Source organism: Malus domestica, chromosome 17, assembly GCF_042453785.1.
Source record: "Malus domestica chromosome 17, GDT2T_hap1".
NCBI lineage: Eukaryota > Viridiplantae > Streptophyta > Magnoliopsida > Rosales > Rosaceae > Malus > Malus domestica.
Genome location: NC_091677.1, coordinates 32,586,337 through 32,647,284, shown reverse-complemented (window position 1 = coordinate 32,647,284; position 60,948 = coordinate 32,586,337). Strand labels below are relative to the sequence as shown.

Here is a 60,948-nt window from a genome sequence, read left to right as displayed (position 1 = left end):
ACGTTCATTTGCATTTGTTATGTCAATTTTGGAACCTTTATTCATATGAACTTTATGAGAGAGAAACACAAAGAAGTTCACCAAAATCAAAGTTTCAGTGCTAAAACTTTCATAAATAGTTAAATCCTGGTGGAGCAGACGCTTGCAAAACTACAAGCATTGAATAGAAGTGAAATTATATTCAAAGACATGGAAAATCCGCAGGCCTCTATCTGCAAAATCCGTAAGCTCATTGCTTTTTTACAATTTTGCTTTTTTTGTAATATATACATATCATATTTGGTTGTTAATATTATTGCGTTAGAATATATAAATTTCAATAAATTAGTCTTACTAATTGTTGTTCTGCCAACATTCTCTTAACATTTCACATGTAGTGTGAGACTAATGACTCTTTTGAGCAATTCATAATACCCTTAGGCTCAAGGCAAAGATCTTGACGAACCTTCATCCTTAGGCTTGTCTCATATCTCTATGTGTAACTCGCGATGGGCCCACGTGTAAAAATCATATTTTATTTCCACACCCAAATTTCATAGTTTTGGGTCTGCTATCTCTATCATGATTTTTCTACCCCAAAAGAAAAGGTCCTTCATTTTTAGGGTGGTTGTCAGTGATGAGGTATTCGAACCCCAACAGCGTGGCTCATACCCATGTACTCTAATCTTCTGAGCTACATGTTCCACCTTGTCTCAATTGGATATATTTCTGGGAGTACCCTAATAGGACCCTTATTCTTATCTGCCAATTTATTTTATTCTAGAAACAGACCGGCCATTAATATGGGTTTTCAGTTTCCAGGGCAGGATCTTGAGTTTTATAATGGAATCTCAACTTTCTTTATGGTATTAGAGCAAGTTGTTCCACGCGTTAAGCCCTATGACCACACGTGCTCCACATCACCCAAGTTGTATTGTTCACGTGATAAGCTTGAAAATTTGCTACACGTGTAGATGCGTGTTGATAATGAATCACATATTGATATGCTTATAAGTAGTTAGACTACTCCTCATATGATTTTATGGTGGAACATTTGAAGGAATTATTTTGAAAAACATGTTCATTTGAGCAACATCATATAGCATGCAATTAACAATTAAAGGCGGAATCATGCTTGCATGCACTCAAAAACAAAACATTACCATGAAATTCAAAGCCTAGTAGATTGGTGAACCAATAATCAACTCAAAACAAAGTGAGTTGAAATTATTACCTTTGTAGATTCCTCTTTGCATAAGCAAAGGCTAATCACCCAAAGAGATAGGGCCTTCATTCCTTACTTCTTAGATCCATGGATTTGGATGGAAAAATAGGTTTCTCCAAGTTCCCAAAATAGGGAACCTCTAAGTCTCTTCACCAAGGTTTGATTGTAGAAGAAATGAGTGACCTTGGAGTAGTAGGATTGCTAGATGTACCCTCCAAGGTGTTGGCCTCTTTAGAGAGAAAATGGAGAGACAATTCTCACCCATTTTCACCCAAAATAATCCATTAATCACTTAATGAATATTTGGCTATAAAATCATTTATATAGTCACTTCTTTAAGTGACCTAAACAACCAAAACCCTAATTCATTTCATCATGGCCGGCCATTTAGGGGATTTTGGGCTTTTGGGCTTTAATGAATCTTCATTCATTAAATTGTCATACAACTTAAGTTAATGGGCTTGACGTTCGAAGCCCATTGGGCCTTAAGGTCCAAAACTATCCCGAAGTCTTTAACGAACTTATTCGTTTGATTAATTAACATATTAATTAATCCTTGCCATAAATAAATGATTAAACCTATTTAATCATTCTTACTCATTTCCGTTTAATCTTCAATCTCCACCTTTTATGGTGTGCGATCCATTAGGTTCCTTTTAGCGAGGTAGTGGGCGATTAAAACCATTTTACATCGATTGTGAATTGAAACTATTTTCAATTCTCCCTTTAGTGATTACACACGTTTAGGGCTTCCACAAACCATGAGTGACACCTAGCAGCATATCATGGTTACCCAAGCTAATCAGAAGAGGATAGAGAACCTATTCAATTTGGGATTACAAATGCAATACGGTCCTTCTCTAATCTAATACTCTTGACCACATTGTTTGGTATGATAGTTTATTTATTCATGTCTACTATCCAATGTGATTCGTGTGCTTATATGATTTCCTTGAATGTGATTTGGAACGCATTCCCTAATCTCATTCATACTCTGGCCAGAGATTCCAAATCATATCATAGAGTATTCTCCCTCAACTGTTTGAAGGTTAGAGATCCCTTGTTGCGCATTCACTTGTCTCCATAGCTAAGTGGCTTAACCCCAACGATGTCGTGGACACCCCGAGGGGGTGACTTTGACATAATCAAAGATCAAGGACTTAACCACAAGACAACTGTGATGCCTCAGGTCAAAGGACTACTTTGCATTATCCCAACCATGAGTTCTCATGTGACATGGAATATAAGAACTCTTCGTTGATCACGTTCAGTGTACTCATTCTCTATTGAGCACCTACGTACTTGTCTTGATGTCACACACACCAATGACTCGAGACTAATCACTCTCCCTGAGAGAAGACATAGTACGTACCGATCTTTACGGACTGTCAATGCCCAATTGACAATCCTATGATCAGGAACATTTAGGATGTGTCTACGAAAGAATGGTCTCATGAATCTAACTTCATTAGATTACATTCTCCCAATCACATATTCCTTGGACTTTATCGTTTAAGCATATAACATTTATATGAGACGGCTCAAACAATAATCTTTGCCTTTTATATGTAAAACTAGATTAGTTTAACATGTGAAATGTCCGTAAAGTATCATCATATGATTGGCTTTAGGGCACATTTCCAACAACATTAACTTCTTTATAGTATAGTTCAAATAGAAAGCCATAAAACAAGTAGCTGGCAAATCAAAATTGATATTGGCACAATTTGCAGAATTAGAAGCTTTTGCAAAATTCGCTTTTGATCTTCAAAGTGAAACATATTGTGGTTGTTTTGGTTACATCACAATGAAATAAAGTTTGAGTCGTTGCATCAAGTACTAACCCAAATTGAGCAATGACTGTCACTTCACGATATTGTACCACACGTAATGGAGCCGAGTGAAACAAAGTAGAAATTGGATCCTCTCCGAGGCAAACCCTCAGAATCCTTCTGATCGGGGTTAGTGGGCTGTTGGATTTTTATCCAACAGTTACAATTATTATAATTTTTAGAGGGTCCTCCTGTTTGTAACCGTTGGATAAAAATCCAACGACCCACTAACATCGGTAAGATGATCCTGAGGGGTTGCCTCAGAGAGGATCCAATTCCAACAAAGTAACCAGTTCGATTAAAGCAGCTTCAGCGTGTGCTGGAGCCCGAGGGACATGCGAGTGAACAGTGCCAGAGAGCCCGAGCAATCAAGTCCAACGTGTGCTGGCAAGGGAACCCGAGCAGGCCCGAGCGAGAGGCCGGTGGAGAGTTGCCAGCCCGAGAGCTCGGAGTGGGTTTGACGCAAGGCTGACGTCGCCCTGACGTCAACCACGTTTTTTCTTCTATTTTGCCTTGGCGTCCGTTGGATCTCAACCCACAAACTTGCCAGAGTTTGCTCCGAGGATGGACCAAAAACTGGGCAAGGTTTCAAAGAAATTACAGAGGGTTAAACCTCTAGTTTCAAACCGGAAAACACCACAAATCTTGTCCTAAGCAACATTAAGACATAATGAAACAAGATTTGCATAGAGAACCTCACTTGGGTTCGAGATTCAGATCTTGAAGCTCTCGACTTCAATGGTGGTTTACATCATGATGGTCTGATGATGCATGCAACGGTATAGCAAGGATCCTTTAGTCCTAGAGATTAAGATTTCATGGTTTTGGAGTTTGATTTGTTTTATTTTCGAAGAGGAAAGTGGGTGAGAGCTCTCGGAGCTCTAGAGAGAGTGAGAGTGTAAAGAGAGAGAGAGAGGAACTTCATAGAAAAATGGGAGAGAGAGAGTGAGGTGCACGGGAAAGAGAGGAGTGACGTGAGGGAGTGCAAAAAATATTATTATTTTATTTACCTGTTGCCAGGGCTATTTAAGTGTAGGGGTGGAGATACCAAATGCAATTACTGTTCATTAAAGGTAATTATTGTTTATTAGGTGGATTAAATAATGGATTGCCTGAGGAGAGGGCTCGACCGGCTCCAACGGAACGGTAGAGTTGCTCTTAAGAGTTGCAGCAGCAATTATTCATGAGGTGACACGTTTTCCCTGTATGCTTGCCGTACTTCGCCACTTCCCACGATGGAACCACCTCGGGTCTGTCCACATTCTCAGGAAAACGTTTGGCTCTGAAAGTGCCATCTCAGCATCCCTCCCTTCCACGCCAAAATTTCTTCCACCTCAGAATTTTCAAATATTCCAAATTTATCTCCCAAAAATTAAAATATCCAACTTTTTTACTTCCTCTGTTTCAATATTATTCAATTTGGCCCAAAGCAATAAGCTGGAGTTGCAATTTGCATGCTCGTCAATGGCTCAATTACTGACCCCATCCCCTGTGTTCACTGAAGCTCTCAAGTTCCAAAACCCATTACGGAATGGGTGCTCTAGAAGCCCATGGCGCATGTTAGCCAAGCCCGGCAGTAGCCTGACTTTGATGGGTGGTCATGGAGGCGGCCGGAGGAGGCGTAGAGGCTATAGCAGGCTCAGAGTGGCAACCGACGACTCACCTTCAACGAACGCCGTCGCTGATGACTACTATTCCGTCTTGGGATTGGTATGCTTAATAATATTGTACCCCTTTTATTAAATTCCATCTGGGTTTTGTTTAAATTTGCAAAAAATTTATGCTTCTGCGCAAATTAATTAGTTTAATTTTTGGGGGAATATCCAAAAGTTCATATTTTTATGAATTTTGAGGAGTTGGGTTTTGCGTGAAATGCTTTAGATTTTGTATGTTATGTTAATAACAGCTTCCAGATGCAACGCCGGCACAAATAAAAAAGGCGTATTATAATTGTATGAAAGCTTGCCATCCGGACTTGAGTGGTGATAATCCAGACACCAACAATTTCTGCATGTTCATCAATGAGGTCTATGAGGTGCTCAGTGACCCCGTGCAACGCATGGTTTACGACGAAATTCACGGCTATGCTTTGACAGCAATCAATCCTTTCCTGAACGAGTCTGCACCAAAGGATCATGCATTTGTTGATGAGTTTAGCTGCATAGGCTGCAAAAACTGTGCCAGCGTTGCCCCAGACGTCTTTGGAATCGAGGAAGACTTTGGAAGAGCCCGAGTATACAGTCAGTGCGGGAGCGTAGATTTAGTTCAACAGGCAATTGATAGTTGGTAGGTACTTTGACATCGGTTTTTCGAATATGATGAACATTTTGTGACAAACTGATTAGTCCTACTTCCATTTTTGTCAATTGTATTGTGTGTTCAACTAAGACATATATTAGGAATCAGGCATCTTTGTATTTTCATGGTTTGCGTGTAAATAGGTAGAAACGGGACACACTTCACTGAAGAGCGTTACTTTACATCAAATAAGAATTTGACTTCAGACTTGTTAGAAGAGTCTTCCTTAAAGCTCGTGAAAGTATTTCTGGTTTTTGACAAATAATCAAATCATTTTTCTACAAATTTCAAATTTTTCTGCAGCATCAAATAGTTTTGTTTTCGTGCATGCTTGTACTGCTTTCACAAATTCGACGTTTGAAATTTTCATGTCACTGGATAGTTGTCAATTGTACTATCAGATGCCTGGAAATTACTAGTTGTCCTTGATTATTAGTTGACAAATTCTTCTTTGTTTCAGCCCTGTTGATTGCATCCATTGGACTTCTGCTGCTCAACTATCATTGCTCGAAGATGAAATGCGCAGAGTAGAAAGAGTAAACGTACGGAAAGCAATCATTATAATGTTTGAATTGTCCAAGCTTTATATTTATACTAATAATTATATTCACCTTCTTTATCACCATTTTGAAATCCTTCGATGCGAATAGTTTTCTTAGCTGCTTGGTCGTACTAATCAATTCTGAGTCTTTCTAGTTATCTAAACTTTGACCAAAAGAGCTGCGTTTTATACTTTTTTCTTATTCGTTTATAACTTCAGTAGCTAAAAGTGTACTGTGGATGGTCAGGTTGCACTGATGCTCGCAGGTATGGGCTCATCAGTGGATGTTTTCAGAATGGTATGTTACTCGTTCTTTGTATTATACATTGTCTATGATTTTTCACAACTTTCAGTTAATGACCTGAAGACATTTTCTGAATTACAATGTGTTGGCATATTATCTTTGCTTTTGTGCCTTGAACTACAATGTGTTGGCATATTATCTGAATTCTGCTAAAACGAAGTAGAACCAGGAAGTTTATTCCTCGTAGCTCTTGAAACACTTCTGATGTAATCAAGAAGCAAATCAAAAGAAGAATGTATAAATATTTGTTATATGTTCTTAAACTCATCTGCTTAGATTAATCTTTGGGATAAAATTATTTCTAGCTTATCTTCATTGTCGCCATAACTAGCTTAGCAATTTTCGTTAATGTGGCAGGCAAGTTCTCGGTGGCAAAAGAGGCAATCACAAGTCTTGGTAGGAGCTCCCTTTTCTTTTTTGTACCTTCAACTAATCTAATGTTTTGTGATTTCTTTTGCTATAAAGTAAAATCAGTAATACTCAGTGTCTCGGTTGTATGAACTACCAAGGATGAAACCTTCAATATTCTGATCCAAAGAGCAGTCTTATGAAATTTCAGTTTCTTCTGATAAAGAAGAAAACAAAAACCTTGAGTTGCCAATTTCTGTGCTGCCGTTCCCTCTTGGCAGAAAAAATCTCGATCGCTGCTAACAAGTTTTTAAAGTACCAAGTGCATTTATGCTTTGAGTTATGACATTTCACAAACCTGGGTTTATTGCAGGAACAAGCTCAAATTAGGATGAAGAAGAAGAAGAAGGATTCAGATAAAACAGAATCATACTGGGACAACATTTGGGGTAACACCAAAGAGTACCAAAATTCAGGTAAGTGCAAACCTGTAGAAAGAATGATATTAATAACTAATGTTTGAAATATCAATGTACAGAAGAAACATAATACAACTTACTCGACGTGAGTACCATCCACCCTTTCTTCGTTTCTCACCGTTTTAACCTCAAGTACGTCCAATGTATTAATCGCAATATGTTTTAAAATTTAGTCTCTAAGAGGTTTTTACATTTTGATTTATATTCCTTCTCAAGGTGTAGCGCCATCTCTTCCTTTTTGAGGTCCAATTGAGTTAGAATCAACTTATTTGGATCACCAACTGTTAACAGAAGTAATTTTTTTCGTTTGCTGCTGTGCTCATATACCTGCATAGCTGCCTTGTCCAGATAGATGTTATTTCAAATGGGTAATGTGTAAGACTCAGAAAGGCTTTCCATGTTTGTCGTTCTTTTTCTTATCATTCCGACATGCTTTCTTCCTCGAGCAAAAGTTCTAATCTCCCTTGGGTGCCGGTTTGATTTGCATCTTCGTAATCTTACGCACCAGTGGTTCTTGCCGAATCCCGCCTCAGCTGATATTGGCTTTTCAGCATAAAGTTATTATCCTCCAAACTTCAACTATCCCATCAAAATATTGATATTACATGGTTGTAATGATTTGAGTCACTTTATCGTTAGGGCACTCTTCCTAATCCGAGTTTGGGATGGAATAAGACCCAGCCGTAGAGTCCCGGTCCGCCAGGAAGAGGGATTTTCTACTTGAACATGTTTAATGCTTCATATGTTATGGACGTATCAAAGTCTGAAGTTAAATTTGAAATGTGTTATCTTTTTTCAGAGGAGGAAGTGAAAGAAAGATCAAGGAGAGCGGCAGCAGCAGCTCGAAGATGGAGGGAGTACTCAAGGAGGGGTGCTGATAAGCCTCCCAGCTATAAACTTCCGGAGGCCGTCTCCAACGACGAAAAGTGACCAGATTAATCTGTAGAGGACCGACACCATTGAAGTTATATCATCAAATGTAAGTATTAGCCAATTTATAGCTTAAACTGGTGTAAATTTGTAACCATGTAAACTTTGAAGAGATCTGAAAATCTGCGTAATCAGTATAGTAGCTATCAGATTACCAGAAGATTGATCTGTAAGTTAAAAAAATGAAAAACAAAAAGATAAGATATACATATAGAAGCATTCTGCGTATACGCGAGGTTTTCAAGCATCATGGTTGACGTTATTTCTTGTTTCTCCAAGACTCCATCCAGAATCCCAGCACGACATAGCATCATGTGTAGAGCCACATGGTCCGGGCACACTAAAAAATCTCTTCAGGAAATAGTAATCGCATGAATTATGGAGTGGTACATGTTTTCTGAACTCGGCCAGCTACAGGAGGGTTCAGTGACAAAACCGGAGATGTAGTTTAAAAGTTGGGACAAAGATTGTCTGCCCTCCCATGCCTTCCTGTTTTGTGTGGTCACGGTTAAGCCACGTCAACATTTTATATTGTTTTTTTTATAGAGATAATAAGACAAAAATGAAATGTAATATAAATTGTTGACGTGGCTTAACCATAACCACACAAACAAAAGGGCACGGGCACTGGGAGGGCAGACAATCCTTGTCCTAAAAGTTGTAGTAGTACAGGATACGACCGAAAACATTCATCAGTCTTTTTGTATACAAGCGGCATTGGGTAAGGACGAAATTACATACAACAACTAAGGTGTAGTAGAGTCGATGTTCATGATTTTTGCAAGTACACAAATGAAGCTAAAATACTATAACAAGCTACGAATTATGATCCGGCGGCCACAAGTTCGGGTATACAAGGAAACGAACCCACCCAACGTTCAATATACAGACCCTGGCCTGGCCTATTAGACAGTTTAGCCAGCAATGTATCTGAAAAACTAGTTTTTTTATTCTAAAGACAGATTCCGGTGATCATATACAGAAAGCGGGATAAAAGAAAAGCCCGAAAAAGAAAAGCACGAAAATTACCAGTTCTAGTTTGAGCAGCATCCAATTCTCTTGAAAACAGAACCATCATCTTTGACATTTATGGTCTGTCCTTTAGACGGAACAGCAGAAGCGCTTCCATTGTTGCCTGCCTCGACTGCCCTCTTGCTTACCACCCGGTATATTTGAGTCAAGACTTGGGTAAATGCACTTTCTACGTTGGTTGCTTCCAACGCAGAAGTTTCCATGAAGTAGAGGGACTCTCTTTCGGCAAAAGATTTACCATCCTCTTTTGAGACAGCCACCAGATGGCGAAGATCTGATTTGTTGCCGATGAGCATCACTACAATGTTGGGGTCTGTATGGTTCCTCAGTTCCTTCAACCACCTTGCTACATTCTCAAATGTGGCATGCCGAGTGACATCATACACTAGCAAAGCACCAACAGCCCCTCGGTAGTATGCACTTGTAATGGCACGGTACCTATAACAATAAGGAATTTAGTGGAAACTACGTAATTTAGAACTTAACAGCAATTTTACAACTTCAAACAACAACTTGCAATTGTAGCTAGAGGGCCATTTGACCCTGCAATGGATGTAATTTCCGCTTGAACATGACGCCCAATGTGAGGGAGATTCAGACCACGGCAACATATCTGCAATCAACACTTTTACCCAAATATAACTCCAACTATTTACAGTTCCTGTTTTTTTAGATCGTATTAGAAAGCTCTATGGTCTAGCAACCGCTACAGTACCTCATGGTAATCAGTGTAGCATACACTGAACAACGGAATAATACACAAGACTCCAATCCCGGGCAGTATCAACAACAGATTAGCCAGCTGATTTATCTTTCCCCCACTGGACCTTGTGAGCCAAATAGTGTTTTTCGCCAATTCATATCATGCTTTTCCTTGAGAAATAATATTCTCCAACTAGACTCAATAGAATTCAATCACTTGCACACAGCTAACACGTCATAATGTTTATACACATGACATGAACATAATCAGTAACTTTCGCGTTTTCAACAAAACTATATGAAAGTCAAAAGCGGTTGCGAACAATACTTAGGTACAAAACTTCTTGTAACACGACAATTAACTCATAGGTCAGAAGTCTGGTCATAAACAAAAGCTAGAAACACAGTGAGTTCAAAACCAAATAGTTTTCGCAAAGCAAACTTCAAAGTTACATTTCATAAGCCAAAGATCATTTCCATGAAATTAGGCAAAAATAATTGGCCATCAACAGCACTGCAGAGTTGCATTACAATTCAACAAAACACAAAACTGAAAATTTTCAAATTCCTTTTCTTTTCCTCTGAGGATTGGTTTGTAGGCAATATTCTATTCAAATATAGTTCAGGCATGCCTCTTTTGTGGTGAGGCGATGGAAGATATCGACCATTTTTCAAATAGTATCTTTTCGTTAGAGGTGTCAGGATGTGTTGACATGGCCTGCCCAAACACCCTAAACACAAACCTTTTTCTTGATTGGGCTCTACATATAGAGAACAAGCAACAACAAAAAGGAAATAACAATATTAATTTGTCAGAAAAACTGTTGGTGTGTAAGCAGCTCTTGGAACACCTATATGCAATGATACTGAGGAACAAAAAGCCTAACCCTATTCAGGCCATTAGTAATGCTACTAATTGTCTCCCAACTTTGCCATAAGATACAACACCACACAATAGAGGAAAAAACAAACACATCCCCTCCCACAAAGGGGATCAAATGGCAACCCCTGAAGGAGTACTTCATTAAACACAATTTGGATTCTCCAGTTTAGAGAAGCAATCAAGCCATGTCTGGAGACCCAGACTAGAGAACTGTCCCAATCGCAGAATGTCAAGCCTTGAAGGAGGGATTTCCATGAAAAGTGAAATAAGGTTGGACGAAGAAGCAAAACAGAAGGCCACTCTAAAGTCCAAACTAGTATTTTGAAAGCTCCACGAGCAAAAAAATATGCTATGGCAGCTGGGAGTGGTCAAGAGAACATCTTCCTCAACCAATTATATATACAAGTATCAACGTATCCTTTCCTCAAGAAAAAGAGGACTGCAATAATATGAGTATGCAAAACTTCGCAAAACTACAGGTAAAATTTCAAAATAAGTGGTTAAAAATTAGGGAGACAGAAAAAAAAACTCCATAACCCCCACGAAATTTCCGAAAACAGGGGAAAACCCTTTTGATAAAACTGAATCTTGGGCTCTTCCTGTTCACCTCAGATATCAAACTTGCACACAAAACAATCTGTCAGGCTTCATATATTAATATCAGAAGAAATTCAAAGGATAACCCTACTGACTATTGAGCATACAATTCAATCAAAACTCGAGCCAAGAAATTATATCAAAATATTTCCAAGTCAACTCAGCTAAAAGAATCAAAAACCCAAATCAGAAAAACTAAAAAAAAATAAGGAGAACAGATAGAGGAAAAAAGAAAGAGGAGGAAAAATATCACCTTTCTTGGCCAGCAGTGTCCCAAATCTGAGCTTTGATGAGCTTGGAATCAACGGTCAAAGTCTTGGTGGCGAACTCGACACCGATGGTAGACTTGGACTCCAAATTAAACTCGTTCCTGGTGAACCTGGAAAGCAGGTTCGACTTTCCCACCCCAGAATCCCCAATCAATACCAGCTTGAACAAGTAATCGTACTCATCGTCACCTTTGTACCCCGCCATCTATGATTTTATATCAATTATTCAAATATTCAAATCTCAATCAATCAATATATACATGTATATGTATATATATACATACTTCTTCTTGCTGAGAGAGAGATGAAGAGCAAAGAGACAGCTTTTTTCTTGGTTTGGTCTAACAATTGTGGAAGATAGGCATCATCGCAGCTGTGAACGGGGATGTGGTGGTCATTGAATTATTTTTTTATATTTTTACTTTTAGGAAAGACAAAGATTTGGGTTTTTAATTTTGAAGAATTTTCACTTTGCTTGCTGCCAATCTACTTCTTTTTTTCTTTGGAGGCAGATTGTCTGCCCCTATTATGGTGTCCTTCCAATCCCCTTAAATTTGTATGGTCATTATTAAATCACGTCAATATTTTATATTAATTTTTGGGTAAAGTACAAAAAACTACCTCAACTATTGGTCTCACGACACTTTCATACCTCATCTTCTTAAAATGACAATGTCATACCTCATCTTACGAATTTGTGCCAATGTCATACCTCCGTCAAATTTTCTGTTAGTTTCTTTGTTAAGTGCTGACGTGGCTAGATACGGGCCACTCACTAATCCAACTGAATTAAAATATAATTAAATATATTTTTTAATAATTAAAAATTTAAAAAAATTATATTAAATCCCTCTCTCTCTCCCCTCCATCTCGCCTCTCTCTTCTCTGCATCCCCAAAACCCCTTCCCAACCGACTCCCCTGTCCCCTTCCCACCCGTCCCCCCCCAACCTTCCTCCTCCACCCTCTCTCTCCCCTCTATCTCTCTCACATCTCCCTCTCCTCTCCACCGTAGTCTCATTCCTCCCCACTTTTCTCTCTCGCCGTGCCCATAACCCCCCAAACCCACCTGGATTTTTTCATCTACCCTCCTTTCTCGGATCTACCTGCAAGCTCCGACCCGTTTCACTCTCCCACTTCATTGCCCACCGTCGTCGCCTTCTCCGAAGCTATTAAGGAGAAAGGGAGAAATGGAGAGCTGTCAAGGTCGGGGCCGACAAGATTGCCGTCTTCCCCTAACCCAAACCCAGATCCCACCCCAAACCAGCCACTCCCATTCCGACCAGGTGCCTCTCTTCTCTTCCTCCGCCGCTCTCTTTATTTCTAACCTACAAGCATGCATAAAAAACAAGGCACCCACCAATTTCATTTCCTTTCTCCCACATTTTCCAAGCAACCAAACAAAGCAAAACCATTCAATTTTTCCCAAAAAAAAAAAGCCCAAGTTGTATTCATAAGAGACTCGGCAGCGGTGGTGGGTGCAGGATTGCTGCTGCGTTTTGCTGGGCTTGAAGATGGTGCTGGGCTGCGAGAGCAAAGGGAAGTGGTAGAGGCGATCCTCAACTTCTGCAAACCCGACGACGAAGTCGATTACTTGGTAATCGTGGGGCGATAAGGCTGTCAAGGATTCGCAGAAGTAATCGAACCCATATGGGTAGTTTGGTAAGGAAAGGGAGGAGATCAATGGAATGAGTGGGTACCCAGAGAGGGGCGAGGTTGGTGTGCCGGAGATCGGCAACTTCGATGTCATCAGTTAGAATGAGGAAGAAGGTGATGGTCATTGGTAGATGGAGTCGATAATGAAGATGAGACAAAGGAGGGTGAGTGCGAGTTGCAGATGAGAGAAATGTGGGTGGGGTTGCAAATGAGAGAAGGGAGAAAGGGGGTGGATGGGGAATAAAGAGGGTGGATCGAATTTGGGGAAGACGGGAGAGGGAAATGAGGTGAGTCCCCATGTAAAAAAAATATTAAATGATTTTAATTTTTTAGTTTTTAATATTTAATTAATTTTTTAATATTTTATTAATTTATTTCAGCCGCGTCACTATTTAAGCCAAGCCACGTCAGCACTTAACAGAGAAACTAATAGAAAAACTGACGGAGGTATGACATTAGCACAAATTCGTAAGATGAGGTATGACATTGTCATTTAAAAAAGATAAGGTATGAAAGTGTCGTAAGACCAATAGTTGAGGTAGTTTTTTGTACTTTACCCTAATTTTTTTTTTATAAAGATAATGAGACAAAAAATAATAAGAATATAAAATGTTGACGTGACTTAACCGTGACCGCACAAATAGGAGGGGATGAGAAGGGCATTATAACAGGAGGGTAGACAATTTGCCTCCTTTTTCGTTATCCAAAGTTTTCAAATTTGAATTTTATAAATGGCAATTTTGTAACCAAAATTAAAAGAAAAACTAATAAAAATGATTTGAAAATTTTGAGTTTTAATTATAACGATAAAATAAAGGGTAAAGTTAATAGTACTGGATTAACTTTTAGTGTAAAAATATGATTTTTCATTAAAACGAACAGTATCAGAAATTTTTCGTTAAAGTTCGTAAAATTAAATTCAAAGTAAAAGGTTTTTGGAAGATTTTGAAATGGAAAAGAAAAGAAAAAAGATGGACTGCTTTTCTGGTTGCCCATCTAGCAAGAGAATAAAAAGCCCAAAGATATGAAAGAGTAATAAAAAGTTAAAAACCCTAACCCCCGGAACATGTTTGATATCATGTCATAATACAAATAGTTAAATTTTATTTCCAAGTGTCTAATTAATTATGTAATTCAGTACTACTGTTTGGTAGTATTCCTATTCACTTGAAAGTAAAAGGTATTAGGTTTGAATATCGTGAATGGTAAATTCAATATAAATTAGGTTGCTCCTTGTGTGGTTTGATCGAATTTATTCTCGTCTTAGTATAAAAATATCGATATACTCAAAAAGAAAAAATCTAATTAACTGTATTTTGATATTTAGTATATTAAACTGTGTTCTTGTAAAACTAAATTTTTTTACCAAAAAGAGGTCTTCGTCTCTTTCTCCTCAGCTTTCCATTTTCTGATATGACTAGCGAGTGTGACCTTAAAAATTGACAAAATAGAAATGAAAATTATAGAGTATCTTTGGGTTCAACGCAAACATTCAAGTACAATCAAACATTATTTGTAAATTTGAACGTAAATAATGATATATTCTGTGCGTTATGATTTAAAGGAGATGATCTTTTTTGGATCCATTTTGTGGGAATTTTAGGGATCTTCATATCTTAGTCGTTTATCGTACATTGTGTAATTAGTTTTCGTCAGATACTATTTATGCTTAATTTTAAATAAAAAAGTCAAATGAATTTTGACCGCATGATACACTATGAGTGGCTAAGATGTGTGGATCCCTACGATCCTCACAAAATGGATTCAGATAGGATCCAATTCCCAACTGGATAGGGTTTTTTGGGATTTGAAAGAAAAGATACTTACATTCAAATTCAATCATCAATTCTAACTAAAATTAATTATCAAACAAGATTTCAATATTCAATTTTGGAAAAAACTGAAAACAAAAAATGAATGGTTATCAAACGATCTTGGTTATAGACTAGATCACAAAGGTTGAACAACTCTACAAACATTTTCGATTATGAGGTGTATATGAGGATGCACCTAAAACCAACGTCACTCTACTCTAACTTACAAACTAGGACTAGTTTGGTATTGCTGTGTTGTGAGAATAAACAGTTGTGATATAAAACAGCAGAGTGTTTGATAAATTTTTTTGTAAAAGTGATTTTGGAAAAAAAAAAAGAAAAAAAAATAATGTTATAGTGTTTGGTAAACTTTTATGTAAAACAGTTGTACCTGTATAAAATGACAAAAAATGGTATGGTATAATGTACCATTATTTTAATTTTCTTAACAAATAAATGATAGGAAATATAATACAATAATTATCTAATATAACTTATTTTATTTATTTATAATTTTTTATTTTAATCTCTCTTTAGAATTCTAGAAGCATCAGACTCTCTGTTTTTAATCTAACCTATCCTCTCCATCATTTTCACCGTCCGACTCTCATGCAACCTCTCCTCCCTCAATTTCTCCGTCCTCACTTCCATTTTCTCCATCACCACCTCCACAACCACCACCCGGTCGCCACAACCGCCTCAATTTATTTCCTGGGTTTCTTTTATTTTACCATTCTACCATAATAGATTTAAGATTTAAGATTTAAGATTGAAGCTTGAAGGTTTGAAGGGAGCTGAGCTTAATTTGCAGATAATCCGTGCCTATAATTCAAATCCACACACTGCCAAACAGAGCACGCCATTAATGGATTCAAATACCCACCAACCCAGTTGCACCAACGAATTCTGGGTAGCTCAGAATTTGCTCCGAGCTCCCTCCTCACCAATTTCATCTACGGGGTGTGACTAGCTTGGGGTGGATGGGTGTGGCAGATGGGTGGAGGGGGCGATTCTCACTCGGATTCTAGACTGGTTCTTGCTCGAATTATGGGTTGATTCTCACTCGGATTATGGGATTCGAACCAATCGGCAAATTTTCAAAAATGGTTTCTTAAAAAGATTGAATATTTTTCTTATTTGTGCATTTGGAGGATCTGGAAAGAGAAAATGGATGAATGTTGGTGTAGTGGTGGTGGTCGGTGTTGAGCAAGGAAGAGAAGTGAGACGCGAGGGGTGAAGGTAGGATTGCCATTTGAAAACTTTCATTAAACATTACTGTTAACCCGTGTTGCTGTGATAAAAAGCCGGTTTTTGAAAGCAGCACATAACTGTTTCCACTTTACAGATGTTTCTCACAACAATTTTGGAAATAAGTGCTTTGTTGTTGAGTTACCATTGGGCTCAACTTTTTATCATCCCAGCTTTTAAAAAAAAATTAAGCAGTACCAAATCAGGGCTTATATACTTAGCATTATGGTTTAATGATATTTTTCTTTACTTATAAAATATTTACCTTTATTTGTAAGCGAGAGGTATTAGATTTGATTATCAACAAAGTCAAATTTGAATCACATTATTACTAACTATTATGAAACTAAGCTCTCATTCATTTAATGTAAATAATATTGTTTGTTAAAAAAAAACATATGAACCATTTACACCATGCTCTTGATTATGTTCTTATAAAATATCCACTCGTAAACCAACCCAATAAAATCCTGCTGGACCGGCCGACCAAGGCCCAAGGCTATGAACATATCTTTTCTCACACAAAAAGCAACTACTTGCCCAACTGTTGTGATATTTTATGGCAACTTTTAATTTTAACGAATGTTGCAGATTCATCGAGACGAAGAAAGTACAATGATGTTGCTGGATAGTGCCACAAATGCAAGCCTAATTCTTTAAAGGGGGAATTTGCTTAAGGTTGTTAAGAAAAACAAAAAAAAATCAGCTAGTGGCTTCGCTTCAGCAGTCCACCATTCTGATGGCAGGAAAGACTTACACACTTCAGCCTCCTCTTAGCCACTATCGAATTATTCACCACATTCAAAAATCGAACTCAAAATGGGTCATGTGGAATATTGACCTTAGTTGGAGAAATGATTATGTACATGTGGAATATTCCCTCAAATCCATTCAATATTTCACACAAATCACAAGCTCTCTATCATGAAGTCACTTCTAACACGTAAAATGTGCATCTCCATTGGGAGACTCGATAATAGGGTCTTCACAATTGTTAAGGACCTCTTTAGGACTCAACAAGTATATTCGAGTCCCTAACAAAATATTTACTTCAATGAAGGAGTCCCTACATTTGAATCCCCAAACAAATATAAAAAGGAAAAAAAAAAAAGATTGGGAGTTTGAAAAGTAACTCTTCGATCTCCAACAATAATTTTGAAGAATTTTCACTTTGCTTGCTGCCAATCTATTTCTTTGTTCTTTAACCAAGGTTTTCAAATTTGAATTTTATAAATGGCAATTTTATAACCAAAATTAAATTCTAAGGTAAAACTAAATTAAAGTAAAAGGTTTTTGGAAGGTTTTGAAATGGAAAAGAAAGGAAAGAAAAGGGACTGCTTTTCTGGTTGCCCGAAATCTAGCAAGAGAATAAAAAGCCCGAAGAAATGAAAGAGTCTCTAATAAAAACCCAAACCCTAAACATGTCGGAACACGTTTGGTATCATTTCATAATACAAATAGTTAAATTTTATTTTCAAGTGTCTAATTAATTGTGTCACTCAGTACTAAGGTCTGATGATATTCCTATTCACTTTGAAGTAAGAGGTCTTAGATTTAAATCTCGTGGATGACGAATTCAATCTAAATTAAGTTGCTCATTGTATGACTTAGTCGAATTTCCTCTCTCCTTAGTATAAAAATATCGATATACTAAAAAAAAAAATCTAATTAATTGTATTATTATATTTAGTATATAAAATTGTGTTCTCGTAAAACTAAATTTTTCTACCAAAAAGAGATTTTCATCTCTTTCTCCACAGCTTTCCACTTTCTGGAGGGAGTGTGACCATCCATATGACAAGCGAGCGTGACCATAAAATTTGACAAAATAGAAATGAAAATTATTAGTGATGCCATAATAGAGAGAAATAATCATAAAAGTACAAACATAATTTTTAAATTTGAACGTAAATAATGATATATTCCGTGGGTTATGATTTCTAAGAGAGGATCCTCTCCAGATTCACTTTGTAAGGATCTTAGGGATCCCCATATCCTACCCGTTTATCGTACATCGTACAGTTAATTTTTGTCAGATACTATTTATGTTTAATTTAAAAAAAAAGTCAAATGATTTCTGATTGCACGATACATGATGAATGACTAAGATGTGGGGATCCCTAGGATCCTCACAAAATGGATCCGGATAGGATTCAATTCCCACTGGATAAGGTTTTTTTTTGGATTTTAAAGAAAAGATACTTACATTCAAATTCAATCATCAATTCGAATTGAAATTAATTATCAAACAAGATTTCAATATTCAATTTTGGAAAAAACCGAAAACACAAAACGAATGGTTATCAAACGGCCTTGGTTATAGACTAGATCACGAAGGTTGAACGACTCTACAAACATTTCCGATTATGAGGTCTATATGAGGACGCACCTAAAACCACTGACACTCTACTCTAACTTATAAACTGTTTGTCACTTAGTATTATGGTCTAATGACATTTATCTTCACTTATAAAACATTTATCTTCACTTGTAAGTGAGAGGTCTTAGATTTGATTCTCACCAAAGTCAAATTTGAACCACATTATTACTAGTTATTGAGAGGCTAAGCTCTTACTCTTTTAATTAAAATAATATCGTTTGTTAAAAAAAAACTTACAAACGATTTACACCGTGCTCTTGGTTATGTTCTTATAAAGATCCACTCGTAAACCGGCCCAATAAAATCCTGCTGGACCGGCCGACCAAGGCCCAAGGCCACGAACATATCTTTCTCACACAAAAAGCAACTACTTGCCCAACTGTTGTCTAGTGTTTGGTGTAAACAAATAAAAAAAAAGTCGTCCAACAACAACGATCTCAACATATCCCAGCAAGCATGACATTCTACCAGCAAGCATAATCTGCAACGAGATTACAACTACAATCACCACCCAGTGAAGATCAAGCATCAAACCACAACGATCGCGACCCACAACTAAGGTCAAACATCAATCCGTGATGTTATTTAGGCGCATTCAAACAATGGTTAGGACTTATTGCCTACACAACTAGATATGTGCCAGCTACAAATTTAAATGTGTAATGCTAAAAGTTAGGATGAATAACTTGTGTCTTTATGCCTTTTTTTGGTAAAGGCCAGATTAAATAGGATAAGTGCAATTAAATTTGACATGAATTACGTTTGTTGTTTTGTAGAGTTAAGTATATCATGAGTTCTTTCCAAAAAACAAAAAAAAAAGTATATCATGAGTTTGATATGGATCTCATAGCGAATAGAAAGAACTAAACCCCTAAAAGAAGGTCCCCCCCGTCCCTTCAACCCCAACCATCTGGAATTTTTGAACTACAATCCATAAACAATACATCAAGTAAAAAATTTGATGGTTCTTCAAACTAAATTTGCTTCGCACCAAGAGACAAACCAAATCTATTCAGCTGATAAGCGCACTCGTTTGCTTGACAACATTTACAATTTGAATTCAGTCACCTCTAAAATGTACTTGTCGATAGTATGAATCTGGAAGAGAAACGTAACTTTATGTATGAAAGTGTGAATTTCACGATACTTGAGAGTAGTAAAGTAAAAATAATCCTATTTTTAAATGACTATGCAAGACTTTCATTTTCCGACGTGGAAAAATCAACTGGTTATCACCAGAACCATAAGGACACCAACACAAACACAAACGCAATTAAACCTATATATTCATACGGTGATGGTTGGAAAACATATACATGTATGTATATAATCCTCTTTAATTATTCAAGAAGAACAATTCCAAACCTATCGACATGAAGTTCAACGGTGACTAGTAACTAGTACTGATCGCAAATCTCCGGCAAAGTCATTTGGAATTGCTTTAAAAATAACCGCAAGCGCTTGTAATGAAAATATTTTCAGAACCAATTCTAAGTAAAAATACAAGTAAATTATGGAAAAGCATTTGAAGTGCTTATTGGAATAAACACATAACTAGTGCTTCTTACGGGAAACACTTCAAGTGTGTTTGAAACCTAAAAACATTTTCTCTAAAAGCGTTTTAATCATTTTAAAGACACTTCCAAATAAATTCCTAAAAGCAAAAACTTTAGGGTTGAAATTTTCATCCAAGAGAAGAGAATGCAATGTGGTTTTACAAGAAAATGTATTATTTTCTTGAGCTGACAACTCCCTTTGATTTGAACACAGTTTCAAATCTTCCTCTTGTCCTCCAATTTGGTCTGTTTTAATGCCACAAATAATAAAATAATTGTAAAATTAAGGGCAGTGGGCACCAAGACTTAAACAACAAAGACAAAGTGATAGGCATACTGCATACAGGTTTTATATCCCACATCCGCTGGTGGAAGAAGTACGTTAGTGAAGTGGCATATAAAAACACAAGCCAAGCTTGAAGAAAAGCATACCTTTCTCGGCCTTTTGGCTAAGATCAAGTGTAGTATCTGTTCTTATCAGTTTAATATCTGATACGTGGGCCAATGGTTCACATGATATTAAATTAATTTTTTTAGGAAGAGAGTCCATTACAATAGCTTGCTATTGGGACTTTCGAGCGTCGGCCAAGCGTTGCACTATAGCATGGGCTTGGCGCATCCCACCAAATCTAGTTAGAATTTTTGAGGTTTCACTCTTCAATGGTCCAATATGTTAAGAAGTAGAACGGTTTTGAGTTTTTTTTGGAGATTACAATGGTTGTGGCTAAAACATAGTTTTGGGAGCATCTCCAGTTGTCTTTTATCCCTAAAATCCATTCAATATTTCACACAAATCACAAGCTATCTATCATAAAGTCACTTCTAACACTTAAAATGTCTGACAAAGTGAGGAGAGGTGTCATATTAGACCATCTCCAATAGGAGACTCGATAATAAGGTCTTCACCATTGTTAAGGACCTTTATTTCAACGAAAGAGTCCCTACAATTGAATCCCCAAACAAATATAAAAAGGGGTAAAAAAAGATTGGGAGTTTGAAAAGTATTTCTTCGATCTCCAACAATAAAAAAAAAAAAAAAAAAAACATAAGAAACAATCTAAACTGTTGATTTTAACAGAGCAAAAAAGAAAAGGTAGATAACAAGTGCGTTGTGGGGCATGCATTGTCGCTGAGCTTTGCACCTTCAACATTCACGTGGGTTCAAGCCCACTTTCTCCAATTCTTCAAACTGGCTACACTATTTAGAGTCTTTATCCGCATCCTTACATTTGAGGATTTTTATAGGAATTCCGATGAGTTCCTATACTTTTCTATACTTTAGGGACTTCTTTTCTGGCCCGTTGGAAGCCTTATGTCTTGAAATATGAGGTTTATACGGTGGTAGGAACTCACCCTTGCCCTGACCTCTCTTTTGTCACCTCCGGCCACCAGCTTGAGAGTTCGGTGGATGTTTCTCCCATTCCGGCAAGAAATCCTGCGGATCCGCTCATTTGGGTCAGCACTCGGCTCTCACCACTTTATAATTATCTTGGACAACCCAAAAACATTTCAACAATTTTGTGGGAGCCCATTCGGGTCAACACATATTTCTAAATGACTCTACAAGACTTTCATTTTTCGACGTGGACAAGTCAACTAGTTATCGCCAGAACCATAAGGACACCAACACAAACACAAACAGCAATTAAACCTATATATTCATACGGTAATGGTTGGAAAACATATACAAGAAGAACTATTCCAAACCTATCGACATGAAGTTCAACAGTGACTAGTAACTAGTACTGGTCGGAATTCTGCGGCACACTTATTTGGAAATGTTTTAAAAATAATTGAAAGTGTTTTTGGTAAAAATATTTTTAGAACCAATTCTTAGTAAAAATCCAAGTAAATTCTTAAAAAGCACTTGAAGTGCTTCTTGGAAAAAACACATAACTAGTGCTTCTTACGGGAAACACTTCAAGTGTGTTTGAAACCTAAAATTTTTTTTTCTCTAAAAACGTTTTTAATTATTTTAAAAGCATTTCCAAATAAATCCCAAAAAGCAAAACCTTTAGGGTTGAAATTTTCATCCAAGAGAAGAGAGCTCTGTGGTTTTCTTTCAATACTCATCCTTTCGAGTTTAAAACGACTCTCAATTGGTTCAAACTTGAGCTGACAACTCCCTTTGATTTGAACACAGTTCTAAATCTTCCTCTTGTCCTCCAATTTGGTCTGTTTTAATGCCACAAAGAATAAAATAATTGTAAGAGTAAGGGCAGTGGGCACCAAGACTTAAAACAACAAAGACAAAGTGATAGGCATACTGCATACAGGTTTTATATCCCACATCCGCTGGTGGAAGAAGTACGTTAGTGAAGTGGCATATAAAAACACAAGCCAAACTTAAATAAAAGCATACTTTTCTCGGCCTTTTGGCTAAGATCAAGTGTAGTATCTGTTCTTATCAGTTTAATATCTGATATGTGGACCAATGGTCCACACGATATTAAATTAATTTCTTTAGGGAGAAAGTCCATTACAATAGCTTGCTATTGGGGCTCTCAAGTGTCGCCCAAGCGTTGCACTACAGCATGGGCCTGGCACATCCCACCAAATCTAGTTAGAATTTTCGAGCTTTCACTCTTAATGGTCGAATATGTGGTTCCTTAACAGTAATCGGTTAACAAGTAGAACGGTTTTGAGTTTTTTGGAGATTACAATGGTTGTGGATAAAAGACTAGTTTTGGGAGCTTCTCCTGTTGTCTTTTATCCCTCAAATCCATTCAATATTTCACACAAATCATAAGCTCTCTATCATAAAGTCACTTCTAACACTTAAAATGTGCATCTCCATTGGGAGACTCGATAATAGGGTCTTCACAATTGTTAAGGACCTCTTTAAGTGTTTGGACCCAAATAAGGATTTTATTGGATTGTTCTTGCTTTGGGAACTCCGCCTTTGTAAGTTTATCTTACATTGCCGGTCCCAAGCCCGGATAAAGGAGGAGGGGGAGGACGTCAGGTAGTTGACAGCCGGCACTCCATGATTACGTCGAATCCTTATGAAAATGAATCCAGAACGAAATCGCGCTAAAGCTAGGGCGTCACCCGTAAGTGGCGCGCTGTGTGGCCCGAGCACAGTGATAAGTGAGCAAGGGTCGCTGTATCTCCATCGGCACCCGGATGCAGTGTTAAATGAGCAAGGGGGCTATAGAAACTTCTTTTCGAACGACTCCACTCAAAGTTGTTTGGGACATGACACAAAACCGAGCGCAATGGCGTTCTAGGATTCGTATAGCCGACCCCACTTAGTGGGAAAAGGCTTTGTTGTTGTTGTTGTTGTTGTTGTTGTTGTTGTTGTTGTTGTTGTTGTTGTTGTTGTTCTTGCTTTGGGAAATGAAATAGGCTTCGGGCAGCTGCTTCGTGTCCCACGTCGATAGGCTGTGGGACGCGAAAATAAACTAGAAAGACATCTTTGCGCTTGGGGCAATGACGTAGCTAATGAGGTTCTAACCGAGGCGCTTCTATTGCTGGTTGAAAACTATTTCCAAACTCTCTCTTAGGCTTTGGCTTAGCCTTGTGCTTTTGAGAATTTTTGGATGGGTTCTCTCTTTGGAGTGAGCTCTACAATATCTAGTTTTAAATTTTATTATATTCTTTCCAACAAGATTCCTTCTTGATTTTTTTGGTGAGAATTCTAGAAATTTGTGAATTACGTTTGTTCATCATATATTGTGCGGTTAGTCTTTTTCAAGTATGGTTTATGTGTATTTTTGAATAAAAATATTTAAAATAGTTTTTTACCGCACGATGTATAATAAATGAACATAATTCACAGATTCTCCTCAACTGTTTTTGTCGAAAGTGCTAAGTGCTTAATGGGTTTCGTCATTATGTGATGGATTAATCAATTGCTAGGTTGCTTCCGCAAGGCTAATCCTTACATTAATCAAAGTTCTGGCTCTATATAAAGAGTGGTGGACCGGATAGAACGGCTCATTAGGTTATGAATTTAGGATTTGTTATGTTAGGATTGGAAGGAATAGGTCGAGATATTTGGCAGCAAACACGTCAATTAGATTAGGATAGGTTGAGATACTTGTCTTGTGTTTGGTGTAAACAAATAAAAAAAAAGTCGTCCAACAACAACGATCTCAACATATCCCAGCAAGCATGGCATTCTGCCAGCAAGCATAATCTGCAACGAGATTACAACTACAATCACGACCCAGTGAAGATCAAGCATCAAACCACAACGATCGCGACCCACAACTAAGGTCAAACATCAATCCGTGATGTTATTTAGGCGCATTCAAACAATGGTTAGGACTTACTGCCTACACAACTAGATATGTCACATATCATATGTGGCAGCTACAAATTTAAATGTGTAATGCTAAAAGTTACGATGAATAACTTGTGTCTTTATGCCTTTTTTGGTAGAGGCCAGATTAAATAGGATAAGTGCAATTAAATTTAACATGAATTACGTTTCTTGTTTGGTTGAGTTAAGTATATCATGAGTTTGATATGGATCTCATAGCGAATAGAAAGAACTAAACCCCTAAAAGAAGGTCCCCCCCGTCCCTTCAACCCCAACCATCTGGAATTTTTGAACCACAATCCATAAACAATACATCAAGTAAAAAATTTGGTGGTTCTTCAAACTAAATTTGCTTCGCACCAACATTTACAATTTGAATTGAATCACCTCTAAAATGTACTCACCGGTAGTATGAATCTAGAAGAGAAACTTAACTTTAAGTATGAAAGTGTGAATTCCACGATACTTGAGAGTAATAAAGTAAAAATAATCCTATTTTTAAATGACTATGCAAGACTTTCATTTTCCGACGTGGACAAATCAACTAGTTATCACCAGAACCATAAGAACACCAACACAAACACAAACGCAATTAAACCTATATATTCATACGGTAATGGTTGGAAAACATATACATGTATATATATAATCCTCTTTAATTATTCAAGAAGAACAATTCCAAACCTATCGACATGAAGTTCAACAGTGACTAGTAACTAGTACTGATCGCAATTCTGCGGCAAAATCATTTGGAAGTGCTTTAAAAATAATTGAAAACGCTTTTAGTGAAAATAATTTCAAAACCAATTCTTAGTAAAAATACAAGTAAATTCTAGAAAAGCACTTGAAGTGCTTCCTAGAAGAAACACATAACTAGTGCTTTTTACGGGAAGCACTTCAAGTGTGTTTGAAACCCAAAAACATTTTCTCTAAAACCGTTTTTAGTCATTTTAAAGGCACTTCCAAAAAAATCCCTAATAGGAAAAACTTTAGGGTTGAAATTTTCATCCAAGAGAAGAGAATGCTATGTGGTTTTTATAAGAAATAACTCTGGTATTTTCATTTCTTAATGAATAAGGAATTACAACTGGTTTATATACACTTGTGAGAAATAGCTTAGTAACTAATTACACTTGGTTAACTGACTAATCTAGTAATTAGTTACATAGACGGTTGTAACAGACTTGTAACCAAAATACAACAAACTATATATGTGACTCTTTACACCCCCTCAAGCTGAACGGAGGAGAGCCGAGGGAAAGCTTGGATTGAAGGTATTGAAACCAAGCTTTAGAAAGAGATTTGTTGTGGATATCAGCAACTTGAAACTGAGTATTGAGATACTGCACTTGAAGCAGCTTGGCAAGAACTAGTTCACGGATGTCATGATAATCAATTTCCACGTGCTTTGTACGAGCATGAAAAACTGGATTTGAGGCCAGAGAAATAGCGGAATCATTATCACACCAAAGAGTGGGAATGGTAGTGAGTTGAAAAGCGACATCTCTGAAAACTTTACATATCCATGTGAGTTCAGCTGCCGTGTGCGCAAGGGAACGATATTCAGCCTCGGTAGAGGAACGAGCAACTGTATGTTGCTTTTTAGCACTCCAACTAATCAAGTTTCTGCCCAAATATATACAATAGCCACTGGTGGACCTACGATCAAACACACAACCTGCCCAATCAGCATCAGAGTAGGCAGTAAGATGCAAGGGACTCTTCTTAAACCACATCCCCTGATCAAATATACCTTTTAAGAACCTTAATATCCTTTTGACAGCTTGAAAATGTGAATCCCGTGGACAGTGAAAGAGCTGGCATACTTGATTCACATCAAAGGAAAGATCAGGTCTTGTCCAAGTGAGATACTGTAATGCCCCGACAATAGATCGGTATTCTTTAGGATCTGCTAAAAGATCTCCAGTATGATCAAGCTTCTGAGTTCCCAGAGGAGTAGAACAGGGCTTGCAACCTGCCATGTTGTCTTGACTAAAAGATCTAAAGCATATTTGCTTTGAGACAGGAAAATACCCTCATCGGATCGGTGAACTTCTAAGCCAAGGAAATAGTGTAAGGGTCCCAAGTCCTTAATTGGAAATAAGGAACTTAGTTGCTGAATAAATTGTTGACAGAGAGAGGTATTAGAACCAGTCACCAAGATATCATCCACATATACAAGGACTAGCACAGGGAATGGTTGAAGTTTCACAAACAAAGAACAATCAGATTGGGAGTTTGTGAAGCCAAGAGAGACCAAAGCTTGAAACAGCTTGTCATACCAAGCCCGAGGGGCTTGCTTCAATCCATAGAGAGATTTTTTGAGTTTACAGACATAAGAAGGATTGGAGGGATCAATGAAACCTGGGGGTTGTTGCATAAAAACATCTTCTTGGAGATTGCCATGGAGAAAAGCATTGCTGATGTCAAGTTGATGTAAAAACCAATCATATTGCACTGCCATTGTAAGGAGAATGCGAATAGTGACAGGTTTGGCAACCAGACCGAAAGTCTCCTTGAAATCAATACCCTCTTGTTGATGGAAACCCTTAGCAATAAGATGGGCTTTGTACCGATCAATAGAACCATCAGGTTTCCTTTTGATCCTGAAAACCCATTTGCAGCCGACCAAGTTTTGATGAGGAGAGGAGGTTACAAGAGTCCAAGTGCATGTGGATTGAAGAGCTTGAAATTCGTCAAGCATGACTTCATTCCAGTGATCATACTTAGAGGCTTGCAAATAAGTAGTAGGTACAAATGAATTAGAATCAATAGGATGCTTTGTGGCGGCTAACATTTTAAGCTTGAAAATTCCTGCTTTAGATCGAGTGAGCATTGGATGAGTGTTTGTAGGAACTGAGACTGTTGAAATTGAAGAAGTAGAATGCATCGGAGATGAAATGGAGGCTTGAGGTTGCTGTGTAGATTGTGTAGGTTGAGGTTGCTGTGTAGAATGCACCCGAGAAGAGCTTGAGCGTTAGCCTTGAGAGAATACTGAAGAAGGCTGTGTTGCAGGTGGACTTGATAGAGGAAATGGCAGGGAGAACTCAGGTGATGTAGTGGAGGGGACAGAGGAAGAACAATGTGAAGAGCTACTGTGATGAAATGGAAAATGATCTTCATTAAAGAGAACATGCTTTGAAATGTAGACTCTATTAGAAGACACATCTAAACACCGATAACCTTTGTGTTGAAGGCTATAACCGAGAAAGACACATGGTTTGCTTTTACCATCCAATTTTGATTGCATATATGGCTTGAGCCAAAGATAGCAATAGCAACCAAATACCTTTAACTTGGAATAATCATGAGGTTTTTTGAAAAGAATTTCCCATGGAGACTGAGAAGATCCAGAAAGAGGCATTCGATTGATAAGATACATTGTAGTAGAAAAGGCTTCTACCCAAAACTTGTGAGGAACTTTGGAAGCAACAAGAAGTGTCTGAGCAGTCTCAGTAAGATGTCTATGCTTGCGTTCCACACACCCATTTTGCTCAGGGGTGTGGGGATAACTGTACTGATGAGAAATACCATGTTGAAGCAAGAAGAAAGCAAAAGTAGAACCAGTGAACTCACCCTCTGAATCTGTTCGAAGAATCTTGATTTTATGGCCAAGTAAGTTTTCAACATATGCTTTGAAAATGACAAAAGTAGAGAAGACTTTAGACTTTTTTTGTAAAGGAAACATTCAACTGTATTTGCTATACTCATCCATAAAGAGTACATAGTACTTATAGCCACTAATTGATGAAACTGGACAGGGACCCCAGACATCACAATGAATTAAATCCAAACTATTTGATACAGGGGTAGTACTAAAAGAAAAGGGCAGTTTATGATTTTTTCCAATAGCACAATCTGCACAAAAAAACTGAACAGAAGCTGAAGTATGAGGAACAAGCTTATTTGTATGTAAAATCCTTCTGAGAATGGTTGTGGAAGGATGACCGAGTCGTTTGTGCCATTGTTGTAAGGATGCTTGAGTGTTAACAAGTGCAGAATATGAAGCTTGGAATGGCTGACCTTGCAGAGGATAGAAACCATCCCTAACCAGGCCACGAAAAAACATCTTCCTAATGGAACGGTCCTTGATGACAGAACCATCAGAATCAAGAGTTAAAGAGCAATAATTGTCTCTTAGAAACTAATACGCAGAGAGCAAATTGAATTGCATCATTGGCACATGAAGAACATTATTTAATCGAAATGCAGCATGTGGTGTTTGGAGAATAGAAGAACATGTATGATGGATTGGCATACCTTGGCCATCACTAGCATAAACCTTGTCTTCACCAGAGTACGAAATGAGGGAAGAGATAGTGGAGATATCATTGCTGACATGAGCAGTAGCACCAGAGTCCAGAAGCCATGTAGGCTGAGAAGAAGAGGCAGTAGAGGCACACATAGCATCAAGCTTGGCAGGTGGAATCTCTGCAGCAAATGCATGATTCATGTGAGCATAGCAGTCAAGAGCCTTATGATAAAAAGAATTGCATATTTGACAGGGAGACCGAGTTCCAGAAGAGCGATTAAATCCACCATAGTTGCTATTGTAATTACCAGTATTATGATGAAAGGAACCATTACCAGGGCCAGAGTTGTTATAATTGCCATGATAGTTGCCTCGACCTCTGTTGTTCTTCTGAAAATTGTTGCGGCCACGATTATTACGCTGGAAATTGGTGCGAGTGCTGTAGTTAAAATGTTGAACAACATATGCCTGTGAGGGAGGAGGCGTAGGTAATAGGCCTTGCTGGAGAGGCGGAGCTTGAGCAGCAAATGCTTGAAATGGTTTAGTGAGAGATGATGAATGAGCTTTCTTCTTTCCATGCATAAAGATCTCTTTGTTCATGAGTAATCCATGAAGTTCATCTAAGGAAGTAGATGAAATTCGAAGCATTATCGAATCAATGAAAGATTTGTAATCATTGGAGAGGCCATTTAGGGTAACAACAATGAGATCTGTTTCCGACACCGGTGCTCCGGCAGCCATAAGAGCATCATAGATGCTTTTGATACTCTGCAGATAATCAGAAATTGACAAATCGCCTTTTTGAATCCTATGAAGACGCGATCAGAGCTGGTGAATGTGCGCCGCCGAGACTCCGCCAAACTGCTGTTCAAGAATCTGCCATAATTCTCGAGATGAGGTGACGCCAATGGTGAACGGAATAAGATCTTCAGGGAGAGTGGAATTCAACCAGATTAGGATATTTTGATCCTTTTCAAACCAGATCTCGAAATCAGGATTAGGAATTGCAGAACTGCTACCGGATTGATTGAGAAGAACGGGCGATGAATATTTCTCCGATCTATCGATGATACCTGTAAGTTTGTAGCGTCAACAAATTGGAGCGAAAAGAGCTTTCCAGGCGAGATAATTGTCCCTCTTAAGCTTTGTAGGAACCATACAACTGATGTTTTGGATTGAAATTGGAGAAATCGAAGAATTAGGGTTTATCGGAGCTGAAATTGAGGAAAGAGGAGTGGGATTCTGAGCGAAAACTTCTGGATTTGCAGGCGAAGAGGTAGAAGACGCCATTGTCGATCAAGGATTTGCAGGGAGAAAACGAATTTGGGAAGAAAAATCAAAGATTGCAAAGGAAGCTAGGATCGGTGCGTGAGCAGAGAGACGAGTGATACCATATAGGAAATAATTCTGGTATTTTCATTTCTTAATGAATAAGGAATTACAACTGGTTTATATACACTTGTGAGAAATAGCTTAGTAACTAATTACACTTGGTTAACTGACTAATTTAGTAATTAGTTACATAGACGGTTGTAACAGACTTGTAACCAAAATACAACAAACTATATATGTGACTCTTTAGTTTTACAAGAAAATGTATTATTTTCTTTCAATCCTCATCCTTTCGAGTTTAAAAAGACCCTCAATTGGTTCAAACTTGAGCTGACAACTCCCTTTGATTTGAACATAGTTTCAAATCTTCCTCTCGTCCTCCAATTTGGTCTGTTTTAATGCCACAAAGAATAAAATAATTGTAAAAGTACGGGCAGTGGGCACCAAGACTTAAAACAACAAAGACAAAGTGATAGGCATACTGCATACAGGTTTTATATCCCACATCCGCTGGTGGAAGAAGTACGTTAGTGAAGTGGCATATAAAAACACAAGCCAAACTTAAAGAAAAGCATACCTTTCTCGGCCTTTTGGCTAAGATCAAGTGTAGTATCTGTTCTTATCAGTTTAATATCTGATACGTGAATCAATGGTCCACACGATATTAAATTAATTTTTTTAGGGAGAGAGTCCATCACAATAGCTTGCTATTGGGGCTCTTGAACGTTGCCCAAGTGTTGCACTATAGCATGGGCCTGGCGCATCCCACCAAATCTAGTTAAAATTTTCAAGCTTTCACTCTTCAATGGTCCAATATGTTAAGAAGTAGAACGGTTTTGAGGTTTTTAGGAGATTACAATGGTTGTGGCTCAAACACTAGTTTTGGGAGCATCTCCAGTTGTCTTTTATCCATCAATTCCATTCAATATTTCACACAAATCACAAGCTTTCTATCATAAAGTCACTTCTAACACTTAAAATGTATGAGAAAGTGACAAGCTTTCCATCATAAAGTCACTTCTAACACTTAAAATGTCTGAGAAAGTGAGGAGGGGTGTCATATTAGAGCATCTCCAATGAGAGACTAGATAATAGGGTATTCACCACTATTGTTAAGAACCTCTTTAGGATATCTCCAATGGGAGACTTCATAATATGGTATTCACCACTATTGTTAAGAACTTCTTTAGGACTCAACAAGTATATTCGAGTCGTTAACAAAGTATTTACCTCATTGAAAGAGTCCCTACAATGAATCCCCAAACAAATATAAAGAGGAAAAAAAGATTGGGAGTTTGAAAAGTAGCTCTTCGATCTCCAACAACCAAAAAAGAAAACCATATGAAACAATTTAAGCTGTTGATTTTAAAAGAACCAAAAAGAAAAGATAGATAACAAGTGCATTGTGGGGCTAGCATTTTCGCTGCGCTTTGCAGCTTCAACATTCACGTGGGTTCAAGCCCACTTTCTCTAATTCTTCAAACTGGGTACACCATTTATGAGTCCTTATCCGCATCCTTACATTTGAGGATTTTTATAGGAATTCCGACGAGTCCCTATACTTTCCTATACTTTAGGGACTTCTTTTTCGGCCCATTGGAAGCCTTATGTCCCTAAATATGAGGTTTATACGGTGGTAGGAACTCACCCTTGCCCTGGCCTCTCTTTTGTCACCTCCGGCCACCAGCTTGAGAGTTCGGTGGCATGTCTCTCCCATTCCGGCAAGAAATCCAGGGGATCCGCTCATTCGGGTCAGCACTTGGCTCTCACCACTTATAATTATCTTGGACAACCCAAAAACATTTCAACAATTTTGTGGGAGCTCGATCATAACTGCAACCCACTTTTACAAAATCGATTAGATAACCCAATTTTCCAAAAGTTTAAGTATCGAACTATTCCATGATGTGTTAAGAAAAAGAAATTAACAAATGGATGAATGCATATATGAAAAGAAAAAAAAGAAAAAAAAAAAGGAGATTGGAGGGTACATGATAAAGCATACCTTTCTCGGCCTCTCTTTCGTCACCTCCGGCCACCAGCTTGAGAGTTCGGTGGCATGTTTCTCCCATTCCGGCAAGAAATCCAGGGGATCCGCTCATTCGGGTCAGCACTTGGCTCTCACCACTTATAATTATCTTGGACAACCCATAAACATTTCAACAATTTTGTGGGAGCTCGATCATAACTACAACCCATTTTTACAAAATCGATTAGATAACCCAATTTTCCAAAAGTTTAAGTATCGAACTATTCCATGATGTGTTCAGAAAAAGAAATTAACAAATGGATGAATGCATATATGAAAAAAAAAAAGAATAAAAAAAAAGGAGATTGGAGGGTATATGATATGCAAACTACTACTCTGCCGACGCAAAAGCGTGAATACAACAAGTAACGCAGATAAAACAAAAAAAAAAAGGGTCTTTCCTCCAATTTTTTTCTGTTATCTAGAGCCAGGTTATACACATGAGCAACATATATATTTTATAGCAATATGCGAATAACATGATTCTGATACCATGATAGAAGCCACTTTTAAACGATTATGCAAAATTTTCATTCTCCGATGTGGGACAATTCAGCTCATTGTAACTACAACCATAAAGATGACAAGACAAATACAAACGATAATTAAACACAACCCGAACACTGTCCCAACTTTATGGGAGATTCTATCAAGATTCCAGGGTTGAGCTAGCAACCCACTACTATTCACACCAATACTGTCCCAATTATATAAAGTTAGGTCAAAATTTCATTCACAATTTTATATCTAGTAATATGGAGATACAACTCTTGTAGGACAAGGAAACAAAACCCTAATCTAATAAAAAATACAATCCTATAAAGACATAAAATAAATACATTCATATTTTAATTTCACTCACTCAACATATGACTTTTATAAGTGATAGGCATGCATGTTTTATGTCCCATATCGACCACTGGGGACAAGTATGTTTCTGAAGTGGCCAATATAAACACAAGCCAAACTTGAGATAAGGCATACCTTTCTCGGCCTTTTGGCTAAGATCAAGTGTAGTATCTGTTCTTATCAGTTTAATATCTGATACGTGGACCAATGGTCCACACGATATTAAATTAATTTCTTTAGGGAGAGAGTCCATCACAATAGCTTGCTATTGGGGCTCTTGAGCGTTGCCCAAGCGTTGCACTACAGCATGGGCCCGGCGCATCCCACCAAACATAGTTTAAACTTATACAAAGAACCGTTAATCCCAATCAACCTTGCAATATTAAAATGGCGAACGCAGAGCTAAAGCCTCCACTGCCTTTTTCTTTCTAGAAAGCTTCTGTTGCAACAACCTGCACAAGCATATGAATGAAATCCAGTGCGATGTATGGAATGTATGACAAAGGTGGAGTGTTGCCCCGGGACGAGAATTCGAAGAACTCACTCAACATTTGGTTCCTTGGCAACACAAAGAATATGAAACCAGTAAATGAAGGACGGAGGGAAAACTAAAACCACTAGATACTATTGCAATGACCGATACAAATACAAACCCTGACACTAAGGATTTTTCGTTGTATTGGACTCGGGTTATGTATATTAAACACCATGATTTATTTAAGGCATTCCAATCCGTGCGCACACTATGGCTCTGCCTCTTGTAACAGAATGCTGGATGCAGTTAGACAGAGATAGGGGTCAAGACTTACAGTTAAACCTTCCATCTCTGAAAAGTATATGAATACTTATCCTAGAACGTTTGAGCAAACAAACGAAACAAAGTGCTGTTAGCTGAAGAAAAAGGAACTATTGACGCAACACCAAATCCTCAGATTAATCTGTTATAAAATGAAAGGAAAAGTCCAAACATTTATATATCAGATGAAGAACACTTACTTGTATAACCTTCCTTTACCAGTAATCTCCACAAGAACAATTCCCATCTTTAAAGTGATGAAATCTACTAGCATCACGTACAATAATCTCTCGGTTTTTTATTAGAGATATGTACTTAATAGCAACATGACAATCAGTGCAAACACGCAAATTCTTCATCACCCTTACTGGTGCACCCTCAGGAGTGTTCATTAAGGCGAAAGCGATTGCCAACTTCTCACTATGGTGTGCCAAGTTATATTCTTTCTCCTCGTTATCCATATCATGCAAAACAGAGCCGATATCAGGCACATAACCATGCAACTTCAACTCTGATGTTAGCTCTTTAAGATACAAATCAATCTCTCTAGATTGGGGGTGCGATTTATCACCGATGCAGAACTGGTGAATTTGATTTTTAATTTCCAGCCAGCTTATACCTGGCTCCTTCTTGACCTTTCTATCTCTCATCGTTTTTCTCATCTCAGAAACATCATGCCACCTTCGAGCTAAAGCATGGATGTTCGAGAGTAGCACATAGGACGCTGAGTCCTGTGGATCTTGCCTAATAACTTCTTCAGCAATCCTTCTTGCCATGTCTGCGTTCTTGTGGATTTTACATGCAGATAACAAAGTTTTCCAAATGATAGCATCTGCTTTGACAGGCATTGATCGTATCATTGCCTCGGCTTCCTCCAAACAGCCAGATCGGCCAAGCAGGTCAACCACACATGTATAGTGTTCTAATTTAGGATGAAGTCCATACTTTTCGACCATAGAGTTGAATAACTCAAGTCCTTTGTCCTTCAACCCGCAATGACTGCACACATAAAGCAAACTCAAGAAAGTAACATCATTTGTCTCCAATTCTTCCTGCTTCATCTCCTCAAACAGCTTAATGGCGTTCTCTCCTCGTCCATGAAACCCATAGGCAGAAATCATAGAACTCCACATTACAGCATCTCCACATTCACTTTCCATGAAAGCTTTCAGAGAATCATCAAGACACCCACATCTCGAATACATGCTAATTAACGAACTAATCACCGCAACAACTGTGCTAGCCCCAGCTTTAATTGCTTCGGCATGAATTTGCTGACCCTGTCCAAGTGTTGCCAATTCCGCACACGAACTAATAACACTAACAAAAGTGACCTTATCAGGCCTGAATCCAGCAATTTTCATCAAGTTATACTGATCCAACACTCCCTCGAGATGCCCATTTTGAGCTTTTCCCGCAATAATAGTATTCCAAGCAACCACACTGCGAATTGGCATCGATGTAATCACTTTTTCTCCTTCCACCAAGCTACCCGACTTCATATACATATGAGCCAAAGAGCTCCCAACGACCAAATTAAACTCAAACCCGCATTTCATCACATAAGCGTGAACCTGACGCCCGGCACACAATGTTCTCAAACCAGCACAACCCCTCAGAACACTGCCCAAAGTGTACTCATCGGGTAAAAACCCGAACTCGTGCATCTCAGAAAACAGACTCAGCCCCTCTTCGTTAAATTCAAACTGCGTCAACCCCGTGACCATGGCATTCCACGTAGCCACATTTCTCTCAGGCATTTCATCAAACACCTTCTGGGCACTTTCCAAATCACCCTTCTGCACGTACCCATTGATCAAAATGTTGCAAGACATTGTGTTTCTCCTGGGGAGATGACCAAACAAGGTTAAAGCGGCATCCAAGTCTCCGACTTTGGAGTACAAGTTGAGGAGGTGATTGGATACGAACTTGTCTGCGGAACACCCAGATGTGACAATCAAAGAATGGAGCTGTTTTGCTAAAGAGAGGGACTTGCTGGGGATGCATGCTTTGAGGAGGTGTGAGAAGAGAGATGGGTCTGACCATATCTGAGATTTGAACCCCTCAAATGCTTGTTTGATGTGTCCTTTGGAGCAGAGGTTTGTGAATTGTTCTGTGGCGGCGGCGGGGATGGTCGAGTCTCCTACAACTTTGGAGGTGGCGGAGGACAGAAAGCGTGGGGATGGAATGTCCAGGGTGTTGAGTAGGGAGTAGAAAAACGACTTGCCCATACATCTGGTTCGCCGTGGCGGGTTCTGTTGAAAACAAGCAAGGAATTTTTATGTTACTAACTTACCATGTGGTGGTGCCCTTGTGTAAAATTTGAATTTAGGTCGGTACGGACACTAGTTGGTTCGTTGTCAGGTATTCTCCGGAGTTGGCACTGCTCCTTGTTAAAGAGTATCTTCCTGCTCATTATATTGCAGGTTTTGTGCGTAAAATTTCTCAGACGCTAATTTGCTTAAGTGTTTGGCTTTTTCATCATGCATGTAGTTTCCTTGACTTTGAAGTGTCATCTCAATCTTTTGAGTGTGGGTGTGGATGATTTCAAAAGTTGAACGCCTTTTTTTGCTTATTCTTTGACATGTCTCACCGTCAAATCTACTAATACGACTATAACTAGTTTGGCCAAGTTGGCTTTTATATTTTGTTGAAATTACTTTAGATTAATGACCTCTTAGATGTAATCTTGAATGTCCAATTTGATATTTCTATTTTTTCTTAATTTTATAATAAAATTGTTGTCATTTCATCATATAATATAATAGTTGTTTCTCCTTCTATTCTTTCCTTTTATTTTTTCTAAACTATTATAACATGTATGAATAGTAATATCATCAAACTGTTTTTGCTGGTGTCAGACTGTGATATACACATACAAGCTCTAATTTTATGTGCAAATTGTTCTGCCCATGTCTTAAATGGCTTTTTTTTTGGCAAGAGATAGCGATAATAGTTTAAAGTTTTAGTTGTTAGGAAAGGGGGGGATCAGTAAAAATCGAACTTGCATCAAAGTGCACAGACATAATTGTTTTCCGTCACTGCAGTAAGCGCCATCTGCATGTCTTAGTTTGTTTCAACGGAGTTTACAAATTCCAGTAGTAGAGATTAAAAATCAGGAGGGACTTTCATAGAAGAAACCAAAGGCCCAAGTATATTTGGTCATCAAATTACAGTACTTTACATGTGATTTAAAAAAATAACAGCTTTTATACATTTTTACCAGTTTTAGAAGTTTAACCAAGTGTTGATGACGGTATGAGTTACACTATCTAAACAGCCACTGGTGTTGGAACTGCAGCAGGGACCCGGTTTTCAACTGGGATTTCAACGAATTCGGACAAGATTGCCCGGAATTCATCTCCGGTCATTGTTTCCTTCTCAAGAAGGACCTCCACGATCTTGTCAATGGCTTCGCGGTTGTTTCTTATGTGAGTCAACGCAATCTCATATGCTTCATCCGATAATCTCTTAATAGCTGAATCAATGTCTTCAGCAAGCTTTTCTGACATTGAGTTCCTTGCCATCATTCTCATAATGACATCACCGCTCTGAGACGCGTCCATCAATGACCACGGTCCAATATCAGACATTCCGAAGGTGGTAACCATCTGCAACAATGCCAATTAAGTTTCTCAGTATGACAGAGCTAATAGTTTCATGTCATGTCACATTTAATAACACCAAGGATCACAGTAATCTGTGTCATCTGACGGTTTAAATTTCTATGAGAAGATAATGAATATGTTCAATTACCTGTTTGGCCAAACCAGTGATCTGCTGCAAATCACCAGCTGCACCTGTTGTCACCTCAGGCTCACCAAAGATCACTTCCTCTGCAGCTCTACCACCAAGCCCGCCAACAATTCTTGCAAATAACTGCTGCTTGGAGATCAAGGTAGGATCATCTGCAGGAATAAACCACGTAAGACCCCGAGCCTGACCACGAGGGACTAATGTCACCTTTTGGACAGCATCATGCCCTGGAGTCAATGTCCTGCATTGAGGAGAATACAAAACATTATTTGGGTTATTTAAGTTTCTGCTTCTACAATTTTAGTTATTTGAGCTTCATAAGAACAACCAATAAAAGACTAAAGTATCACTTACCCACATATGGCGTGCCCAACTTCGTGATATGCCACCAGACTTTTACTCTTTCCATCTGTCATTACTGTTCCTTCCATTCCAGCCACTATTCTATCAATCGAATCATCAATCTCTTTAGATGAAATTGCTGACTTCCCACGTCGACCAGCCAATATAGCTGCTTCATTAAGGAGGTTTGCGAGATCTGCCCCACTGAAGCCAGGTGTTCTCATGGCTACAACATCAAGAGAAACAGTTCCATCAAACTTCTTATTGCTAGCATGAACCTTTAAGATCTCTGTTCTTCCTCGTATGTCTGGGACATCAACAGACACCTGCCTGTCAAACCGGCCTGGCCTCAATAAGGCAGAGTCAAGAATGTCTGCCCTGTTAGTCGCTGCAACCACGATAATACCAGTGTTGCCTTCAAAACCATCCATTTCTGTCAAAAGCTGATTAAGGGTTTGTTCCCTTTCATCGTTCCCTCCTCCAATTCCAGTTCCTCTTTGCCGTCCAACAGCGTCAATTTCATCAACAAATACAATGCAAGGTGCATTCTCCTTGGCCTTCTTAAAAAGATCACGAACTCGGGAAGCACCAACACCAACAAACATTTCAACAAATTCAGAACCTGAGATGGAGAAAAATGGAACACCCGCTTCACCAGCAATTGCCTTTGCTAGCAGAGTCTTTCCGGTTCCTGGAGGGCCAACAAGAAGAACCCCTTTAGGAATTCGAGCCCCAACAGCTGTGAACCTCTCAGGCTTCTTTAAGAATTCGACCACCTCCACGAAATCTTGCTTGGCTTCATCTACCCCAGCAACATCATCGAAAGTCACTCCGGTGTTTGGTTCCATTTGGAACTTGGCTTTAGACTGACCAAATTGTAGAGGAAATCCAGGCCCACCTGGACCACCCATGCCTCCAGATGAACGCCTTGAGAGTAGGAACAAGCCTCCAATTAAAATTAGTGGGAAAGCAAGATTTCCAATCAGGTTAAATAAAAGAGAGCCTGAGTCTTCTTGAGCATTATGTGCAGCAAAGTCGATATTCTTTTCCCTGAACTTCTGGAGGAGCTCTTGGCTTAGTCCCGGAAGTTGAACACGAACTCGCTGCAATCGGTTCCCTAACTCAGGAGAAACAGCCTCAACAATAGCTATGGTTCCATTCTCAAACAAATCAACTTTAGTCACCCTGCCTTTGTCCAGATACTCCAAGAACCTGGAATAAGACATCCTTGAAGAAGAGACGCCCTGATCATCGGCGGCCAAAGCATTCCCTGCTCCAAGTAAAGCTGGTGCTCCTATTCCCACATTCCCAAGCAACAACTTCAGAAAGCCTCTTCTTCCCTCGTTTTGCCTTTGGTCTAGCGACGCCTTTGTGAGAACTGTTTTTGTCACTTTACCCAAGGATGGAAGAGCTGAAGGGTGCAAGAGATGCCTGCCACAAAAGTCCTTGCTCAAATTTGTCTTAGTACCGCGGGTAGATAACCCATTCCCCACAAGGCATGCTGATGATGCTGCCATCTGTAAGTACGATAACAAAAGGCACTTGCAAGTTTAAATGCCAAATCACAGATTACTGGAAACGAAATTGAGTAATTCAACAACCTATGCAGAAGAACAAAAGATCGGAGTATAAAGGAAATATGAGACCAGCTTAATATTTGATTGCATCTCAGTCCCGAAAAAAGTAGCTAAAACAAATAATTACTCGGAGCTCATTTGTTTCAAAAACAAAAAATTGGATTCAAGACGGATACCAAGCAGGCCCTAAATTTATCGAATCTCAATTCCTACCATCCTAACGATCTTAAGCCAAAAATGTCACATAAATAAACATTACAAATTAGAGTAATTCAACATTTAACAGAACAAGATGAATGAACATCAAGATCTTCACTCATACTGCAATAGTGAAGCAACTTCTACCGCCTTTTTACCCAACACATGCAATTCTTTTCAGTTAATATTTTCAGAAAATCCATTCAACCAAAAGCAAAAAATAAAAATAAAAAGCAATCAGGTGACATGAACTGATGGAGTGTTAACAAAGACGCAACTTTCTGGTTCAATAAATTCACAAAATAATGCAAATAAAAACTTAATCATTGAAAAATCATAGCTTTCTTCGAGAAGCAAGCATCCAGTTGACATTTACAGCAGCAAAAAATCCCATTGAGGAAAAGCACATCAAACACATGTCTAGATTTTGTTTGTTTTCCAAGTACAACCATGAAGACAGAGATACACAAAAACACAGAACAGAACCACACAGCAGAAGAGGGAGAGAAGCGCGTACCTTGAAAAATGGAGGATTTTTGTGAGGGAAAGGATGGGGATTTTAGGAAGGGGCGAGCAAGATAAATAGCTCGAATGATTGGGGATGCCAAATGGGATTTTTGAAGAAGTGGATGTGGTTTCAGAGCAGCGTACGTGGCTTATCGTTAGTGAGTAGGAGGACTTGGAAGTCGTTTAAGTTTTTTACTTTTTTATTTTATGTTTTTTCTAAGGCTAGGGATCTGAAAATGCACGTCACTCAACTCTAGCAGATACTCGGTAGTAAAAAACGGATTACGAAGTTTTCTTAAATATAAAAACTGAAGATTTTGGGTTCAAAATCTGTTGTTGATGTAGAAGCCAAACATCTGGCCAGCAGAAGGCTGAAATGTCTCTGTCAGTCTTTCCGCTTTAAAAAATGATGGATAACCGTAGCTTGCCACCAGTTATCCTCCTTTAATAAATAAAAAAAAATCTCTAGCAAATATGACCATAACGCTTTAGCATAAATAAATTATGTTTATGTGTTCTGGTACAAATTTAATCCTTATTGATTAATTTCTATTAACAATTAATAATTTAATTCATTAACATTATTATTTGTCAAAAAAAAAAAAACCTTTTAACAAAAATGAAAAAAGAGATCACGTCACTCACTTCAATTACCACGTGGACTGGACACAATCAGAGATTCAAACCTTTTTACTAACATTTTCTCACTCTCCAACTATTCTTCTTGTTGAAGTGGTGCGTGTCTACTTCAATCTCAAGAGGATTGAATGCCCAAACGTTTTTTGTACGAACGTATGAACTTATATTACTTTCAATTATATTTTGATATTTATTGGGAAAATAAATAATTAATCAAGACTTTACACGAATTTAAATTAATTCTCCCGCCATGCTAAGCAAGGAAATATATCACACATGCCAAATACGGAAATATATTACGTCATGCTAAGAATATTCCTTTAAACTCGACACGTACCAAACTCACATAACCCAATACATGTGGTTGCACAGAGCTTGCTAGAGTGATTGAGGTGTGAAAGGTTACAAGGGTCCACAAGGCCCATGTAAACTCTTCAACAATGGAGGCTTTGGTCTATTTGGGAGCACCAAACTCCAAGCCCATTACTTGGAGTAAACAAATGCCAAGTGAGCAAATTGAAAAAAATTGAGGTTCCACCATAAAATCAATTGGTAATATGAGAAGTAGTCCAACTTCTTATAAGCCCATGCAAGGTCCATCCTCTCATCAATGTGGGACTCATTCTCAACACGTCCCATCAGGTGTGGCAAATTTTCGAACTTATCAATGTAGAATTCATTCTCAACATACCCCACAACGGGGTGACATGGAGTACATGTCACCGTTTGACTTCACACATGGGACGACCTGCTCTGATACCATTAAGAAAGTTAAGGTTCCACTATAAAACCAATTGACAATATGAGGAGTAGCTCAACCTCTTATAAGCTCATGCAAGATATCTTATCCTATCAATGTGAGACTCATTCTCAACACAAATGAGATACTTTTCAACACCTTATTTGACAGTGACCTAACCTCAACAACCCATCACCCTATTCCTACACCAAGGCCCTGTTTGTTTGGGCTCATAGACAGGAGTAGCCAAGATTGGCTTAACTTTTGTCATAGTCCCTTGTTTGACGCTATTGAAGGATTATCTTTAATGAGACTAGGTGAGATTCGCTTTCACTAAAAGCTTCACTGCTAATACCGTTTGAAAGGTCCATATTACCAATCCTTAGCAATCATGTGGTTCCCCATCTGTGGTGACCTAGCTTGCCTACCATCACCACGACCTCTCATTCCAACTCTCAATCCCCTCCCAATTCCTTCTCCTAAGATTTCACCGGAACCCTGTGCACTCCCAGTATCTTGCCTTCGCACCCTCCCCTCCCTTTTTCTCAACGGCGGCGGTGAACTGTGAGAGAAAAGAGAGAGATCAAGGTTGATTCTATTTAAGAAATCAGAAGCAAATCTACAATGATTGCGATTGGATCGAAGTCAGAATCGAAATCGGAGATAATGAGGAAGCAAACTTAGCAATCAATTTTTTTTTTTTTTTTTTTTTTTTTGCGGAAGCTCTTTCTTAGAGAGTTTGCAATCAAGCAACCCATTTGATGCAAACTTGTCAGAAGAATTCAATAGCCTTGATTGGGTATTTGAATCCTTAGTTCCCTTTGCGAAAGGTAGTACAGAAAAAAAGTTAGTTTGAAACTCCGTGTAAGAGATAAAGAGGGGGGCACTAGGCTCGGATAATGATGAGCAAAGATGACGATGATGGCTTGGAATAATGTTTTTTTCTTTTCAAAGGAAAAAAAAATTGTTGGTTTAAAAATTTGTTAGTCTTTGGTTAAAAAAAAAAAAAAATTATTAGTCTTTTACTTAGTACGACACTGCACCAAATGTTTTATAATTCTTATCCAGCTTAGTCCAAGCAAAGTCAGTCCAATTTAGTCCCTAAAGCTAATCCAGTCCAAGATAATCTAGTGCAACAAACACATCCTAAGACATATGTTTTCCGTGAACTTTTTCAACCATCTCATCCTTTATATATAAAACGATTCTAATCATGTGTTTTATATGTTGGAAACAAGCTACTTCGGACACCTCTTATTCCTAAGTAGTTTCCAGCACACCATTTTACCCAACAAATTTAAGAGAGTCTTCACCCTCTATAAAAGCAAGTCAATATCATATAAATGGGGAGGAGGATACCACGCTCAACTGCAAGCAAAGGAGAAGAACCTCTTCTTCCAGCTACCGAAAATCTTTCTCTACCTTACTGCAAGCTTCCTACATCAACCACAAGTCTAGCCTCAAGCTTCCCACTGTCCTGCCTCCAACTTTTTTCCTCCTAGCTACTGTAAAACCTCCCAGCAAGCCATAACCTCAACCATTTTTCTCACATTCTTATCCTTGAAACCCTAATCTTCACCGCCATATATCTCTTCAAATATTTCTTTTGAAACCAAATCATACACTCTCATTTGCTAAACTTGTGGGTCTCAAGCTCTTATGCTAATTATTCTAATGTCTAGTATTTGTTCAGAGTTGAACAATCTTACTAAAGCCATTAGAAATACTTCATTAGAGGCAAAATTATCTGGCGTAACATCAAATCAAGCCCTTAAGAGCTGCTAGAAGAACAACAAGTCGTTCCCTAGGACTTGCTTCTCCTTTGGAATCTTTTGAGCCTATTTTTTGCTGACTCAGAAATGGGGGACATAAGGGCTTCATCCACCTTCTTACAATACAAGCCCAACAAACCTATGAATGAAAAAACCCAACAATTTCTTATTTGGAAATAAGGTTTCATTGTAATTTTGTTTTAATTGAAATTAGTTCCTAAACAAGTTTTTAAATTGTTAGTTTTAAAAAGTTACCACTTAGTACTACGGTCTAGTAATATTCTTCTTCACATGAGAGGTCTTAGGTTTGATTCTTACTAAAGGCGAATTTGAACCACATTATTGCTAACCAATTGTGAGACTAAGTCCATCTTTTCTCCCCTTAGTGTAGATAATACCATTTATTAAAAAAAATGAAAATAAAACGGCCCCTAAGAATACCAAATTAATTAGGCGACTGCAGTGTTGGTGCTGTTGTCCAGAAAAATGGGGCGTTTCATTTCATTTCGAGGTGTTGGTGTGGTTATTCGTAACACTCGTGGCGATTTCATGGCGGCCTATTTACTGTGCTAGCTACGGAGGCGATTGCAGTGATGCTTGAGTTTTAGTAATTTCTCCAATAAACCTTTAATTTAGTAGGTTATCCATTTAAATCTAAGCATGTGTCAAACGAGCCCGCATTTAGTATGATTCAAAAGGTTATCCATTCCAATCTAATCACGTGTGTCAAACGAGCCCGCATTTAGTATGATTTAAGAGATAAGAGTTATATGTATTAGTTCAAGTGTTTTAAAAAACTAGTTTTATGACTTGCCCAGGCGAGGCAAAGTTATGAGGAAAACATCTCTGCCCAGCAGAAGTGGGTTATATACTAAGCCTAAACTCCTAGGCTATCACCTCAAGTGCCTAGGCTGCCTAGGCGTATGAATTTTATTTTATTTTATTTTTTATTTTTAAAAATAGACAAACACAAAACGACCTTTTGAACAGGATTTTTATTTATTTATTTTTATTTTTTTATAAAGTTTATGTTTCTAACTTTTAGTTTCTATTAGTTTATTGTGACTTCATGATGTGAATTAGAAAAATAATAATAATAGTCAAATGTTGATTGCTTGACATGTTTGCTTGATTGTTCTAAAAAATCTCTCTCTCTCTCTCTCTCTCTCTCTCTCTCTATATATATATATATATATAAAGTATTAATAATAATTTTAAGTACTCGAGGTTGTCCATGAAACGCCTTGGTTTTGCCTTCACCCTTTAAAACATTCGACAGTTCTTTAACTTAAACTCTATTTCAACAACTAAAATATCATAACTAAACTAGTTCTTGTTACAGTAATACTTTTTTGCCGCGACTCGTTTACGCTGTTAATCTAGTAATATTTCTTTTTCTCTGGAAGAGGTAATTATTGTTCACTCAGATATAGAAAACCTACATACTGGGCAACGACCATTGCTCTTCACCCAAGGCACAATGCATTCTTCATGAAACATATGCTTACAAGGAGTGAGCATAACCTCTTGTTTGGGCTCAAAGTCATCCAAGCAAATGGGACACCTCTTGCCATTTTCATCATTCTCCATTTCCTTCTCCTTCACAGCTATGTCTCTGTAATACAAGTTCACTCTCTGCGATATTCTCCTCCGTAAAGGATTGTATATCTCTTTCTTCAGCTTCTGCAACGCCTTCTTTTGCTCGTTATGGGTCAATCTGGAGTCTGCTTCAAGTCCTGGGGCGGCCGTATTCCATTGGTTACCGACCATCTGTCTAGCCCTTGGGTCTGCCTGTCGTGCCAATTCATCGCCAAGGACCAGAATATGAACTCGGGGACCTGGTGCTGCTGCTGAACTGCAAGTTTTCCATCAGTAGAAGGTGAGAGAAGGATAACAAATAAAATGTACGAGTAATGGCTGCGCTCGAAAGAGGCACATTAGCCGTTAGATCATATATGAACTGATGCTAAACCACATACGTATGCGTACTAATCATTTTACTGATATGTGAATCAATGACATGAAAAGAAAGAAGGAAAATCTGCATGCGAACTGTGATCTCGACTGCGATTACCCTGCTAAGCCAAGAGGTCTTGCAACCGCCAGCGTTCCCTCAAATGGTCGCCTTGAATCCGACGCACCTGTTCTGGTTACCTGATTATGCAACCAAAATAGTTTATGCCATATTCTACACATCGTATCATAAAGAAAAGGGGAAAGAAACTATACTTACTTGAGTTGCTTGAAAATCATACAAGGGACTACCAGAGATCCCAGAAGCCCATTCACCAAAATCGTCCTCAAAATTCCCGAAGTAGAGATCAAACGGCTCACGATAGGTAAGATAAGGACGAGGAGGAGTAGGAAGAGAATAGGTATTGTTGGTACTTCTGCTCATGATGTCTACGTTCTGCCTATCTCCGGAGTTTGCACTTCCTATGCAATATTGTTGATGTGTTTTCGGGTTCTGAGAGTTTTTATTCCTTCATCTGCTTCAAGGTATATATACATATATATTTGTCAATCAAGGTTGTCATTTTTTGTATTGCGGATGCTTTTTCCGGTGGCATGCAAGAAAAGCTACTAGAGATTCGACAGAAAAAGCAATGTAGGAATCGATTCCAACCCGTTCAGATTCTACTTTTCCTGTTTCTGCGATGTGATTGAGATAACAATGCATTCTATGGCAGAGGTTTCCCAGCAACGGCCGCACACACGCGTCCACTCAACTGAACAATCAAGCACTCATTCTTATGAGTCAATCAACGGTTTGCAGATGAGGTGCGCCGTGGATTCTGTCCATTGTAGTGCGCTCCCCAGTTCTTAAAGTTTATTCCCCCGAGTCTGAGCTTTCGGACTCTCAGTTGTCACCTTTTGGCCCCATTAGCTATCGCAAGGCATCTAAACATTCTTACATTTCTTTCACGGAGGATGTTGTATATCTCCATCTGTAATGCAAAACGCTTTAGATCCTTGCATTGCAAACATCTGTAATGCACACTGCTTTAGATCCTTGCAATGCAAGTAAACTTGGTATGATCTTCGATAGCATCCACCGTCTTGGTCGCTGTATGAATTTATTTGTTTATTTTTGCCATAGAACAAGTACGCAGAGTTTTAGCAAAGTTGAAAATGCATTGCCAAATGTTCAATATGATTCCACAAGATCTAGTTTCGTTCAAGTAACGGAACCTAGCCCAATTAAAGGCAATTTCAACAACCGAGTGGCTCAAAAATCAGAGTAATGACCAGGTACGTTAAGAAAAGTATCCGTTTTCCTTTCTTCTTTTACAGCTAGCAGAAAAAGAATCAGTTCACAAGGTCCGCGTTGTTAAACAATCAAACTTCAAATCCGAAGGGCTTGAATTTCATCTTTTTTAACAAAAAAGTTGCTTCTGGTCCTCATTTTCTTCTCAACAGCGGTCTCCCAGATGTCAGACCTCCAAACCAACCTGCCACGAGTAAAGAAATAGCATAAGACAGGAAGAACTAAGAAGCTAAAAGCAAGGTAAGCAATCAGATGTGTAACCGATACCTCGTGGCCAAAGTTCTGCTTGCTGATACAATTGTTGATAAAATGCACAGATGCTACTTGCTCATAGTTGAAGACAAGCAGAAGTTCCAGAAAATTGAACCCACGGACATGAAAGCTACACGAGCTTGAAGAGGTACCACCCTATATCGAAAGCCATTTCAGTCAATTAGATAAAGCTACCACTTGATTTGGTATTAAAAAGAGTATATGCCAGAGTATGATGTTCCAGGAAAAGAATTTTCCCATCACCCACTGCAAAAAATCTTTCATTGTCTTTATAGAGAAATTACTAGTTTACAAACAATTTCCAACAGTCTATGATGAATTGAGGCACGGCTTAAATTTCAGGTATTGGAGGAGATGAAAAAAAGAGGAAATAAATAGCAGAAGAGAAAATGGTGTACCAGAAATTCAATAAACTGACAGGTATCCAGAACCTAAATCCTGCACAAAATAATACAACAAAAATTGGAAAAATATGAGTTTATGAAATCTGAACTACAGAGTGAACATAAATAACAATCAGAATAAGTTTACCATAAAGTAAGGTGGGAAGAGCATCTATTCGATACTTCTCTGGAAGCTGTGAGAGTTTCCCTTGCCATAAATTGTTCCATGCAAAAACAACAGCAATCACACATGGACCAAGCACAATTTGATTCAACAAAACCTGTAAGAAAAGAAAACTATGAGATGCCTTCCAAATGACTTCCGTTCAATTTTTATTTCCTCAAACTTTACTTTGTTTTTTTTTTCTTTTCTGAAGTTCCTTAGAGTCATGCTACCTCAACATTGATGTAAAAGAGGTCGTACCTTCAGCAGTAGGTTCTCTACAGTTTTCGCAGGCAAAGAATGATCAAGATACTGGTACCAAGCATAAGAACCAGGGCCGTACAAAAGAAACCCATAGGAAGTCATCCGCAGTGCACGAAGCCAATCATGGTGTGAGAGGAGAGCATGTGTTACATCCTAAGAAAGAGATTTTGGTCATCAAACACTAAACTCATAGGAACACAAATAACAATGTAACAAAGCATCCTTACAAAACATAAACTATAATATTAGACAAGACTAGACCAATTGACGGAGCTACAAAGAGTCAACAAGCCTGGATGATGGACCACATAAATCAACTAGGAGGCACACCATATTCATAGCATTATCCATTATAAATGAATTTTCTAGCATTTGACTCTGCACCACCGAAAGGTTTGGTCACATACTTGAAGAATAACCCAAAAAAATCAAGGGAATGCTTGGAAAGAAACTTGATTCTTTTCCACCTTCATTCAAGAGTTCTCCCGAAAAATGGACAACTTCCTTTTCTTAGGAACACATACAAGATTCGTCACTACAAAAAGGTTTATGGTAATATGTCTCAAACCTAGAATTGAGTTCGCTAGCAGAGCCAAAAAACTAAAAGAAATTCAAGATTCACAGCACAAAGTGCTGATCCATCATTGCACCCGCTACAAACTTAAAACCACAACCTTCGGTTAAGCAATAGCTTAGCGGATAACAACCTATAAGCTGGGAAATTGTGGCCTAACAGGGCCATCCAACCCATATTAGGCACTTGTTCTTTCTAGTCAGTTTAACACATCTAGATCCAAGAGTTTCCTTCATTTAACACAATATACAACCAAGGAAACACCGGTTTAGCATTTGCGCCAACTTCGGTACAATTATAAGAAACAAAATCATCCTGCAAATTAATAAGTAGCTGCTGTGCTCAGAATTAGAGAACCAACTCTCAATTAACTGCAATTTACATCGCTAGAAGCTGAAAGTTGTTCTTTTCTCACTCCAAACCCCAACTATAAATAATTCCAAGCCTCAAACTTTATAAACCCTCAAACATTTTCTGAGCACCCAAACTCAAACTTTATAAACCCTCAAACATTTTCTGAGCACCCAAACTCAAAACTTCATAAACCCTCAAACATTTTCTGAGCACCCAAACACTTTTCCTTACCCCACATTTTCTCAGCAACCAAACCCATCATAAAATTCCGATATTTATCTTTTCCTAATTTTCTCAGCAACCAAACACAGCATAAAATTCAAATAACTGACCTTAACTTTTCCTACATTTTCTCAGTAACCAAACAGCTTAATGAAACAAAGAAAGAGACGTTAACTTTGATAAACCTGTTGGTTTTCCGCCTCTGCTTTTCTCCAGCGCTGTGTGAGCTGGGCAATTGTATCTCCCGTCAGAGCCAGTGTGCCAGCCGTGGCGGCTTGCTTTAACGGAAACCAGTGACCTGCTCTTCCGGTTGCGTCCTCAGATTTGGAGGAAGACTGGGATTTGGAATCAAATGGGCGTTTTCTTTGCTGCTTCGGTTTTCTGGGTGATGAGTAGTTCCAACCCCAGAGGCCGCCATGGCCGCCACCGCCAAGAGCATTCATATTCTCAAAGCAAGGCAAATGCAATTGAAAGTTGAGAAACGGTGTGCGTGCTGCGTTACTGATAGTGGACACGGGTCTGGTTGGCCCGGGTAGAGCTCCAGTCAACCCGAATTAGACTAGTGGTCTTGCTAGTTTTTTTCTGATTTTTATTGAGTGATGCTAAAGCCAACCACATGATTTTATCTACCTTTAGATTAATGACTTAATTGGATTAATAGCCCCGTGGTAATAGCGTAGTCATGCGTTAACAATTAATGAAGAGTTAACAAAATTTTTAATTTTATGGTTTAAATCCTAATACTTCACCACAAGGGTTTAAATCCTAATTTTTTTACCACGACTCTCTTACAACTACACGTGGTATCACGGTAGCTATTAATCCAAGCTAGTGCTATTCACACTCATTTTTACTTTTCACACACATTGTCAATTTTTGATCGTCGGATCGAATGGATTGAAGAAGATCAGCAACAAAAAATTAACAAGTGTTTGTGGGAGTGAAATAGGATGTGTGATAGCACTTTCCTTAATCCAATTACGTTTAAATTTTTTTTTTTGAACAAACAATATTATCTACACTAAATAGGAGAGATGAGCTTAGCCCCACAATGGGCAAACAATAATGTGGTTCAAACTCGTATTTGACGAATATTGAACCTAAGATCTCTCACTTACAAGTAAAGATGAATATCATAAAACCGTAGTATTAAGTAACAATTAGGCCTAGATTAATTTAAAGGTTTTAAATAAAATGGTCCTTACATGACCTCATTTATAGGGACTAAGATTCTCTTCCCTCCTCTCACATTCTCTTATTTTGTCTTTCTCTTGCTATAAAAAGTTAATGGGATGTTGACGTAGCTTAACCGTGACCATTCAAATAGAAAGACGGAAAAATAGAGGGAAGAGAATCCTACTCCCATTTATAGGCCCTTGGGCGAGCATTGTATTTTCTATCCACCTTTTGGTAAATTTTTTTAAAAAATGACTCAATAAGTGTAGTCTGTGAGATTAGAACTCATGATACCCAACTAAATGAGTGTTAAGTAAAACGGCGTAGTTAACAACTTAAAAGTTAAAAAGAAAAATTAAAAGGAGCATCAAACACAGCTAGTAATTTAACTCCAATCCAAAATAATAAATATTTGAAAGGACTAGTTCGATCGGAATCAAAGGTTATGCTGTCCAACAGGGTAAAATACTACTAAGAGCCCATCACAACCCTTTTAACAAAATGGTTCTTTTGATTCGATCGATACTATAATTTAACAAAATGGTTCTTTTAGCTCGCCGTGAAACCACATCACCTCCATCAGTGCCTGCTCGTTTCATTCGTCGCTAAAACAGTAATTGTCCGACGAAAAAGGGTCTGATTCGAATTCGGCAATTTCTTCCTTCAGAGATAGAGCTCTGGTCTCTCCTTGCAGCTTCAACCCTGCACACCTGTATCGACAACAGTAGTTATGAGATTCAAAGTCAAAAACTTGAACAAGCAGAAAAATTGTATCCAAGGATCAGAAGAGGAGCGCATTGTTTGGTTTCACGTATTCTGTCATTGCAGCACCTAATGTAAACATGATATTCTCTCAACGGCTTAACGAGTTACCTTTCAGAAAAGCAGATTACCCAAGTTCTAAGTTCTAACAGCACCAATGAGATATGCAAAGAAAGGACAATTCAGCAAACCAATATGTGACAATGAAAGACGATGAATCCTACTTCCTTGTACTTTCATAGATATGTGTACGTGCGTGAGCGGGTTCCATGTGTTTTTTGTTTGTAGAAATCCAAAGATAAGTTAAGTCTAAGCATCAGAACTAATGTCAGCATCCTTCATTCATCTTTCACAACTGACATTTGTCTGAGCAGGAGTTTATAGGTCCCTTCTTCTGCAGTTCTGGTGTCATAAAAGAGGTCTAACACGCATTCATCATTTTCCGATTCATGAGCATAATTATCATTTGGTGCTCTGGTCTAAAGTAGTCTCAAATATAGAACAGTAGCCTCGAAAAGCACCTCCTCGTTGGAAATACTATGCAACCATAAAGCACAGAGTTCTACTTCCTCATGATTGAGAGTTGAGATACAGATAAACACTAACTCATCTTTTATACTTCCATTTCCAATTTGTTAATTTATGTATATGTTCATGTATGTGTCCAGTTATACATGGTTTTCAAATTAGCAATTGCATACACACGACCCATTTTTCATTAAAACCACAGATATACTTCATATCAACTAAGATAGGCAAATATCACAAATCCTATAAATTGACAATATCAGGTAGTGAAAGCAACTAAGACAAGAAAAATTCATACATGCTCTTCATCTAGTCGAAAAGTAAACTCAACCATGTACAATCAATCACTGAACAAAACTAAAAATTAATCAGCGGGAAACATATTAAACATATAGGGTGATTTTGGGATCTTTCAAAGACAGCCAAGCATAAATGTTTGTCCACATAAATTCTTCTGAGGTTGAGTTTGATATCCTACAAATACATAACCAGAGCAGCAAATTTACGCAGAATCTTAGAACGTAAAGAAAAAATCCTTACCTTGTATTTATATTCAATACTTCTACATCCTTCCCTGCCAGAATGTCCTTGAGTAAAATAAAGCTCGGAACATGACTAATTGCTTGAAAATTTGCCTTGAAGCCACAAAGCTTAAGATAAACGTATGAACTTGGTTTTTCTGGGTGATAGTAAAAGAAGGAATTTGTTTGAGAATGAAACATAAACAAACCATAGCTCTTATAGTATTTCATAGCTGTATATACGCCATATGGCCACCTTCCACTATCATCTTTATCAATAGCAATCACCTTCGTCCAACGATGTTTTCCACCAGAATCTGTCAGTGTCCACACAGTGATAAGATCACCATAGGAATCACACAAGCAAAGACAACCTTCCAAAACTCCCATGCCCACATACATAAATTGCTTGATCGGAAAAGGCGGTGATGGAACTGATTTGAACTTTTCAGTGTTCAAATCAAAAGAACGAATTCTATAGCCATAAGACTCATACCAATAAAGCACTCCTTTCGCATAGGTAGGGGATACTAGGTTACCCGCTGTTTCAGAAACTTCACCAATGGACTTCCATGAACCTGTTCCAAGTGTGTGTATCTCAGCAAATTTAAAGCTATAGCCTGCTTCAGCTTCAAAAATTCGTATCACCTTATATTCATTAGTCTCGGAACTGAAACCCAATCCACATTCGACAGGAATCCTTATATTCTGATGCGGCCTAGAGCTTTCAGGAAGGTCTATAAATTCACCGGTTACTGGATTGCACACAACAGCAGGGTCGTTGTGGATTGGCTCAGACAAGAGAAGCAGGCCGTTACATGAATTCACCACATTGTACTTGTGATGATGTGGCGGTATCCTGATGCAAGTCTTCCTTTTGGTGCCGCGGTTCCCATTAGGCATCACATTGCCGTTATCACTGTTGTTATTGATGACCTCCTCATCGTTGCGCAATGGGATCTTGTACTTGGTAAGCTTCATGTGGACATGAGACTGGTCACAAGCATTGCCAGTAGCAGCACAGGCACAATCCTTCAAATCAAACCCAGAGCGATCTTCAGGCTCAACCAAGTAAAGGGTTCTTGGCACACGTGTTGGAGTTGGACCGAGAAGCGACAGCAGAGGACATGGCTCTGCTTGTGCAAAGTGCAGGTTAGCAAATTCAGGGTCCGAAATTCGAGCACGCCAAGTCTTGCAAACACATTTGCAAATGAGAATGCTCCTGGTTGGTAACTTTAGTAAAATATTCCAAAAGACGGGCTTCGGAAGATCTGTTATAAAGGGACCCTTTTCTTCAATTTGATCATCCATGTTGCCTATTTGGATTTGGGTGTCACAAGCAGCAGATTTTCTTTTCCTCTTCATCCTTGTTGCCTATAAAAATTATGAATATATTCCTTTGAAAATCATAGAATTAAAGCCCCAACTGGATCATATATAACAGATTGAACTGGGAAATTAACCATTTTTACCAATTTTAGAATAATGAAAGCAAATTTACTGCTACTGATGGTGCTTTTTGAAAAAACTTTGAGAAAATATTTTTAAGTTCCAAAAAACGCTTCTTGCAAGAAGCACATAACATTCTTGATGGAAGCACTTCAAGGCAATTCCATGATTTATTTACATTTTACTCCAAAATTATTTTCGTCAAAAACGCATTTAGTCATTTTAAAAACACTTCCCAATAAGTACATACAGATTTTTAGGTTACAAATAATTTGAACAAACAAAAATTAGGAAGATGAATACAGACAGACATAGGTTTAAGCTATAAAATTACCTGGAAGGATTTAGCCATACTTGCAGTTGCACAGAGAGAGAGAGAGAGATGAAGAGCCGGATACGTGCGTGCGTGATGGGAAAGGGTAGAAAGCTGACTTGTACGCGTGAGGGTTTCAAATTGGCGGGAAAACGAGGCGACGAGGCATGCACATTTGGCCCAGTGGCTTGCAACTTTGAACTTTGGACTTGCATTGGGCCAACAAGGGAATCCTATGCCCAGCCCATTAAACAGGCAAAGATTACTGATTACATTCCAAAGCGTCGTCGTTCCATCTATCATCTCGATTCCTTTCCAACTCCAGAATCCAATTGCGATCGAATTTGTTGCTTTAGGTTTCAGAAAGAGAAAACGAAGAAGACGAAGCATTTTGCGAAATGGCTGGGAGATTGAGCAGTGTGGCTTCCAAGATCATGGGCGGAAACGGTGTCGTCTCACGTTCCGTCGCTTCCTCTCTCCGTGTCCGCGCCGGCATGGGCCTTCCGGTCGGCAAGCACATCGTCCCCGACAAGCCCCTTCCCGTAAACGACGAGCTCGTCTGGGACAACGGCACGCCGTTTCCCGAACCATGCACCGATCGAATCGCCGACACCGTCGGAAAGTACGAAGCTTTGGCTTGGCTCTGTGGGGGCTTGAGCTGCTTTGCTGGACTGGGTTTGTTGGCCGTGTGGAACGACAAGGCGTCCAAGATCCCATTTGCCCCAAAAGTGTACCCCTACGACAACCTGCGAGTGGAGCTCGGCGGAGAACCGTAGGTACATCCAGCGGTCGGTTTCTGATTGTTAATTGTGTGGTTGATGTTGTTTCGGATGTGCTTTTGCTGATTTCTGTGTTTGATATGACGGTTCTAAATAATGCTGTGTAGCTCAAACTGAGTCTGTTTTCGGCACTATGATGTTCAAACAAATTGCGATTCTCGTTTCGTTTAAATCAACTTAGTTCGAATTTGGCGTTGAGATGCAAATTTTTTAGTTTTGTTCAAGTGGCAATCTATCTACTATGTGATATGTACTAATTGCAAGTCGAGATTACTTTCGGGAACCGGAATTTTCATATGTGGAGCTCAAATTAAGGGGATAAAGGTATCGAATTGTTCGAAAAGGATATACTGTTTGCAGAAGAATAATACTTTTGAGTGATTTAACACTGAACAAAGTTAGCTGAAACCGAGAATTTGGTCTCAAGAGTGTGTTTGAAGTTTGTTTTCGCATGGCATTTTTTGAGAGTAGAGCATAGGTTGAAATGGCGCATTGTTTAATTTAGATTTCCACATGGTTTGTGTTGTTTGATAAGTGTGCCGTGTTTTATGATTTGATTCCAAAGTCGTATTTCAAGGGTCGTCCTGTGTCTTTGCTTGTGTTTCCGAGGATATAACAGTGGAGTTGAGGGCTGATTCTTGTTGAGTTTGTTTTTGTACAAAACGTTTCTGAATGGAGAATGTAGTGTTGAATACTTTATGGATCCTTCGCTGGGGTTCAATGTGAATACATAGTTAATTGGTCTATAGTTTTTCGAAAATTATCAATTGACCTGCACAATTGAGTTAATGGGTGTACATGTTCTTTTGCATAGCTGATTGAACAGATACGAAAGCCCAACCTTCCGGCATTATAACTGTTTCAGGTTTTTGGTAACACTTAAGTGGCTGTTGTAAGACTAGGGTGTTTCTTTCATCTAGTCAATGAGAAAATTGAAAAGAGAGAGAAAATATATGGGCAGTGTGTTCCAGGAAACATATAGGCTTTGAGTTCATTTCATTTGTCGTGATGCAAAACCCATGATTGAATTGTAGTGTGTATAAATGCTTGACCTATGCAAGCTCTTATCTCAAATCTCTGTTATTACAGTTAAGTTGTACTTCTACCCTTGTTAGAACTTAGAAGGGAGGTTTTGGTTTCGTCCAACGGCAAGTGCAATCCAGACTTTAGATCAAACGAGGAACAGATTTCTTTAAACCAGGGTGTTGTGTTAATGTGATTTTATTTGCCTAATTTGTTGTTGCATGATCCATTTATTACTTGTGAACTAGTTCTTTTGTTATAGATCAGTGCTACATGCGACTTATTACATGCCAGTGGTTAAATTGTTGACGCTAATGTGATTCGGTTATCTGTCTAATTTGTTTGTTTGCAATGTTATCAGTCTGATGCAAGAACCTTTATATATTAGACACACTTGAACACAGGCGTCAGTTAATGTTTCCCCAATTGTAATTGGCTTCAGATTCACAAGTTTTGATTTGGAATATGCTCGTGACTAGGGGTGGGCACGGGCCGGGCTGGGGCCAAATTTAGAAGAACCGGAACTTACCTGTTGTAAAGGATTTGCATTTACTGATGAAGAGATTCATACCGTTCTTTGTTAAGTCCGTTGACGAGGTTGTTCTAGTGATCGATTCCATCTCGGCTTAGTCTGCCACTTAGGGTTCCCTCTATGCATCTAAAATTTCAAACAAAGAGCAAGAGTCTAGCAGAGATTAAACGTAAGAAGCTCAGTTTTATTGGTCAAATGACATCTTCAAGGGGTTTGCAATTTTGTCTGAATTTAACGAAAAATCACCAAAATCCGAAATCATTGGACTATTGGATTAAATGGTAGTTATAACAGTGTTTCTTTGTAAAATCGTATTCCTCTATTTTCTTCATTACAGTCGGATGTATTATTGGTTTTAGATTTGTTTAATTTTTGCAAGAGTAATCTATAAATGATGAACTAAAATATAGACGGTTTGGGCCATTAGAAAAATTTATAGATTGAGCACGACAAGGTATCCTTAAAATAAATTATTTGAAGGATCCCTCATCGGAATATATAATGCTCCGTCATAAATGTCAAAAACTATGACAACTCTTAAGATTCACAATAAACAGAACAAGAACTACTTTTTCTTAGCATTTGAGTTTTGTCTGCCTTAAATTCTTCTTAACATCAACAAACAAAGTTTATTTCTGTTTACAACAAGTGCGTTATTTTAATTAGCAGCAAATAATTTGAAGACATAAAATGCTTCAATTCATGTGTCCCTTTCTTAACATTGATAAGGATACAAAGTTGCCCCAAAAGCACATATGTCGAGTCATCACAACTCAATTCAATCAATCCAACAAAATATCACCTAAGAACTTTACAATATGCCGTATGATATATTAACAAAAGTGCCCGGTCAGCTTTTGTGAATTATTCATGTCAGCATATTAGTTATGTTGAGCTTTCTTTCTGAAATTTTTCATTTGCTAGGGTTAAGAAGATAATGCGATGGGAGTATTACAATATCAAAATTGGAGAGTTGTAGGTAATGAAAGAATTTCTTCATGTCTTCTGATTATGAAACACATCTTGCAACGCCTTAGTGACATATGTGGCATGTTTCCATCCCCTTGGATCAAGGTACTCATCAAAGTGACATCTTTCCGATCATCCAAGTTCAATTACACACAATTAGAAGTCAACACATGCTAGCTTCTTCGTCATTTGGGCACAAAGTTCTGAAGAAGGCGATCATTAAGATCGACAAGATTGAGAAAAATGATGTAGTATAAATTTTTTTGTTTATTTTAATTTCCTCCAATATTTTACTCGGTAACCAGAAAGAGTAGGATGAAAATGTGCATTCAGAAAATTAATGATGTTTGGTTAAGGTCTTTGAGATTTTAGTAAATGAAAAGTTTGAAATTGGACATGATGCTAATATTCATTTGGAATAAAATAGTTGTGATAGTTAGGTAGGTGTTTTTCCATGAAATAAGTGTTTAAAAACGAGTTTTGCGAGTTTTGATCCTCATGATCCATCATATCTAAGAATTCTTCCAATATGCCAAGTCAGCTTTTGTAAATTATCCACATCAGCATATTAATTAGTTATGTTGAATTGTGCTGAGCTTTCTTTCTGGAATTGTTGATTTTGCTAGTGTTATGAGAGTATTCCAACAGAGTTATATGCTCCACTGAAAACTAGTATCTTGAAAAGAATTATGTGACATGTATATGTTTCCATCCCCTTGGATTAAAGTATTCATCAATTTGAGTGACATCTGTTCCAAATTTTGAACCAAGGGCAATGAGCAACCACTACGCCTTTATCACCATGCCAGCATGGTTTATGTGTCATCTATCTTACTTTTATAGTATTTATAAGACAAATAGATATGCTATAAAACTTTGGGGCCCAAAAAATCGGGGGTCTAGGCGGTCGCCTTGCTGGCTACCCTCAGGATCGGCCTTGCTCTGTAGTATTACCTCTATATATACATATACATGTTCACAATTGCAGTTTCGGATGGATATTCTGGAAGGCATCTACTCAAAACGGGTGCGTTTTCTTTCGTTATATCAGACTTCCAAAAGCCCAAACTAGACTTTCGAAAGCTGACTTCCTAAAGCCCAAACCCAAGGTTAAAGTTACCTAAGCACTTGAATGGCAAGGTTCAAGTTACCTGAGCACTGGAATGGCAAGTTGCTCGGTGACTGTGATGGTGACGATTTCTATCAACGGACGAATCTGATTTGGTCATCATGTGCTTTGCTTGGACTTCCTTGTCTTTTCAGCCTAATTGCAGCTTATTTTTATCTTTATCTTGTTTAACATCTGTAACATTTCAAATTGGGACTCTCTATGGACTCTCTTCCATCTTATATTTTTTTAGTACAATATTTTATAATGTTAACATAAAAATTAACGTTAAATTGTAAAGTACATTTACAAATTGGTTGGAAATGATTAAATTATTAATCATACGCCAAAAAGCAGGAAATCAAAATGTTCTCTTTGATGAGAGAAACTTATAGTTAGCTCAATACAATGGTGGAGGCATCATGGGGCCATTGGTTGTCCTTGACCCTGAAAGTCCAGAAACCTCATTTATATTTGTTTGTATATTGTATTTGACCCTTTATAAATAGTTAAGACAAACTAAATTACAACATCCTCCTCCTACTTCTTCTATTTTCTTCTATCATATTTGTCTTCTTTTTCTCTCCTCTTGTATGAAATACTTTAGTTGAAAAGTATTGACAATCTTCAACAATACTCCACAGTATTATGTATCCACCCTCGACAAGCCTCTACAAATAATAGTAGTCATCGACATATGTTGACATAAACTTTCGACATATGTTGATAGGAATCCTACTAGGTGCTAGAAGAAATGGCCCAATAAAACTTTTTGGTTGATATTATGACCCTATTATTTGAAAATCCTGACTACGCCACTAGCTTGATATGCTCCTTGTATTGCTTGTATGAATCAATGGACGTAAACATGTTTGAGTGGTCTACAATCCTGTCTAAACGTATAGAAAAAACTCATCCCAAATGATATACAATCTCCAAAAGAAATTAGGAGAATTGTCAAAATTATAGAATCTTGCCTTTTGTTTCACTAGTCTACTAGCTAGATACGATTACTTTTAATTTATAAACAAACACACAAGGATAAATAAATCACCTTAAATGTGCAACTTAATCCAACAATTCTTAAATAATTAGGTGTGGAAGTGAAACAATGCATGCGAGGGTTTAACGATTATCGAAATTATGCTGATGATTAACGTTGGTAACGTTGGTAATTGAGAGTAGGCAATCTAACATAGGACAAGTGCATAAGTACTCTACTTGTTAGTTGAAAAATAATAGAAATTTGTGATCAAATAACGCAAGAGATTTACGAGGAAAACAAACTTTATTGATAAAAAAAAAGGAAAGATTACAAGCGGGGGGACTTGGCGCCTGACCCGTCGCAGACAGATTACATAAAACTAAAACTTCGTGACTGTAACTTTTAAATTGTCAATACAACGAAGAAAGAAAAGGAGCATTGTCATTGTGCATGTGATGTTTCAACATTGAACATCCTCATGCCTTTAGCCACTAGTCTTGACGAATGTAGAGAAACTGAACCTGATGATTGGCCTTCTTTGCGCCGCAGGTGGAAAAGAGGTTCCGTTTGAGGATGGCGCCACAAATTCATCCACGAGTTCCTCTACGCGCCCATTGTATGAATCATTGGAAGGACCAGCAGCTCCATTGCTAGAGTTTATTGGCGTACCAACTGATGCGCCCTCCTTTGTAGCCGTAATCTTCTCCTCCAATGCCAGCTTCTCTGCTTCTTTAGAATTTGATATATTCGCAGCAGCAGGTAGACTATCGATTGGTGGATTGCACCTTGACAAAGATTCAGTCTGATCATTCTGATATGGAATGTCTCTTGGGATTCCTGTCTTTCCGGAGTTAATGTTGTTTGCATCCATACTGTCACATTTTATGGAACATGAATTGACACTGCTGCTCATAGAAGGGCTACCCTCACGAAATTCTTCACCACAGGGACGTAAAGACTTGGCATGGCTTGAGTCAATTTCTACATTACTATCCACCTGCTTTCTCTTCGGCCTGCCATCTGATCCATCTAAATCAGTTTTAGCGTCACATAATTTATGTGGTTCAGATGCTCCAGAAACCGTTGGTTCTGAACCCTGCCTTCTCTCCCAAGTTACTTTAGATGGGCGCGGAGGTCGAACCCCACCAGGAAATACAAAATTTGGGATGCTCTTGCGGTTTACATGGGATACACAGATCTCCATTCCAGGTTTCCATAATGTGTAACGGTTTACATCAGCTTGCTTAAACTCCTCAATTGCTCCTCTTATGTCAAAGTATCGCTGGCCATCATCGGCACAAACTCCTTGACATCGTTGTAGACCCATGAAGAAAGAGCTATGAAAACCTCTTGATTTGTCTGAAAAATCACCTGGTTGTGGGTGACACAGCAGCTTGCCGGATGTGTGCCTCTCAATCTTCAGCATTAGTTGACGGATACGGGACTTAACCCAGCCTTTCCATGCTCTAAAGTCATCATCATTTTCTGCAGTGATGTCTATCTGTAAATAATTCTTATACGCTTCAAAGAAAGCAGAAGACTCAAAAAGGGTATCCCAACCGGCCTCGTTTGCTTCCATAGCCTTACAAATATCATTTCCCCTCTGAAACTCGTCTAACATGATACACTTAGTACTCGGAGACACGCTGTAGCTAGAGTTCATGCTGGGATATGCCGGAGTAATTATGGGCATCAAATGAAGCCTGTCCATTTTGTTTCTTCTAGGATCCCAGACCTGCAGTCCAAGAGACCCAGCTTCAATAGCACAGAGCATGACAGGATTTGGCCAGTGCCACTGCGTATATATCTTAAAGAACCGAGACACTAGCATATTAGGCAGGGCATTCGGGTAAAGTTGGCATATGCGAGCAACAAGCAATGCCCAATTTATACCACCAAGAAATCCTGCAACGTTGGAATAAACACAACGACGCTTTGCCCATAACCTCATGCATCTCAAAGTCGTGCAGAAGTTCTGAATGCTTGGGATTAAACGCAGAATTCGGTCTGTAACTCGGAAACCATTAAGACTACGAACCGTCTGTTCATCTACACCCTGTAGTACTGAGTCTTGTAATATATCCAAGTCTTCTGGAATAACCAAGAGTGCTAGTTGCGCATAAAGAAGATCTATTGCCACCCCACTGAACTTGAATGTCATGACTGGGACGTGAGC

At 38.3% G+C, this 60,948-nt stretch overlaps 9 protein-coding genes and 5 non-coding genes across 15 annotated transcripts in view; 7 read left to right on the top strand and 7 right to left on the bottom strand.

The window, feature by feature from the left end:
- Positions 1-4,239: 4,239 nt before the first annotated feature.
- On the top strand, positions 4,240-8,164 carry LOC103405851 (uncharacterized). The gene is made up of 7 exons (XM_008344864.4): positions 4,240-4,746; positions 4,943-5,322; positions 5,795-5,876; positions 6,123-6,173; positions 6,537-6,575; positions 6,901-7,003; positions 7,806-8,164. The coding sequence occupies exons 1-7, from the start codon at positions 4,243-4,245 to the stop codon at positions 7,934-7,936; spliced, it is 1,290 nt and encodes a 429-aa protein (XP_008343086.3). The 5' UTR covers positions 4,240-4,242; the 3' UTR covers positions 7,937-8,164.
- Positions 8,165-8,721: 557 nt separating this feature from the next.
- LOC103405852 (ras-related protein Rab11D-like) lies at positions 8,722-11,917 on the bottom strand. Of its 2 annotated transcripts, XM_008344866.4 has the most exons (3): positions 11,704-11,907; positions 11,404-11,624; positions 8,722-9,406 (listed from the first exon to the last, which is right to left on the bottom strand). In XM_008344866.4, the coding sequence occupies exons 2-3, from the start codon at positions 11,622-11,624 to the stop codon at positions 8,971-8,973; spliced, it is 657 nt and encodes a 218-aa protein (XP_008343088.1). In that variant the 5' UTR covers positions 11,704-11,907; the 3' UTR covers positions 8,722-8,970. The 2 variants fall into 2 exon arrangements, with proteins under 2 accessions (XP_008343088.1, XP_008343087.1); XM_008344865.4 differs by having other exon boundaries at positions 11,404-11,917.
- An 8,582-nt stretch (positions 11,918-20,499) lies between these two features.
- Positions 20,500-20,695, top strand: LOC139193914 (U2 spliceosomal RNA). The gene has a single exon (XR_011578457.1). It is a non-coding gene; the product is annotated as a U2 spliceosomal RNA (small nuclear RNA).
- A 1,734-nt stretch (positions 20,696-22,429) lies between these two features.
- On the top strand, positions 22,430-22,625 carry LOC139193915 (U2 spliceosomal RNA). Its single transcript, XR_011578458.1, has one exon. It is a non-coding gene; the product is annotated as a U2 spliceosomal RNA (small nuclear RNA).
- Positions 22,626-23,485: 860 nt separating this feature from the next.
- LOC139193918 (U4 spliceosomal RNA) lies at positions 23,486-23,638 on the top strand. The gene has a single exon (XR_011578460.1). It is a non-coding gene; the product is annotated as a U4 spliceosomal RNA (small nuclear RNA).
- A 6,857-nt stretch (positions 23,639-30,495) lies between these two features.
- On the top strand, positions 30,496-30,691 carry LOC114822802 (U2 spliceosomal RNA). Its single transcript, XR_003770996.1, has one exon. It is a non-coding gene; the product is annotated as a U2 spliceosomal RNA (small nuclear RNA).
- A 573-nt stretch (positions 30,692-31,264) lies between these two features.
- Positions 31,265-36,179, bottom strand: LOC103405844 (pentatricopeptide repeat-containing protein At2g41080). The gene is made up of 4 exons (XM_070816980.1): positions 33,797-36,179; positions 32,936-33,252; positions 31,928-32,110; positions 31,265-31,755 (listed from the first exon to the last, which is right to left on the bottom strand). Exon 1 carries the CDS (start codon positions 35,825-35,827, stop codon positions 33,812-33,814), a length of 2,016 nt encoding a protein of 671 aa, XP_070673081.1. The 5' UTR covers positions 35,828-36,179; the 3' UTR covers positions 31,265-31,755; positions 31,928-32,110; positions 32,936-33,252; positions 33,797-33,811.
- Positions 32,932-33,127, top strand: LOC114822801 (U2 spliceosomal RNA). The gene has a single exon (XR_003770995.1). It is a non-coding gene; the product is annotated as a U2 spliceosomal RNA (small nuclear RNA).
- Positions 36,180-36,698: 519 nt separating the features above from the next.
- LOC103426197 (ATP-dependent zinc metalloprotease FTSH 2, chloroplastic) lies at positions 36,699-40,168 on the bottom strand. The gene is made up of 4 exons (XM_070816979.1): positions 39,987-40,168; positions 37,707-39,211; positions 37,353-37,593; positions 36,699-37,207 (listed from the first exon to the last, which is right to left on the bottom strand). Exons 2-4 carry the CDS (start codon positions 39,209-39,211, stop codon positions 36,869-36,871), a joined length of 2,085 nt encoding a protein of 694 aa, XP_070673080.1. The 5' UTR covers positions 39,987-40,168; the 3' UTR covers positions 36,699-36,868.
- Positions 40,169-44,354: 4,186 nt separating this feature from the next.
- LOC103417435 (uncharacterized) lies at positions 44,355-46,557 on the bottom strand. Its single transcript, XM_008355624.4, has 3 exons — positions 45,360-46,557; positions 45,201-45,280; positions 44,355-44,981 (listed from the first exon to the last, which is right to left on the bottom strand). The coding sequence occupies exons 1-3, from the start codon at positions 45,522-45,524 to the stop codon at positions 44,546-44,548; spliced, it is 681 nt and encodes a 226-aa protein (XP_008353846.2). The 5' UTR covers positions 45,525-46,557; the 3' UTR covers positions 44,355-44,545.
- LOC103405847 (uncharacterized) lies at positions 46,242-49,349 on the bottom strand. Its single transcript, XM_070816978.1, has 6 exons — positions 48,813-49,349; positions 47,475-47,630; positions 47,199-47,331; positions 47,066-47,105; positions 46,662-46,802; positions 46,242-46,578 (listed from the first exon to the last, which is right to left on the bottom strand). Exons 1-5 carry the CDS (start codon positions 49,068-49,070, stop codon positions 46,715-46,717), a joined length of 675 nt encoding a protein of 224 aa, XP_070673079.1. The 5' UTR covers positions 49,071-49,349; the 3' UTR covers positions 46,242-46,578; positions 46,662-46,714.
- Positions 49,350-50,165: 816 nt separating this feature from the next.
- Positions 50,166-53,581, bottom strand: LOC103417434 (F-box/kelch-repeat protein At3g23880-like). Its single transcript, XM_008355623.4, has 3 exons — positions 53,398-53,581; positions 51,634-52,988; positions 50,166-50,513 (listed from the first exon to the last, which is right to left on the bottom strand). The coding sequence occupies exons 1-3, from the start codon at positions 53,413-53,415 to the stop codon at positions 50,399-50,401; spliced, it is 1,488 nt and encodes a 495-aa protein (XP_008353845.4). The 5' UTR covers positions 53,416-53,581; the 3' UTR covers positions 50,166-50,398.
- A 92-nt stretch (positions 53,582-53,673) lies between these two features.
- LOC103417433 (NADH dehydrogenase [ubiquinone] 1 beta subcomplex subunit 8, mitochondrial) lies at positions 53,674-54,353 on the top strand. Its single transcript, XM_008355622.4, has one exon. The coding sequence runs from the start codon at positions 53,775-53,777 to the stop codon at positions 54,150-54,152; it is 378 nt and encodes a 125-aa protein (XP_008353844.2). The 5' UTR covers positions 53,674-53,774; the 3' UTR covers positions 54,153-54,353.
- A 4,703-nt stretch (positions 54,354-59,056) lies between these two features.
- The window catches only part of LOC103405849 (nuclear poly(A) polymerase 1-like), a 3,108-nt gene continuing 1,216 nt past the window's right edge, over positions 59,057-60,948 (bottom strand). Inside the window, exon 1 of the mRNA XM_008344862.4 lies at positions 59,057-60,948. This exon is cut by the window's right edge and continues 1,216 nt beyond it. Within this exon, the coding sequence (XP_008343084.2) occupies positions 59,257-60,948 (1,692 nt within the window). The 3' untranslated portion in view covers positions 59,057-59,256.

Coding starts and splice junctions, on each gene's coding strand:
- LOC103405852 (XM_008344865.4), bottom strand. CDS start 11,624: ATGGCGGGGTACAAAGGTGACGATGAGTACGATTACTTGTTCAAGCTG. Junction 9,407..11,403: donor GACACTGCTGGCCAAGAAAG/GTGATATTTTTC, acceptor TTATTGTTATAG/GTACCGTGCCATTACAAGTG.
- LOC103417433 (XM_008355622.4), top strand. CDS start 53,775: ATGGCTGGGAGATTGAGCAGTGTGGCTTCCAAGATCATGGGCGGAAAC.
- LOC103405847 (XM_070816978.1), bottom strand. CDS start 49,070: ATGAATGCTCTTGGCGGTGGCGGCCATGGCGGCCTCTGGGGTTGGAAC. Junction 47,631..48,812: donor CAGAGGCGGAAAACCAACAG/GTTTATCAAAGT, acceptor TCTCTTTCTTAG/GATGTAACACATGCTCTCCT. Junction 47,332..47,474: donor TAGAGAACCTACTGCTGAAG/GTACGACCTCTT, acceptor CTTTTCTTACAG/GTTTTGTTGAATCAAATTGT.
- LOC103405844 (XM_070816980.1), bottom strand. CDS start 35,827: ATGGGCAAGTCGTTTTTCTACTCCCTACTCAACACCCTGGACATTCCA.
- LOC103405851 (XM_008344864.4), top strand. CDS start 4,243: ATGCTTGCCGTACTTCGCCACTTCCCACGATGGAACCACCTCGGGTCT. Junction 5,323..5,794: donor CAACAGGCAATTGATAGTTG/GTAGGTACTTTG, acceptor TCTTTGTTTCAG/CCCTGTTGATTGCATCCATT. Junction 6,174..6,536: donor CAGTGGATGTTTTCAGAATG/GTATGTTACTCG, acceptor TTAATGTGGCAG/GCAAGTTCTCGGTGGCAAAA.
- LOC103426197 (XM_070816979.1), bottom strand. CDS start 39,211: ATGGCAGCATCATCAGCATGCCTTGTGGGGAATGGGTTATCTACCCGC. Junction 37,594..37,706: donor GTTGGGCACGCCATATGTGG/GTAAGTGATACT, acceptor TCCTCAATGCAG/GACATTGACTCCAGGGCATG. Junction 37,208..37,352: donor TCACTGGTTTGGCCAAACAG/GTAATTGAACAT, acceptor GCATTGTTGCAG/ATGGTTACCACCTTCGGAAT.
- LOC103417434 (XM_008355623.4), bottom strand. Junction 50,514..51,633: donor GTATTGAATATAAATACAAG/GTAAGGATTTTT, acceptor TTGTCGATACAG/GTGTGCAGGGTTGAAGCTGC.
- LOC103417435 (XM_008355624.4), bottom strand. CDS start 45,524: ATGAGCAGAAGTACCAACAATACCTATTCTCTTCCTACTCCTCCTCGT. Junction 45,281..45,359: donor ATGATTTTCAAGCAACTCAA/GTAAGTATAGTT, acceptor TTGCATAATCAG/GTAACCAGAACAGGTGCGTC. Junction 44,982..45,200: donor AGACCTCTTGGCTTAGCAGG/GTAATCGCAGTC, acceptor GAAAACTTGCAG/TTCAGCAGCAGCACCAGGTC.